Below are 72,089 nucleotides of genomic sequence, written 5' to 3'. Positions count from 1 at the left end.
CTCAGGAAGACATATATTATTTCTAAAAATGTATAAATAGAAGCTATTGTTTTGAATGATGTATTTCCCATAAGTAATTGTTTAGACATTAGAAATCAGCTCATGCAAGCTTGCACTTACACATTTGTTTTACTCTCTTAATAAGGGGGAAAACTAGGCAAGAAATTAATATTCCACCCCCAAAAGGGCAATAATCCATTTTGCAAAAACTGTCTTTATGATTCCTGTGAACTTATATGACAAGGAATATATCTGGGAAGATGGCTGCAAAATCTAAGCTATGCTACATTGCTTGCAGTTACCTTGGATTTTAACTTGATGTGCAAGTTGACTTCTGACCATGGGGATTCCTCTCCATGCATGGTATAGATTGTTGAGGCCATGGCAGATAACCAGTTCCACAGAAGCAACTTCATGTTCTTCTGAGGAAGATCCATAGCACTGTGGAACAAGGACTATAAATGAGTGATGCCACCGATACTGCAAATGGGGCTACCAAAATACACCCCTCAAAAATGAACTCTGAAGGTGGGAAATAGACAAGAAAAAATTTAATAGTTTTATTAAAATGATTTGGGTTTTCATGTTAAGAGAACTGATGGATATTTAATAGGCATGACATGTCCTTCTTATGGATGATACAGTCAAAAGACGTATTGATTTCAAACTCATTAAGTAGATAATCATATAAATTATAATATAAATCATATAATCATATAAATTATTTGTTATAAAAATAGTTTTCAGCATTGCCAGAATTAAAAACAAAACTTGGATGTCTAGAGGAAAAAACACCAAAAGAAAACATTCAAACCGTAGTAATAAAATATTTGGCCTTTAATCGTATCAAATTAAATTGTTTGAAAGCTCTCCTTCCTCCACCCATAGTTATACACAGACACACCAATCTTTAAAATTTTTATCATGGCCAAAAAAGGGGTTTTCATGGACACTTTTTATTAATGGAACTCACTTTTTAATAGATTTTTAATAAGTTGCTAATCCATTTTAGCTTCAAATAAGTTCCATTCCATTTCTCAGATCCCTTTCTAACAGTTAGTATCCTGTAACATGAGGAGAGCTTCCTGTAGCACTTTAGGAATTATCTGTTTCAGGCTTAAATACGAACAGTTTATAAAGTTCTCTCTCTTCTTCATCGCCCAGCAGGAATGATAAGGGCATATCCAAAGTCAAATGATTCTCTTCTTCTCTCTGCTTATCCTTCTCCAGCCCCTCCTCTTCTATTTCTGCAGCTTCCTCCTCCTCCTCTTCCTTTTCTTCCTCCCCTTTATAGTCAGCCTCTTCGACCTCCTCTTCATCCTGGGTCTCTGCCTCTTCATCCTCCTCCTCACTCTCTTCCTCCTTCCCATCGCACTCCTCACACTCCTCATCGCACTCGTCATTTTTCTCCTCTTCTTCCACTAGCTGTGGGGCAGAAGACTGATTTTCTTCCTCGGGGTCAGGAGTAAAGGCCAGAGGGTTCTGCCCAAAGCCGTACAAGGTGTCAGGCAGCTCCGCGTCTTCCTCACCACCACTGAGGGGCACATCGTTTTCCCCTTCCTGGGCCTGCTGGGCTTTCTGTGCCTCCTGCTGGCGCTCTAGCTCCTCTTGCTGCCTCATGTCCTCGTAGATCTGGTTCATGATGAACTGGGTGGTGTTGCGGGGCGCCTGCAAGCCGGGCACCCGCATGTCAGGCACCTGCCACTCGTATAGGTTGACAGGCCTCGGCAGCTTTCTCCCATCCACTGGTGGGCTCTTCTTGAAGGGGCGGCGAGGGTGACGGCGCAGGCCACCACCCCTGCGGCCCCACCGCTTCTTCTTGCCAGGTGGCCTCAACCAGCCCGGGTTCCAGGGCCCATGCCAGCAAGAGCAACAGCAAAGGCAGACAGGGTGCAGACCACACATGCGGGTCACTTGCACCGGCCCTGGGGGCTTCTGGTATCCCATTGGAGGTGGGCACCAGGGCGCTCCCCAGCACCCCCAGTGAGAGTACATGGCCCAGTAAGGACTTTGGGGCGGTTGGAACCAGTGGCCCCAGTGGTGTTGTTGCTTTGGCTGTTTCCTAGGAGGCTCATTCTCGGCCTTGGGGCCATAGCGGTGCCAGGGCTTGTAAATCGGAGGACCTTTGCGCCTTTGGTGGCAGGAAGACCCAGTGCGAAATGGCGCGGAGGATGCCCAGCCACTGCCCAGGTTACCGAGAGTCTGGGTCATGGTTCAGGAGCTTCGAGAAGTCCAAGTTGAAACGTCCTAAAAAAACTGTCTTCAAATCTGGCCAGATTCGACAGTCTGAAGAGCCTCGTCACCCTGTGTCTCTCCGCACAGCAGCAAGTGCCTGCCGCTGAGATCCTCACTGACTCCCCTTTCCAGGGGGACCCCTCTTCTCCGCTCGCTAGCTCACTGGCCCATCCGCGGTAATCTCCCGTTCTTCACACCCAGGGTTGTCTCGCCTGGGGGTTGGGTGCGAGGGGCGCTGGGTAAAGACGGTGGGGAGGAAGTTACTGACAGCTGCTTCCGGGTAACGCACACGCCCAACTCCGCGAAGGCTGGGGCTGAGGAACAGGGAGGCGGGGTTGCGTGTTACCTCCTTGCTCCCTCTCAGCCTAGGTGCTTCTCTGTCAGCTTACTGTGGGAACTGAGGCGGCTCCGGCAGCAACAGCCTTTAAATACCCGCGGGAGGCCCCGCGTGCGCACTGCGTCCTTGGTTGCCTTGGGCGACAGCCAATTGGCGTTGAGGCGGTTCCGGTGGCTCGAGGAGGCAGGGTTCTGCGCAGAACGACTGTGGGCCAAGTGACCCCTCGCAGGGGGCCTTGTGACGCAGTGTTGAGGGAGGCAAGCTGGAAAAGCTTGAGGCAGTTTATTTGAACCTTTAGTATGACAACATGCAGGTGTGGGGATATAAAAGATGGCCCTTTGGCAAAACCCCAGGTTGGGGGCAACTAGGCAGGAACCGGAGCTCGGAGAACTGTGTATTGATAAACGTATATCCAATCCCTTTGGGGGGCAGAGGGGATAAACAGAAAGCTCTGAGTCAGAAAACTCGGCCCCACTACTTACCTTATGGTCAGTGCCTATCTTCTAACAACTGGTAGCCTTAATTCATGACACAGGAAGCAAGACCGCAAACATTTACTGAGTTGCTTATTGTGTACTGTGGGCTCATAATCCTCATGCCTACCTTGTAAGGTATGCCTTGTTACCACGTCTCACATATTTGGGAACTGAGAGATTAATACGCCCAAGGTCATGGGGCCAATGAACTTTAGGGCTAGTTTTAAGCACAGACTCGTTTGGCCCCAGATCCTAAATTCTTAACATTGTTACACTATACTACACACCCACCTTAAATAGAACTCTTGTGATGAATAAATGAAACCAGTATGACAGAGCACGTTGCTAATGGTAATATAGCACACAAATGGCTGTTGATACATCTCATGGGTTCTTGAATAAAAGATATTCCGATATGTCTTTCCTTTTGTTCCATAATTGGTCAGACAGCGCACACATTGGGAGCCTTTAAAGGTATTGCAGTTAAGAATATGAGCTTTGGTTTAAGAAAATGTAAATCTACCCTGAATGATAGAATTTGGCAGATCTATGTCATTATACTTTTATCCAAATCCAAAGAATGTACAACACCAAGTGAACCCTAATGGAAACTATGGGCTTTGGGAGACAATTATGTATCAGTGTTGGTCATTGATTTTTACAAATGTATCTCTCTGATGAGGATGTTTATAATGGGAGAGGTATGCATGAGTAGGGGGCAGGGAGTATACAGGAAATCTCTCTGCCCTGTACTCAATTTTGCTATGAACCTCAAATTGCTCTTAAAAATAGATAAATAAATAAGGACTATTAAAAAAATAGAAGTGCTTCTACTTCAACTTATTAGTTAATAATTTCTGTAAGCTTCCTGGTTCTTGCCCGTGCTATGAGTATAGTTATAGTTCCTATTTCATGGGGTTGTGATAGGGATTAAAAAAATAATGCATAAAAGCACTAATGCAGGTGTTCAGTTAGCACTCAGTAACTGTTAAACATCATCATCATATTTAAATACTTTAAGGACTTTTAAAGAAACTGATATAGTATATGTAAAGATAACTAACTTGGTGCATTAAGTAAAAATAGGCATTTCACCTTTGTGTCCTTTTCTTGTCCCACTTATTAGAAACATCAAACAAGTGCTACCCAGGCTTGATCCTACAGAAAAGTTTCCCAGAGTATATCCCCCTTTAATGCCTTTGTGTAGTACATGGAATTATGCAAAATGGAACACTTGCCACTGGGAACCTGAGTCTATCTATACATGCCTGCATTAAATGACAAAGAAGCAAAATGTGGGGAATCCCTGAAATTGGCAAAGTTCACTTCAGCATTCCCTGTTGAAAACTGAGAACAATATGGGGAGATTCCAGCACAAGGACTCCAACCTTTGCCATGGACCTATGGATGCCACAGGCTTTATTCAATTTTATTTGCACCATGGTTTGCTGAAGACAAGCTTGTTTGACTCAAAATGCAGAGCACTGACACTTTTGGCTTAGAGTGTCCCTTTCTGGATGTACTCTCCCCATGCTCTGCCTAACTCGAAATGGACTGGTGATATTCCAGATTTATTTTTCTAGGGACACATGTGGTATATAATATTGGGTTTTAATTGAGAGCTTTAGAAATTAACTATGCTGCTCTAGTGGAATTCTGATCAGTTTCTTCTTTGTTTTAAAATAGATGAAAACCTGACATAATTGAGGACATATTTTTTATCAGTTAATGTGAACTTTACACAAATAATACTGACTTTATATACATTTTTCATGGTGATATATATATATATCACCATGATATATATATATAATCACCATATATATGTATATATATGTATGTGTATATATATATGTGTGTGTGTATATATATATATATATATATATATATATATATATATAGTTTGTCCAGAAAGTGTCTAGCCACATACTATAAAAAATAGAGACATTTATCGAAGAAGATACAAGAAACATTGTACATATAATAATGACACCTCAGTCCCCTTCAGAGAAGGCACCTTGGGTCTTCACACAGTTCTCCCAATTGCCACCAGCTGCTCCATCATATTTTCACGAATCTCATCAATGGTCCAAAATCTCTTCCCTTTCGAAGGTGATTTTAGTTTGGGGAAAAGCCAGAAGTTGCATGGTGCCAAATCAGGGCTGTAGCAGGACTGAGTTACCTGAGTGATTTGATGTTTCTCAAAAAAACTCTGCATAAGATATGATGCATGAGAAGGTGTATTGTCATGGCGAAGCTGCCAATCACCAGTTGCCAATATCTGTGGCCTTCTGATTCATCTGAATAGTTTATGCTGAGGAATGTTCAAGCTTAATGCAAAATTTGACACAGATTTGTTGCTCTACTCAGTCACATTGAATACAATTGCCACGCAAAACATATGCTCACTCAATGACATCTACTGACCCCACTAACTAGTACAGTGAAGTTGTCATTGTTTACACATACAAAATTCCAGTCCACTTTCTTTGGTTGCCAAATTAAACCAATGTGAGCAAAGTGTTCTCATTTTATTAACAGTGGCTGGGTTTTTTCTGGACAGACCTTGTATCTTTAATTTTCATTCTTCTATTAAAAAACATTAATGCACTTCCAGCCAAGATGGCAGCATAGGCAGACATGGCTCGCCTCTTTGCACAAGCACATCAAAATTACAACTAAAATACAGAACAACCATCACTCAGGAATGTCAGAAATTGAGCTGAATGGAAGTCCGACAACTATGAAATTTAGTTAAGTGGAAGTCTGACAACTATAGAATTAAAGAAACCACATCCATCGAGACTAGCAGGAGGGGCTCAGATGCTGAACAGGCTGGTCCCATACCCATGTGGATAAAAATTTCAGAAGGGATATCTTGGGAGCAAGGAGTCCCAGACCCATACCTGCACCCCCAGACCAGGATTCTAGTTCCAAGAAGATAAGTCCCTACAATTTCTGGTGGCAAACACTAGCAGGGATTGAATCAGTGGAAGAAAATTCTGGAACCCCAAGCAGTTGCTCTTAAAGAACCCATACATGGACTCACTTACTTAGACTCACTCCCTGTGAACTCCAGCACTGGGGTAGCAGCTTTAAAGGCACAAGTGGTATACAGGGAGAAACTGAAGTGTCTGGCATCAAGGCAAGTGGAGGACATTGTCCCTTTGCTAAACCTTTCCCCCACAGTGCCAGTCAGCTGATACCATATCTGAGACTCAATCAACCTAACACTATTTGACCCACCTTGGACATCCCCAGAGTTTCTGCCCTACCCAACTTACTGGACCAATCCAAGCTGCTTTTCATATGAATGGTTGGTCTTGGTTCCTAAATCCTATCAAACAAGCAACAGCTGGCTTCAGTGCGCCCTAGCAGCAGCCAGATTAGATTCACTGCTTGGCTTCACCTGGGAATCTCCAAGCCCCGCATAAGTAGCAGCCATCTCAGATTGCTTTATAGCTCATACAGGGTGCCTCTGTGAGTCTGAACACAGGTGAACACAGGTGAGTCTGAACTGGGAAACCCCAGGGCCAGCATACCCAGTGGACAGCTATAGAACACATCACAGCACCACCTCCTTGCTCCTGCACAGCTGATCTTCCATGAAGGGTGGAGGTCGGGGTCACAGCCAATTCTTGAAACTGACTGGCCTAGGTAAATCCCTCCCATTGATCTGCCAACAGCAACCAAGGCTCAAGTACAAGAAGAGGGTATGCTTAGCCCACAAAGGGCACACTTGTGTACACAGCTTGGGTGATAGAGGAGGCTGTGCCACTGGACCCTACAGACACCTATTACATTAGGCAACACTACCAACACACAGAGTCAAAGCAGCTAATACACAGAAACAAACACAGGGAGGCTGCCAAAATGAAGAGACAAAGAATCATGGCCCAAACTAAAGAACAGAACAAAACTCTAGGAAAAGAGCTAAATGAAATGGAGATAGGCAATCTCAGATGCAGAGTTCAAAATACTGTTTATAAAGATGCACAAGAATCTTTATAAATAGTGAGGACCTCAGCAGTATAAAAAAGATCTAGTCAGAAACAAAGGATAATCTAATTGAAACAAAGAACAATCTACAGGGAAACAATAGTAGAGTGGATAAAGCCAAGAATCAGATCAATGATTTGGAACATAAGGAAGCAAAAAAGCAACCATGCAGAACAACAAGAATAAACAAAAATCCAAAAAAAATAGGACAGTGTAAGCAGCCTCTGGGACCATTTTAAGAGGTCAAATATTCGCCTCATAGGGGTTTCAGAAGAAGAGAAAATGAAAGAAATTGGAAATCTATCTGAAAAAAATAGTGAGAGAAATCTTCCCTAATTTGTTGAAGGAAATAGACATGCAAGTTCAAGGAAGTACAGAGTCCCAATTATGATGGATGCAAAGCTGCCCACTCCAAGACACATCATTATTGAAAGGCCAAAATTTAAAGAGATAGAGAAACTCTTAAAAGCAAGAGAAAATAAGTTAGTTACCGGAAGGTCGACACCTGGGAATAAGGAGGATGAGAATATGTGAAGAGGTAAGAGGAGTAAGAAATACAGATAGGTAGTTACAGAATAGCCATGGGGATGTAAAGTACACTATAGGAAATGGAGTAGTTAAAAAACTTACATGCATGACCCATGGACATGAACAATGGTGGTGGCATTGCCTGAGGGAGTAGGAGGTGCTGGGTGGAGGAGGGCAAAGGGCAACTATAATAGCATACTCAATAAAATATAATTAAAAACATTAATGCAGTATTGTCTTTCCCTACTCTACTTCTTTGTAAGAGAAGCAGCAAATTACAATTTTTGACTTTTAGCTTTTGAGAGTATTGGCATTATAATGCAAATTGTTCATGTACTGGTTATCCTCCAAAAAAATGAGCACCAGACCTGTCAAACATACACTTCATAAACATAATTAAGGAATTTTTAATACATTTTAATTTAATCATATTCTTTAAATACTGCAAAATTTAAAAATGGTCTGATTCAACAATAAAATACAACACATTTACATTTTTATATGTTGTATTAGTTTTCTATTGTTTCCTTTGAAAATTTTCACAATCTTAGTTACTTAAGACATTAGTTATATTAGCCTTTCCTAGTGTCATGGTGCAGGAAGAGCTTAGTTTTGTCCTTTGCTCAGGGTCTCACCAGCTGTGATCAAGTCATTTGGCAATTTTGGTTCTCCTCCTGGGGCTCAATTTGAGAAAATCTGCTTCCAAGATTATTTATGGCAGAAGGTTGTGTATAGCTGAATTTGCTTCCTTGTGACTGAATAACTGAGGGTCCTGCCTTTTAGCTATTTGCTGAAGGATGTCTTCAAGTTTAAGGCTACCACATGTCCTAGGGAACAATAGCAGTTCCTAGAGACTGCCCACTGATCCTTGACAATAGCTTCCTCAGTATGGCTGCTTACTCCATCAAGACAGCAAAACGGATCTCCCTAGAGCTTTCTAGCACAATAAATACAAACATGTGTTTATCATAACCATAGGCTTGACATTGTGACATCCATCACCTTTGCCATATCCTGTTGGTTAGAAGCAAGGCCCAGGTCCTATCAGCACTCAAAGAGAGAGGATTAAACAAAGGGGTGGACACCAAGAGGCTGGAAATAATTGGGAGTCAACTTAGAGTCTGTTTGCCATAAATCAAGTAAATTTAGCAAAATGTGTCCTTCATATTAACCATTTACAACTTTATTTGGAGGAATTTAATGACATTGCCTCATTTGAAATTCTGCTAAGTGTCATATGATGGCATGGTTTTGCTATGTTTAATGTTATGCAGAGCATTAGGTTGTTAAGTTGAGAAAACCCTGTAATCTTGGTGTTGGTGTTTGTATATTTAGGTGACTTGAATGAATTCAAACACTTGATGGCAGTAGTAACTCATTCAAAATTCAGTCAGCAGGCGTTCCTATGGAAACCAACTGAGAAGATAGACACTTTGTTTTTGTATTTTATTAATCATGCCATATTTAAACTGTTCCATATTTCCAATATGAATTTTTATTTATTCCAGTTCAGTGGATTTGGGTATATTTATTAGATTTTAACATTTTTCAGTTTTTCAAATGGCTTTTGGAAAGCAAACCTCAACTAATTAAATTTGTAAATAAAATGTTTTGGAGATAAGTTATAAGATATGCCTGATATAGTCAGAGAAATGAAGTACAACTAATATTTTTAGATTCATCTTTGTAAGCAATGCACTGCTCTAGAATAATATATATTTTAGACACTCCAAAAGATTTATCTCTTTCCACCCTGAAGATATTCACCGATAGCAGCAATTTCCAACCTTTTTTTAAATCATTTTTATCTCATGGCCCACATAAAGTATTACTAAAATTCTGCAGTACATCAAAAAGTATATATTCTTTGCCGATCCACCAAAAAACCCCCAAAACACATAGGTATAATTTTGATTCATTCACACCAGATGGCTATTGTGTTGGCTCTTGTCATTTTTTTAATTGACAACATAAGGGAAAACAAGTCAGTGCCCGTAATTAGGTACGGCATGTTTTAAAAATCTTGCAGCACACTCCTACACCACTTGGCTGCTCATGGTTGCAAATCCCAGCTATAGTGATTAGAACCAAAAGTGTAGGCGCCATCTACTGGTCACAGAAGCTAAGCACAAGGTATTAACCTTTGAAAAGTGAGATAAAGGGATTTAAAATTACTCATTCTTTTCTCCTGATAATTTAGAAAGTTGTAGGGTTAGTTTCCAAATTAGTGAAGTGTGTTGTGCATCTGGAAGTATCACTGTAATTTTTTTAAATTTGTAAACCCTCATATTATTTAAGCAAATTGTTAAAGTTAACTGTATAATGAGATAGGGACAAAGACAATGTTTCCACAGATTTAAAAAGAAGTAAGGATGTGAATTCTCCACTCATAATATAATCACATGTAGATATCATTCATTATTATTCTTTGAAAATATAACTAGTCCTACAAAACTCCAGATTTTCAGAGGATTAATGCAACATATTTTCATCATGTCAGCTGAAAAACATGCATATTCAGTAATACTTATTTAGAAAAAAATTTTAAATTTATTTAATTATTGTTCAAGTATAGATTTCTGTTTTTTACTCCCATCCTAGCCCACCCCCCAGCCCTCTGCACCTCCCTCTTATTTCTACCCCCCTTAGTTGTTGCCCATGTGTCCTTTATACTAGTTCCTGTAAATCCTTCCCCTTTTTCCCCTGAAATTCCCTCCCCTCTCCCCTCTGCTCACTATCCCCTTGTTCTCTATTTCAGTGTCTTTGTTTTTATTTTGCTTGCTTGTTTGTTTTGTTGTTTAGCTTCCTGTTAAAGGTGAGATCATATGGTATTTATCTTTCAACACCTGGCCTATTTCACTCAGCATAATGCTTTCCAGTTCCAACCGTGCTGTTGCAAAGGGTAGGAGCTCCTTCTTTCTTTCTGCTGAATAGAATTTCATTGTGTATATGTACCACAATTTTTTGATCCATTCATTTACTGATGGGCACCTGGGTTGCTTCCAACTCTTGGCTATTGTAAATTGTGCTGCTATGAACATTGGGGTGCATAGGTTCTTTTGGATTGGTGTTTTGGGGTTCTTAGGATATAATCTCGGCAGTGGAATTGCTGGATCAAAAGGCAGGTCCATATTTAGTTTTTTTTTTAGAAAATTCCATAGTGTTTTCCACAGTGGTTGTTCCAGTCTACAATCCCACCAACAATGGATTAGGGTCCCCTCTTCTCCACAACCTCTCCAACACTTGTTGTTTGTTGCTTTGTTTATGATGGCCATTCTGGTGTAAAGTGGTATTTCATTGTGGTTTTAATTTGCATCTCTCTGATAGCTAGTGATATTGAGCACCTTTTCATGTGTCCCTGGGTCTTCTGTATGTCCTCCCTGGAGAAATGTCTGTTCAAGTCCTTTGCCCACTTTTTAATTGGGTTGCTTGTCTTCTTAGAGTAGAGTCGTGTAAGTTCTTTATATATTTTGGACATTAAACCCTTGTCTGAGGTATCATTGGCAAATATGTTATCCCATACAGTTGGATGTCTTTTTATTTTAATACTGTTTTCTCTAGCCCAGAGCAAGGGACATAAAGGAAAGAATAAACAAATGGGATCTCATCAAGGTTATTTAGAAATTTTAACATGGAAATGTTTGCTTATAATTAGTTTTACAATACACTATATTATGGGGCAATAGAATGAAGTGTCTTCCCCCATGAGAAATATCCAGTATATTTAGAGAAAATAAATGTGTGTAAAAATAGAAAAATAAAGTTATGTTATTTAAATTAACAAACTGCATTTAATGAGGGGTCAGTTTTAGAATTACAGATTTCAATTAAGAATGTGAGACACTGGTAATGGTTCTTTAAATAAGATATATTTAGAAGACAATCCGACACTTCTGGTCAATATAGTGACATAGGTAGACACACTGTGCCTCCTTGCACAACCAAGAGAAGGACAACAAATTTAAGAACAAAAAACAACCAGAAATGATAGAAAATCAAACTGTATGGAAGTCCTACAACCAAGGAGTTAAAGAAGAAACATTCACCCATACAGGTAGGAGGGGTGGAGATGGGCAGATGGGCAGAGAGGACTTACACCAAGGTGGTGGCTGGTGGAGCGGGCAGTCCCACATTTGTGTGCAGATAAACTGGGAGGAACAACTGGGAAGCAAGACATACCACACAACCCAGAGTTTCAGTACCAGGCTTTATTTTATCAATAAAAATATATTTATACTTAAAAATCAGATGAGGTTCTCATGATGGGATTAGTGGCCTCATAAGAAAAGGAATAAAAATAGATTGTGTGTGTTTATGTATACATGCTCACACATAGGTGTATGCTAAAGAAAGGCCACATGAGGGCAATGAGAAGTCAGCATCTGCAAGCCAGGAAGAGAGCTCCCACCAGGAATCAAATCAGCTAAGACCTTGTTCTTGAGCTTCTCAGCCTTAGAAACTCTAAGACATAAAATTCTATTGTTTAAGTCACCAGTCTATGGTATTTTGTAGTGGCAGCTCAAACAGACAATATGTATGCAAAGCTCGGTATTATCTTTCTACGTTACAGTGCCTTTCTAATGGCCAAGGATCTTTAAGTCACATTTGGGGAAATGTTTCTGAGGTTGAGAGTAGTCCCCCAGATACCTGGCCTCTGGAAGATCAGAAGGGTAAAATGAGGTGCTTAGGACCATGAGGGTAAGGGAGAATCCCAGTAGACTGGGATGACTTACTCATTAGCTACAGTTACCACAGTGCCTGGGACCCATGATAATTTTAGGGAGCTATGAAAATATCTTAAATTTTTTCAATAAAAAGGAAACATGACTATAATAATACACATGCAACAAAGAATCTAGTCTGGAATATATTAATCTTTATAGCAACAAGACATAAACTATGATTTTATTAGTTTTTAGAGGAAAGGTTCTATGTAAATCATAATGCTCTAACATTATTGATAACATCAAATTCTCCCAGCACATAGCAAAAAATACCTCTCTGTTCTCACAGCCTTCTCAGTATATCATATTATAAAATTGTGTGTGTGGGGGGGAGGGTGCAGGGAGTTGTAGCAAAAAAAGATAAAATAATAAATATACTGGGAAGAAGCAAACATGTAGGACCAATTGACATCCTCACAGGCATTATGACTACCTACTAACAGGTCTCCTTTGCAGATGTAGTTCACCATGAACTCTAGTAAGACAAAGAGCTTACTGGCACCCTGCAAATGTGGTGATAACAGTTTAGTATACCTTCTAAATATATCTTTTTGTTGTTGTTGTTTTGTCTTTTTTAGACATATTTTTATTGATTATGCTATTACAATTGTCCCATTTTTTTCCTCCCCTTTATTCTCCTCTGCCCTGTACAGTTGCTCCTGTCATCATTCCTCCAACTAGTTCATGTCCATGTGTCCTACATATACGTTCTTTGGCTTCTCCATTTCCCATACTATTCTTAACCTCCCCCTGTCTATTTTCTACCCACCATTTTTGCTTCTTATTCCCTGTACCTTTCCCCCATTTGCTGCCTTTTCTCTCCCTGCTGATAACCCTCCATGTGATCTCCCTTTCTGTGATCTTGTTCCTGTTCTAGTTGTTTGCTTAGTTTGTTTTTGTTTTTGTTTTACGTGTGGTTGTTAATAACTAAGTTTGTCCTCATTTTAGTGTTCATATTTTTATCTTCTTTTTCTTAGTTAAGTCCCTTTAATATTTCATTTAGTAAGAGCTGGGTGATTTTGAATTCCTTTACCTTGACCTTATCTGGGAAGCACTTTATCTGCCCTTCCATTCTAAATGATAGCCTTGCTGGATAGAGTCATCTCAGATGTAGGTCCTTGCCTTTCATGACTTGGAATACTTCTTTCTAGCTCCTTCTTGCCTGCAAGGCTTCTTTTGAGAAATTAGCTGACAGTCATATGGGCACTCCTTTGTAGGTAACTCTCTCATTTTGTCTTGCTGCTTTTAAGATTATCTGCTTATCTTTAATCTTGGGTAATGTAAGTATGATGTGCCTTGGTGTGTTCCTCCTTTGAGCTTCCTGGACTTCCTAGAAGTCTATTTCCTTTGCCAGATTGGGGAAGTTCTCCTTCATTAGTTGTTCAAATAAGTTTTTGAATTCTTGCTCTTTTGGTTTTTCAGTGTCTGCTACAATTTTTGGTCTCCTATTTTTATATATGTTGGGTACTGTTGCTGTTTGCTCTGTTTGTCCATAGATCCACTAGGTTTTTCTCCCTTGTGTAGGGGGAGTGGAGTCCACTCCCTCCTACCTCATCACCATCTTCTCCTCCTCTGTCCAAATTCTATTTTCAGTCAATTCACAACAATATAGTTATGAGGTAGTATACCTAAATAGTTAGAACAAAAACTCTTTCAGTCAGTTTCTAAATATTACCAGACTGTAGAGCTTAATGTCTGCATGGTTATTCTAATTTTTTAATTTTGGGGGTATACTAATTATAATTAAATGTGTGATTCATTATTTTCTGTAGATCTTAAGCAAATTAACATGTCCTTTTTGTTATTCAATAATATTGGTTTTTATAGTTTTAAATGGAAGCAAGGAAATACTTATGCAGCTAAAGTGGAGGCACATTAGAACGATTCTCTTTGTTATACTATACAACTTCTAGACTTTGTCATGTTGTCTACACATAATATAAAGCAATGAAAAAAATTAGGTAGTTTAGGTGCAGAAATGTATTTGCCTAAAAGAAATAGTTGGAAATAAAAATATTGTGCATTTTATATACTAGAGATGTATTGCCAATTAATTAATTATCTCACTTTTTACTTTATTAGTTCAGAAGTAGATTATGCAATGATAAAGATGTTTTATATTAAACCATCTTAGGGAGGTCATAGAGAACCACTCTTCCACAGTGTTGGTGAAAATGTAACTGGGTATAACATCTTTAAGGGCAACTTAGGAACATGTATTAAAATTTAAAATAATATACTCTTTGATCCAGAATTTTACTTCTATGAATTTTTTCATAGATGCATTTTTACATATTCACAAAGATATTTATATATACACAAGGAGGTTCTTTGCAATTTTACTGTAAATACTAAAAAATGAAATGTATATGCATGCAACAGACTGATATGTGATTTTCAGAACTAGTAGAGGTGTATGTGTTGATAAGGAAATAAACCTCTATGATATATATATATATATATATTTTAAATTTTTATTTATTTATCTTTAGAGGGGAAGCAAAGGAGAGAGGGAGAAAAATATCAGTGTGTGGTTGCCTCTCGTGCGTCCCATGCTGGGACCTGGCCTGCAACCCAGGCATGTGCCCTGACTGGGAATTTAACTGTGATCCTCTGGTTAGCAAGCCCGCACTCAATCCACTGAGCTACACCAGCCAGGGCTATGATATATTTTTAAGTGAAACAAGAATGGTTCAGAATAGCAATTATCTTTCACACTTAAAAATTCATGTTTCTGTGGATAGATGCATTCATAGTGGTGATATGTACACACATGAAGTACATAAAATGTATGTTTTTGTAAAAAGATGTAAATTATTTATGTGAAAGATTTTATTGCTCATGGAAAACTTCATAAAGATTTGCAGGAAACAATTCACTAGTTATTTCTGGGAAGTGAAATTGTGATTTGCAGCTGGAAAGAAAATCACCTTTCATTGTATATTCTTTGTTTTATTTCATTTTTTAACCATATGCCTGCATTCTGATCATACATTTCAGAAAAATCAATTTTCCCTAAAAGGCATTCTTAATTTCTTCCTTAGTATGGTTATTATATCATCATCTATATTTTCCATTTTTATATTTCATTTTTTCCCACAGACACAGACATATATATACCAAGTAACTAGTCAGTTTAGCAAAGGTCTAAAATGAGTTGACAGGTCTGTAAGATGATAAAATAATGTTATTTAAAAATGGAAGCTCTGTGTATTATTCTTATGATAATTTGCATGTTATAATTATGAGTATTTTCACACATGACCATTATAATTTTTAAAATAGTTTTATTATTTTCTTTAATGAATTTGGAAACAGAAACATGCTTTAGTGAAAAAAAGAAACAGAAAAGTTTAATTGAAAACAACTAACTCTTGGTAATAAACCTAAAGTGTTCATCTTTAATTTTATTTCTTGTATGCTTAATTTGAAATTACAGAGGCTATTAATTCCTAAAACTTACAAATTACATGTGATTTATAGGTATATCTATGAAACATTTTCTGCCATTTGTTTTTGCACTTTCTGTACATCTTTTGTATTATTCCTGACTTGTGGTGTTTTCTGAGATTACCTAACTGCCATTATATTTTAAAACTTTCAGTTGAATTTTATGTAATGATATAAATGTGACAGTATTATCATGCTGTTTTGTTTGTGAATAGAGCAGTAAGAACTGTTTTGTTATAGCTGTCATCATAATGATGATCATTGTTTTAGACAAGACTCCCGATAGGCAAACGAGGTAGGCACATATATGCTTGTGGAGTTTTGCTGAGATTGATAGGGTTTCCATCCAATCGGATATCTTCTAGTGCCTTGCGAATATAAGTCAAATTTTTAACATTGCAGAAGGTATCTTCATGCATCTCTAAAATGTTGTTATTCTAGAAAAGATGAAAATAAGTTATAAAACAAGACATAACATATGCTTAATACTGATTAATAGTGCATTTGCTTCACCCCATTTTTATTTTTGTCACGTCCCTCATCAAAAAATGCACATTATGTGATTATTATACATCGAGCACTTTTTAGGCATTGGGGATAAGTCAATTAATAAAATAGATATGTGCTTGCCCTTATAGAGCTTATACTTCAGTAATGGGATTATAAAATAAGAAAGTGAACAGACATTCACAGAAAAAATGTTATTTCCAAAAAGATCAGAACTACGAAGAAAGATGGTGACTGTGAAAAGTTATTTTAAGGGACAGCAGTGGAGATCAGAAGGAATAACAAAAGGCATGGGCATTGAAAGCTTCAGGCCAGGCAATGGGAACACCAAGTTCAAATTCCTAACAGTTAGTATAGGATGTTCAAGAATGAGAAATACTCAATATGGCTGAGGTGAAGTTTGGCAGAGTGTAAGCAAATATCAGGAAGGTAGTAGGCCCAGAACTAGATTTTTTAAAAATAGCTTTATTGAATATATTTCACAAACCATAAAATTCACAGGTTTTAAGTGTGCAGTCTAGTGGTTTTCAATATATTTACAGACTTGTATATAGGCATCTCCAAACTTTAATTTCAGAACATTTGAAACATCCCCTTAAGAAACCTCATAGCTATTAGCAGTTACTTCTCCTTTCCATTACCTCTGGCTCTGTTAAATTCTAAATGAAATCGTATATCACCTTTTGTGACTGGTTGCTTTCACTATGAATTGTATTTTTAAGGTTCATAGATGTTGTAGCATGAATCGGTACTTTTTAAAAGTTGTTCAGTGATTTTCTCTTGTATGGATATACTATCTCTTTGTTTATCCATTCATCAGTTAATGGGAATTTGGACGGTTGCGACTTCTTGGCTCTCCTGAATAATGCTTTAGTAAATATTTGTATACAAATTTGGTGTGGATATATGGTTTCACTTTTATTGGCTATATACTAGGAGTTGAATTGCTGGGTTATATGTTACAGTAACTCTATTTTAACATTCCGAGGAACTGCTAAACTGTTTTCCAAAGTAGCTGCACCATTTTACACTTCTATCAACAATGTATGAGAGTCCCAATTTTCTCTGCATCCTAAGCAGCACTTGTGACTGTCTCTTTATTTTAGACAAGCAAGTGGGTGTGATGTGGTATCCAATTGTGGTTTAATTCATTCTTCAGATACAAGGTAGGCAAAAGTAAGATGACAGTTGTGAACACAGAAGCAGAGTTAATTCTTTCATTATTATTTCTTAATTGTTACATTATTTATTTGTATTACAACTATAAACCTACTTTTGCTCACCCCTGTATAGAAATACAATTAATATTTTATACTGATTTTGTAGCCTGCCACATTTATTAGTTCACGTAGTTTAGTGGATTATTCATGACTTTCTTTATAAAATATTTCTATTGATAGATCAACTTGGTATTTTTATCTTAATATAAAGTCTTTGAACTTATGAATATGAAAATATATTTTCTTTATTTATATCTTTTTTCTCCAGCTATATTGAGGTATATAATTGCCGAATAAAATTATACATATTTAAGGTGTGCAGCATAATGTTTTATACATGTATATATTGTGAAATAACTACCACAATCAAGATAATTCACATTTCTATCAACTCAGATAATTACCTTTTATGTGGGTATGTGGTGAGAGCACAAGATCTCTCAACAAATTTCAAATATATAATACAGTCATATTAACTATAGTTACTATGCTTGTCAGATCCAGAAATTATTCTCCTGAGTAACTGGTTTTATGCCTTTGTGAACATCTCCCCATATCTCCCACCCTCTAGGCCCTAGTAGCCCCCCATCTACTCTCAGCTTCTGTGAGCATGACTACTTTAGACTCCACATATGAGATCATAACCATACATGACTTCAGTGTCTGGCTGATTTCATTCAGCATAATGTTCTCCAAGTTCATCCACATCATTGCCAAAGGCAAAATTTCTTAATTTTTAAGACATCTTAAATCATATTTTTATTATATTACATTGTATACACATACCACAGTTTGTTTATTCATTCATCCATTGACAGACACTTGAGCTGTTTCTGTCTCTTGCCTATTGCGAACAGTGCCCCTGCGAACACGGGAGTGCAGGTGCCTCTTCAAGAAACTGCCTTCGTTTTCCTTAGACATGCAGAATTGTTGGATCATACGATAGCTCTGTTTTTGATTTTTTGAAGAAGCTTCATGTTGTTTTCATAATGACTACTTTATATTGCTACCAACAGTTTACATGGGTTCCCTTTCCTCCACATCCTCGCAAGCAGTTACCTTTTTTTAAAAATATATATTTTACTGATTATACCATTACAGTTGTTCTATTTCCCCCCTTCATTCCCCTCCACCCTGCACACCCCTCCCCCACCATTCCCTCCTTTAGTTTATGTCCATGTGTCTCAAGTTCTTTAGATTCTATATTTTCCATACTATTCTTGCCCTACCCCCTGTCTATTTTCTACCTACTGTCTATGCTACTTATTCTCTGTACCCCCCTTCTCCTCCTCCCAATCCCCTGTTGCTAATCCTCCATGTGATCTTCATTTCTATGGTTCACTCCTGATTTAGCTGTCCTCTTAATTTGCTTTTGTTTTAGGTGTGGTTGTTAATAACTGTGAGTTTGCTGTCCTTTCACTGTCCATCTTTTTTATCTTCTTTTTCTTAGATAAGTCCCTTTAACATTTCATATAATAAGGGCTTGGTGATAATGAACTCCTTGAATTTGATCTCATCTGAGAAGCACTTTATCTGTCCTTCCATTCTAAATGAAAGCTTTGCTGGATAGAGCAATCTTGGCTATAGGTCATTGGATTTCATGACTTGGAATACTTCTTCCCAGCCCCTTCTTGCCTGTAAGGTCTCTTCTGAGAAATCAGCTGACAGTCTGATGGGAACTTCTTTGTAGGTGACTGACTGTTCCCTTATCTCTTACTGCTTCTAGAATTCTCTCCTTTATTTTAATCTTGGCTAATGTAATTATGATGTTCCTTGGTGTGTTCCTTCTTGGGTCCAACTTCTTTGGGACTCTCTGAGCTTCCTGGATTTCCTGGAAGTCTATTTCCTTTGCCAGATTGGAGAAGTTCTCCTTTATTTGTTCAAATAAGTTTTCCACTTGCTCCTTCTCTTCCCCTTCTGGCACCCCTATAATTCAGATGTTGGAGTGTTTAAAGATGTCCTGGAGGTTGCTAAGTCTCTCCTCATTTTTTTGAATTCTTGTTTCTTCATTTTTTCCTGTTTGGTCCTTTTTTTCCTCCTTCTGGTCCACTCCATTGATTTGAGTCCCAGTTTCCTCTCCATCACTATTGGTTGCCTGTGCATTTTCCCTTCATTTCAATTAGTTTAGCCTTCATTTGTTCCTTTAATTTGTGACTAGAATCAACCAGTTCTGTGAACATCCCGATCACCAGTGTTTTGAACTGTGCATCTGATAGATTGGCTATTTCTTGGTCGCTTAGAGTTATTGGCTCTGGGGCTTTGAGTTCTTCTTGAGCCATAATGTTTTGCTCTGTTCACGCCTGTTACATATGAGGGGTGAAGCCTTAGGTGTTCACCAGGGTGAGGCCACACAGGTCGCTGAGTTGTGATGCTGTATGTGGGGGCGGGGTCAGAGAGGGGCAATAGTGGTCCTCTCTGCTGCTTCCCACCCCTGGGGCCTGTTCAGTCTGTCTCACTGCTCGCTCCTTTGCTGGTTTATCTGAGTGTGAATGTGTGACCGTGGTCAGCCTGCTGCCTTGTGCCCTCACTGGGTCCGCCTGTTGCTGCCCCACACATGGGATCCGCCTATAGCTACCTGCCTTCCTGGGTGGGGTGATCTTTCTTGCCTGACCCTGCTCTACTGTTGGTTCCGCCTCTCTTACCAGTCTGGCTGAACGGTTTGTTGTTGTTGGACTTCTGTCAAGTTCAATTTTCTGTGTTTTGGTTGCATTTTTGTTGCTAAAACTTTGTTGTCTTTAAACTTGGTTGTGCAAGGAGGCACAGTATTTCCACCTATACCTCTATCTTGGTGGAAGCCCATCAAGCACTTTACCTTTTTGATCTTTTTTATATTAGCCATTCTAAAAAGTGTGAGGTGATACACCCTGTGTTTTTGGTATGCACTACACTGATGATTACTGCTGTGGAGCATCTTTACATGTGCCTGTTGGCCATTTGTATATCTTCTGCAGAGAAATGTCTATTCAGGCCCTTGCTGACATTTTAATTGGGTTATTTGTTTTTTTTTTCCTATTGATTGTTTGAGTTCTGTATATATTTTAGACATTAACCCATTATTAAATGAATGGTTTGCAAATATTACCTGTAAGTTGTTTTTCTTTATTTAATTTCTTAATTTAATTTTGATTATTCACTTCTGGTGCATATATATACAATTAATGTTAGTGTATTAAATTTGTAACTTGTATTGCTAAAGTCATTTATGAGATTTCCTTTTTGACCTATTGCTTAAGGAAAATGTTGTTTAATATTAGTATACTTGTGAATTTCCCATGTTTTCTTTGTTGTTGTCCTCTATTCTCATTTCATTGTTACCAGAAAAATAATTTGTCTAATTTTAATTATTTTCAATTTGCTGAGGCCTGTGTTGTTGCTTCATATATGGTCTATCCTTGTACACCTAAGAAAAAGTCATATATTGCTGGTGTTGGGTGGACTGTTTCACAGATGACTGTTAGTTTTAGTTAGTTAATAGTATTATTCAAGTCTTTTTTTTCCTAGTTGGTCTTATGGATAGTTGTTCTAGCCATTAAAAAAGTGGAGTATTGGAGTATTCAACTGTTATTGTTAAACTTTCTATTTCTCCCTTTGATTCTGACCATTTATTCTTCACACATTTTGAGGCTCTGTCGTTAGGTGCATATATACTTATAAGCATTATATCTTCCTGATGGATTGGCTTTCTTATCATTACAAAATAGCCATTAGGCGTAATGCAGATTTAGTGTCTACGTACTGTACTTTCCCTTTGACGGATAATAGATACAGGTTGTTTCTAATAACTGTGCCTCCCATTTAAGGACTTACTATGTTGCAGTAACTGTACAGTCCACTTTATAAACAAAAACTGAGATGAAAGGGCATTTAGATATTTGTGCAATTATTAAATTGTGTTGGAAATAGAATTTTAGCTCAGGGAATTTGTTTTTCCCAGAGCTATCTTCTTCTTTTTAAAAATTATTTATTTTAGTTTTAGAGAGACAGGAAGGCAGGGAGAAACAGAGGGAGAGAAACATCAATGTGTGGTTGCCTCTCGTGCACAGCCTACTGGGGACCTGGCCCACAACCCAGGCACGTGCTGACTGGGAATCGAACCTGCTAGCTACCCTGTGGTTTGCAGGCCAGTGCGCAGTCCACCAAGTCACACCATCTGGGGCCCACAGCTATTCTTGATTAGTGTGCTTCATATTGGCAAACATTTTTCAAATGAACCAAATTGGTATTTTTATATGAGTATTAAAACTAAATATAAGTTGAATACAATGTAGATGAGAAATAGCTTTATGCTAGATATTGATGAAGTGGTTGTGAAGAAGTATTTTAAATGTTGTATTTAATACCTTCTGAAAGCTTAGAATAAGAAAGGTAAAGCTAACTACTTTTTAATTCTTTTATTTTTTAATTACAGTTGGCATGTAATATCATAGTAGTTTCAGGTATATAACCTAGTAATTAAACATTTATATGACTTATGAAGTGATCACACCAATAAATCTGATACCCATCTGACACCATACATAGTTATTATGATACTATTGACCATATACCCTGTGCTATATTTTATAACCTCATTATTATTCTACAATTACCAATTTGTACTTTTAATCCCTTCATCTTGTTTTGGCCATCCCCCATCCCTCTCCCGTCTGGGAAAAAAATCACAATGATTCTGCATCTATGAGCCTGTTTCTGTTCTGCTTGTTAATTTATGTTGTTTTGTAGATTCCACATATAAGCGAATATGGCATTTGTCTTTCTCTGCCCAACTCATTTCACTCAGCACAACACTCACTAGTTCCTCCCATGTTGTTGCAAATGGCAAGATTTCTCACTTTTTAAAAGCTGAGTCATATTTTGTTCTATATACACACCACTTCTTTATCCATGCATCTACTGATGTACTTAGGTTGCTTCCATATCTTGGGTATTGTAAATAATGCTTCAGTGAACATGTAGATGCATATGTCTTTCTGATTTAGTATTTGAGTTTCTTCAGCTAAATACCCAGAGGTAGAACCACTGGGTTTATCTTTGTCTTTTGTTATAGCCTTTGTTTTAAAGTCTATTTTGTCTGGTATAAGTATTGCTACTTCAGATTTTGTTTTGTTTCCATTTTCATGAAACATTTTTTTCCATCTCTTTCCTTTCAGTTGGTGTGTGTCTTTCAATTTGAAGTGAGTCTCTTGTAGATAGTATATGTAAGAGTTTTGTTATCCATTCAGCCTCCCTATGCATTTTTTATTATTGACGCTATTACAGATGTCCCCTATTTTCCACCTTTGCTCCCCTCCACCTAGGAGTTTGTGTTCATGGGCTATGCATATACGTTCTCTGGCTAATCTTTTCTAGTCATCTTCATCTGCCTCCTCTCTGAGATTTGTCAGTCTGTCCCATGTATCCAGGCCTCTGGTTCTATTTTGTTCAACAGATTATTGTGTTCATTAGATTACACATATAAGTGAGATGGTATGGTATTTGTCTTTCTCTGACTGGCTTATTCTGCTTAACGTAATCTCCAGGCTCAGCCATGCTATTGCAAAGGGTAAGAGTAATTATTTTATAGCCACATAGTATTCCACTGTGTAAATGTACCTTATCTGTTTTGATACACTCATCTATTAATAGGCACTTGAACTATTTCCAGATCTTGGTTATTGTAAATAATGCTGCTATGAAAATAGGGGTGCATACCATATTTTCAGACCATAAGATAGATGCACCTAGGTTTTAGAGGAGGAAAATTTAAAAAAAAATTTTTGAAGCAAAAAATGTGCTAAAATATTTAATAATATAAATAACACAACATTTTACTAATGTAAATGTAAACAGAACTCAACAGCAGCATTAACAACCATTATTCCTCCCAAATTTGGGTGGGGTGGGAAATGTATCTTATGGTCTGAAAAATACAGTATACTCTTTCTGATGAGTGTTTCAGGATTCTTAATATATATTCCCAGAGGTAGTATTACTGGGTCAAACAGCAGTTTCATTTTTCTTTTTCTTTTTCTTTTTTTTTTTTTTTGAGAAAACTCCATCCTGTTTCCCACAGTGGCTGCACCAGGTTGCAATGCTGTTGGTTGGAATGCAACTTTGTTCACTTTTCTCCACATCCTTGCTATCACTTATTTGTTGATTTATTGATGATAGCTGTTCTGGCAGGCAAGAGGTGATAGGTCATTGTGGTTTTAATTTGCATTTCTCTGACGATTAGTAATGCTGAACATTTTTTTTCATATGTCTGTTGTCCATTTGTACGTCCTCTTTGGAAAAGTGTCTTTTCAGGTCCTTTACCCATTTTGAAAATTTGGATTATTTTTCTTTCAGGTGCTAAGTTGTATAAGTTCTTTATATACTTTGGAAATTAACCCTTATCAGATATATCATTGGTGAATATGTTCTCCCGTAGATTGGGTTCCCTTTACATTTTGTTGATGGTTTCTTTTGCTGTGTGAGGGCATCTGACTGTGACATCTGTCACTTCATCAATCGTCAGGGTTGATTCAGCCACCTGGCTGGCTAGGCAGGTGTCCCTTTTCTCTCTCACTGACCCTTGTGCATCCCTCCTGAAGCTGCATGCTTTGTTAAAGAAGATGACCTTCCCAGTTAGAGGAGAGGACCACCCTTTGGTCAAGGGTATACAAGTAGCTATACCCCACTGCTAGAACCTCTAAATAAGTTCTCACTATGTCTTTTGATTGGAACATTTAATCTACTTGCATTTAAAGTAATTATTGATATATATGTATTTATTGCCATTTTATTATTCATATCATTTTTGTCTTCTTATCTTTCATATTAAAGAAGATCCTTAAACATTTCTTGTAATACTAGTTTGGTGGCAATGAACTTCTTTAGTTTTTTGTTGTTGTTTGTTTATTTGTTTTTTCTTGTCTGGGAAAGTCTTTATCTTCCTTCAATTCTAAATGATATCTTTCCTGAGTAGCATAATCTTGTCTGTAGGTCTCTGCTTTTTATCACTTTAAATATTTTGTACCAATCTCTTGTGACCTGCAGAGTTTCTGTTGAGAAATCAGCTGCTGGTTTTATGGGAACTCTCTTTTAGGTAACTTACTGCTTTTCTTTTGCTGCTTTTAAAATTCTCTCTGTGTCTTTAATCTTTGGTAAATGTTTCTTGGTATGGGCTTCCTTGTGTTTATTTTGTTTTGGAGTTTCTGGGCTGGTATGTCTATTTCCTCTGCCAAGAAAGTTGAAATTTTCTGTTATTATATCTTTAAATAGGTTTTCAATTCCCTGGTCTCTCTCTTCTCCTTCCTGTAACACTAAGTTGCAAATGTTGGTATGCTTGTTGTTACAGAGTCCCCTTAAACTATACTAATTTTTCTGAATTCTTTTTCCTTTTCATTGTTATGACTGGGTGTTTTTTGCTGCCTTATCTTCCATATCACTGATTTGATCCTGTATGTGGTCTAATCCACTGTTGATTCCTTCTAATGTATTCTTCATTTCAGTTATTGAAGTCTTCATTTCTGACTGGTCCTTTTTTATGGCTTCTATCTCCATTTTTATGTTTCCTATCTCTTTGTTAAAGAGATTGCTCACTGAGATCATTAATCATCCTTACAACCAGTGTTTTGAAATCTGCATCTGGTAGATTGCTTATGTCCATTTTGTTTAGTTCTTTTTTTGGAGTTGTTCTGATTTTTCATTTGGAACATATTTCTTTGTCTTCTCATTTTGGCCTCTTTGTGTTTATTTCTATGTATTAGGTACAGCTGCTATACTTCCTGGTCTTATTAGAATGGCCTTGTGTAGTAGGTGTTCTGGAGGGTCCAGTGGCACAGTATGCCTGGTCACCCAGGCTAGGAGCTCCAGCTGTGCCCCCTATGGGAGCTGCGTGCACCCTCCTTTTCTAGGTAAGACTTTGTTGATGTTGGCAAATCAATGGGAGAAATTTACCCCCTGGTCAATCAGCAGTAAGGACTGGCTGAAACCACAGTGGAGGATTTGCTAAACAAGAAACAACCCCATGGGGCACAACTCACTCAGGAGGACTCTGGTGTCTACTGAGTCCACTCCTTAGGTATGTTGTTGTGGAGGTAGTTGGGTGGTGCTTCAGCATGGTCTGAAGCTGTCCACCAAGTGCACTGGCTCTAGGACCTCCTGTGGATCGAGGTCAGCTGCCTCCTGTTCCTTGCCTGGAGCCACCCAACATAAGCTACAAAATAATCTGCAGATGGCTGTGCTTGGCTTAACGGTACCCAAGAGAGGCAAAGATGGGAATCAAGGTTGGCTGCTGCCAGTGCCAGACCTGGGGCCACTGAGCAGGAAGTATAGGGCATGCTGAGGCCAGATGCTGCTTGCTTGAAAGACTTCAGGAAAATCCACAGCATGAGCTAAGACAGATTATTTGTATGGAAAAACCACTGGAATCAGGTTGAGGGTCTGTAAGTAAGGTGGGGTAGGATATTGAGGAATAAACAATGTGGGGCAAACAGTGTTAGTCAGGCTGACAGAGATTCAGATATGATATTCACCTGCTGGCTCTGTAGGGGAAGGACTCAGCAAAGGAACAGTGGCTTCTGCCTGCACTTCTATCTGGAAGAAACATGACCCTCTAGCCCTTGCCCTAATGTCAGACTGCTCAGTCCCTCTCTGCATGTCCCTGACACCTTTTGAGCTGGTACCCCAGTGCTGGAGCTCAGAGTGAGTGAGTTGGTCAGTGAAAAAGTCCATGTGCAGATCCTTTATAAGGAACACCTGGTACTCCAGAGCCCTCTGTCTCATTTATCCACAACCCCTTTTGGTTTTTACAGCTAGAAGTTCTTTGAACTTCTCAGGGCTGGGATCCCTTGCTTCTCAGAGGGGGGCCATCCACAGCTGAACTATCCCTCCTGATTTTTAACAACCACATGTGTGTGTGGGACCAGCTGGTTCTGCATCTCTTCACCTTCTACCAGTTTTGATGTGGGTTCTTCCGTTATAGGATTTAGTTATATCCTTAGTTATAGTACTTCTGTTCAGGTAGCTTTCATGCTGTTCTGAATGACGGTTATTCTGTAGTTTAGTTATAATTTTGATGTGATTGTGGGAAGATGCAAGTATTGCATTTACCTACTCTGCCATCTTTATTGAAAGCCTGAAAAGCAATTGCTTTTAAAGAAATCTCATATTGTATACACAGGCACATCATGTTTAAATATAATATTAGAGACCTGGTTATTTACAGAATCAATATCATTGCAGGCAACAGTAAAAAAGTGATTCATAATTAGAAAACACATTACAATATTTCTTTGAGGATATCCTTAAAAGTTCTCTTTCCAGTCATACAAAAGGCAAGAAATTCTCATACATTGAAAATCACTCCCAGGAAAGAGATGACAATAGAGCCATTCAAAAACAGAATGAGGACTAGAAAGGAAGTAAGGGAGTAAACACTACCAGAAAAACTCTCAAAAGAGTCAGGTATCCAAGATTTAGAGATAGATATAGATAGAAGAATGAAAAGTATATGTCAATAGAATAAAAAAAAGACACAGGGGTAAATATTTACAGAATTTACACAGAAAAAGATAGAAATCAGAGATCTGCTCTCACATAGCAAAATCACCGTGCCAAAAGATTGTAATATTGCATTATATTGTTCATTTAAGCACAGGATGGATGTATCATCTACAGATTTATTCTATAAAACAGATGAAATTATTACAGAAAGTCAATTACAGCTGATGATGAAAAGTTATATCCAAAATAAGAATAATTTATCTTTTTTAACAACCATTTTGTTTAAAATGTTTGTTTTAATTGAGCATATTTTAGTATATTTAAATAAAATATATTTAGAAATTTTAGATCATACCATTTTTGGAAATGTGTTTTCACTCATTACTTTGAAGTTAAATTTAGCTTAATGGGATTTAAAATAAAGTAAATCTTCAAATATGTCAATTTAGGAAAAACTGCATTTTTGTAATCCAGAAAAATGGAAGTCTTTATCCCTGAGCAGATAGAATGCCCTAGGACTGAATTCAATTCAATATATAAAACCTAAAGATAAAATCAAAAGGCTAAAATTGACATTTGTTTACCTAAAAACTAGAAATCAAGTTAGATATTTTCCCCTTCCATTTCTAATTCTTACACTCTTTTTCAGCAGCTAAAACTTCCAATTTTTTTTCAAAAGAAGCTTTGTGTGCCCCCAAAATGCACTGTGATTTGGCAAATAGTGAAAATAAAAATTAAGGCTATTAGAAACAGGGGCATGAACTTACAAATACTTCATTGTCAGACTGAGAGAATGACTGAGAAAAAGGAGAAAAAAAAGAAATATTGTCACAGTGTGTCAATATGACTTTAAAAAGAGCTTCATGGTTTCTCAATTTTCTCCTGTTCGCCTTTGTTTTCCGTGGAGCTGTTGGGCATACCTTGATATTAGAAGCTTACCTGGAGATGAAGGGCCCGTAGGTTTTCTGGGAGTGGCAGAGGGATGTGGTCCAAGTTGTTATCAGTGAGGTAGAGGTGATGGAGATCATACATATCCTGGAAACATTCCAAATGTGGGGACTTAATACGAATGAGTGATGCCACAGTTGTATTTTTCATTCCCTGTCCATGCAATTATTTATAAAATACCACATGCCTATTCAGGTCTCATTCAGTAAAGGTTAAGCAGATTAGTTTTCTAAGTTACTAAACAATGCAAATGAATTTTGGAAGAATTGAGGACAAGAAGCTATCTCTTGATGAACATGAAACATGTTTCTCAATCTCTAGGAAGAAACTTCCTTTGTCCACTTTTACCATCTCAGTTTACATTAAGTCACTGGCTTCTCATTCTCTATTCTGTAATAAGAGTTTTGAGGATTTGGGAGAGGCATAGTAAGAATTATTTCATGTTGTAATGATGGATAAAGGAGAATTTTGGCTGAACAAAAGCCTTCTCTTTCAGGCCTGAGTTTCTGGGAAGGGACAACCTAGCAAGACAGAAAAAGTTTAGACAATAAGAGATCCATTCTAGCCAAATACCAGAGGAAAAATTGTATTTCACCACCACCCATACCAATAAAAGATGAGTAAAGAGACTGGACTTCTGCCGTTACTGGGTTCTATTGTGTGCCCTAACCCTCTTATCCAAGAGCGGGTGTTACAAGACGGCCAGTAGAGAGACAGGACTTTTACCATTGCCCAGTGCTAGTGGATCCACACAACAACCTCTGGACACCAAGGAAGTAATGTCACATCCCTTCAAAGAGTATTTTTTAATTTATTTGTTCAGTGTATATTTAGAAGATTGGCTTGACTGAAGTAAAAGTGAGTAAGAAAGCCCATTAGTTACTGTTCTCAGATTCTACACTGTTATTCCAAGCAAGTCACTCTAGCTCTGAGCTTGCTTCCTTCATTTAAAAAGCCAAATTCATACAATGAACTGAATCTATCATTCTTATGAAGTAATTTAGAAGCCTTTTACCCCAAAGCACTAAGCACACCCTGTAAAAGTAATTATCCTTTTAACCACATTAAGTGTTCTTGAGTGGAGTTTTTGGTAAATACAAACTACCTGCCAAACACCATTTCCAGATAGACACCCACTTATTTCATTTCTGCTTTTTGTTCTTGGTGCTTGGCCAGCCTCAAAATGCACCAGAGCACAGGATTTCCCAACAGTATGATAAATGGTGTTGTAAAGTTTACTTTAGAAGTTAAAAATCTCATCAAAGTGAATTCCTTTATAGAAATAAAAACAGCTAGTCATTGACTGCAAATGGAATGGGAAGATGAAAGTCTTTTATATCCAAACCTAAAACTCACTTTAAATGCTTCTTGCTTTATTCCTTTCCTCCCAAGTCTGTTGTTGCTAATGTCAATGAATGTCAACGTGCTTGGCAGGTCTGGGAGTTGCCTTATTTTGTTGTCACGCAGAACAAGCTCTTGGAGCTGAGGCAGCTTTCTGAATGCATCGTCATCAATCTCAGATATTAAATTTGATGTCAGATCAATCCTCCTTAAATCATCTAGAAGAAAAAAGTAAAGTAGTGGAACATTCTTCACATTTTTTATTCACATAAAAATATGAATGTAAATCCTACAAGCAAGCAAACATAGACATAAATTTAATTAGGAATGACCAGTTACTTAATTATTTCTAACTACTTTAGAAAAATTTAATTGTTTCCTCTAAATACTATTTATATTTATGCACTTACAAGGAAGCATAACACTAGCAAAGAAACAGACACATTACATTCAAAGTGACTAGTTTTTTTCTACTACATTCTAAATAAACTTTATCTATATTTAACTATTTAAAACGTTTTCTTCAGTGATGACACTGTTGTATTTTCTAGTAGTCAAGATAAATTGGTATTAAAATACAAAGTCATTAAAAATAAATTTTAGTAATTAAAACATTTTATGAGGACCAGTACAAGAATTCTTCTTTGTCGACAACAATTATAACATCAGAATTTAGGCTCGTATTCTTCAATGATAAAGTAATTGTGTGTGTGTGTTTTTAAAGATTTTATTTATTTATTTTTTAAACAGAGGGGAAGGGGAGGAGAGAGGGAGAGAAATATCAATGTGTGGTTGCACTCACATGCCCCCTACTGGGGACCTGGCCTGCAACCCAAGGCATGTGCTCTGACTGAGAATTGAACTTTCAACCCTCTGATTCCCAGGCCAGCACTCAATCCACTGAGCCACACCAGCCATGGCAAGTAATTGTGTTTTAATGGGAGTCTCTTCAAACAAAAAATTTTAGTAAATACATGACCATGGCATTTTACTCTTAATATGATAACATGATAATAAATTCTAGCCTATAAAATACAGTTATTCATGATTTCCATTCAGTTGAAAAGTTTTTTTGAAAGTATCTCCAACTACAGAGTTTCAGGATGACTTTTAATTTTAATCATTTTTCTTATAATTAAAACAAATCTTCAAACAGTTGAAGAAGAAAAAATGATTTATGAGCCATATTTTATATTCAGCTATCACGTTCAGTACCAACATTTTATAGTATAAAAAATTTTAAGTCGTCTGTAAAGAAGAGAAGAACATTAGTGCTGTCACTCATACTTAGGCTTGCAAAATCATTTCTGTTGATCTTTTTAATTCTGTTAAAGCGGGAATAGAAATAAGCAGTGTTCTTGGGCAGTGGAGGAATAGCATCAAGTTCATGGTCATCACAGTAAACAGTGGTGCTTATACAAGTACACAGAAGGCAGGTTGGAAAATCTGAAAAATAGACACAAATAATTATAATTAAGTAACAAAAACAATTTCTAACGATGTGATTAGCAATATTTGTTAAACAAGATTAGAGTCGCATACAGGCAATCCTGGTATATTTCATACTTTCTTACATAGTTTTCTATAAATGGAATACTAATCAAACATATTGATTAAAGCTCACTCAATAGTTAGTATACTTTTTGCAATGTTTTAAAATTTTATTTTAATTTACTGAATGGATACTGCACAGTTGTTGTTTTCATGCTTAGAAGTTTCTATCTTCAAATATGAACATTAATACTGTGTTTTTAATAAGTTTATAGCATCACCTGTAATTCTTTTATTAGCTCTTTGATTCCATATTTAAACACCCCACTGAAACAAAATCTGCTTCAAGAAAAATACAGGGTAATAATCACTAATATTAATTCACTCAGTATACATATTTTTACTCCTTTCTGTGTAAATGGCACTATGCTAGCTGGTAAAATAGTGGTGAGCACAGAGAGACAGAGTTCTATTTTATGATCTGCTAGGTAAGATGAATGTTAATCACATAAATAAATGAAATAATGACTATGTTAAATATCATGAAATGTCATCTGAGTATAACATAGAAGAATTCGATCCAGTGTGAGAGTCATGGTCCTCTGAGAAGATAAACGATGAATTGAAGATGAGTTGACCATATTGGTGAGGGAGGCGTATGCAGACGGCAGAAGCAGCACATGCCCAGTTCCTTCACTTGGCAGGGACTAGAAGATAGTCCACGTCACCACAAGGCAGAGAGCATTGGAATGTGTAGGACGTAACATGTGTATACAGGTGTTGGTCCTTATCCTACAAAGGGGCGGGGTATTATGTTATCATATTAGCATGTTGGAGATCACTCGCTTGAAGGTGTGGTGGAAGTCTAGGGGAGGGCCAGCAGGCAGAGTGGAGACGATTTGTCATCTAGGTAAAAGGTGATGGTTGCTAGGGAATCATGATAGAAAAGGCAACAGAGCCAGAAGATATCTGTTAGGCTGCATTATATCTCAGCATATTCACCTATTTTTCTCCATCAGTCATATACAACACACCTGTCCCCTCCTTCACTCCTGGTTTAATGGTCTTGTAGAGAACAGTAGCTTCTAAGGGATACAGAGAAGCAATGACCAGAAGGAAAAGAGGGGAGGAGGATAAGGCAATGCCAAGTGGAGGAAGAGTGTGAAAGAAAAGAAAACACAAAACAATCAAGGCTGCTGAGCTATTAGGTAAATTAAGGACTTAACAATGTCTCTTGGGTTAGCTATTGTGGTGATTACAGGAGATTTCAGTAAAAGCTATAGAATAATGAGGCTGAAAGCCAGATTACAGTCAACGAAGGAGAAAGTGGAGGTGAGAGAACAGTGACAGCAAGTATAGATAAGGTTATTGAGATATTTTACTTAAAAAAGTAGGTAAGAGGTGGTGGTAATTGTAAAAAGATTATTTGTGTTGTGTATATAATGAGGGATATTGACTAAACTAGGAGGTTTTCAAGAACCCAAAGTATAAAAAGAATCCTGACAGGGAAGTAGGAAGTGAAGTTCAAAGCCCTCTGGAAAAAATGTGCATCCCACATGTGGGATTTCCTTCTTTGCAGCAGGAAGTGAGATGTAGTTGTAGGTAAATCAAATGCTCCACTGCAGTAAGACCAAAGAGCTGCAGGCTGGAATATGGCATTTTCTTTGGGCAGTAGGAGGATTAGCTTTCTGAAGAGCTTGAGAAGTAAAGGGGAAAGGAGAGGAAGTGTTGTGAGAGACAAGATGAATGGAGAAATTGAAATAAACAATCGGAATTATAGAAGAAGAAAGCGATGGAGGAACTTCCTCTGGATTGTTCAGCGATCAGTTCATCCCTACTTAGTGGAAACTTTCCTGGTTTTAGCACCAAAATTCCTCCATCCTGGGGACCCCTCACTCACAGACCAATAGGGACTCTTTATTGCCTTAATTCAAATATCGAGAGCAAGTAATGCAACTAAGATAAAACATAATTAATCATGCTCCATGGTTCTAGTACAAATATACTCCCACTTAGGCTTTTTGGAATTTTTATTCAAGCAATGTGAAGTTCCTCATATTCTTCATATCCTTTAAAATATCAGCAGAGGTTAAAGAAAAATACCCTGGATGTTTAGTCTCAGCACAGTCAGTAGGATGAAAAAAATTGTACCATAAATCATGTGGCTACCTCAACTCTTGACTTGTCTCCATCTGGCTGCTTCTGAGCCTGGATTTCCCACAGAACAAATTCCTAGGGAGCACTGGGCTTCAGAAGAGCGAGGACAACATACACTCAAAGATCTTACGTATTGTATTGGTGCCATACTCAGCAGTGAGCTCTTATATTCATTTTGGGAAATCTCCATAATTTTCAACTTGTAAACTTTTTAAGACCTTTCTGATTTTATGTGTGTGAGTGACTTGAGTGGTGTTATTGATGTTTTTGTAAATATTTGCTGTACTTCTTTTTAGCTTGATTCTAACAATTTTGAACTTTAATAAAACATTCTCAAAATGCCCCCACAAAAAGCTAGCTAAGGTCTTATTGCTGTCATTAAATAGGAAAATCATTTACTATAACCACTTCAGGAATAAAAACAATTTTATAAATAAAACATTTTAAAGGGAACTGTAAAATAATACTTACTGATTTTTCCAATCAATATAATTTTTTGCCATTTATCATATTTTTTAAAGCCTTTTATTCTACATTTTTATGGTTGTGCTAATTTAGCAATAGTTTCTTAGAGTAATTATATATTTACACCAGTTATAATTTAATTAAGGTCTTCCATGCATAACTCAAGACTACTTTATAAGGGTTCAAAATATTATTTTTAGAAATTTGTATTAATAGTTAAAACATATTTTGATTTTTAATGTAATAAATTATTCCAAGCTATTTAACTTTGATGACTTTATAAGATTATAATTTAATTTTAATATTAGAATTTCTAGTGATGCTTTATCTCTTGAACTTAAAATGTGAATTAAAATTTAACTTTATTATTTACATTCAGATTATTTTAATGACAACATTTTTTGAAAAGTCATAGAGAGAGCATTTTGGTGTGAGTCCACTTGAACAACCCCAAGAATGACACTAATAAATTCTAACAAGTAATATAGACAAATTATAAAAGCACATTTAATCCCAGCGTTGCTTCTTATTGATGAACATGCTCTGGTTTAGATCACCTTTGCCATACAAGATAGAATTCAGTGTAATGGACCACTTGCCTCACTTCCCTTCTCTCTGCTTCTTCCTTGGACTGAGTGAGAAGAAGCCTGCTTTCCAACAAAACAGGCTGCCTACAAGAATCAGATCAGTCTCACTTCAAGGCCAGCATGTAGCATGTGAAACTAAAGGTGATGTGATCTCTGTCAAGTCCCTGCCCTTTTAGAACTACTACCTCAGTAGTAATGAAAAGATTAATGCTAACACCTTCACAGGGAGTTTGGGATACTCACATGAGATAGTGTAGAGTGCTGAGCATTATGGCCCGCAGATATTATGTGCTCAATCCATGTAAAATATTATTACTATTGCCACCATCATTACCCATTCATCATCAACAACACTATCACCTTGAACTGCTGTGGCCTGATCTCTCAGACATATATTCTGACCTTGCTAATAGTGTATTTGTTGTAGAAGTGCATTTCATCAGCCACATAAGTTTCAAGTAATGATGTCAGACAAATATTTTCATTCTGAATCTTTGGTTATTTGAGAATTTACATCTGCCCAAGCTGACTTGTTAAAACTATTTTATATTTTAATGCAAAATAGAAGTGTATCTGCTATTCTGGGTCGTTTATGGTTCCACATAAATTTTTGAAGTGTTTGTTCTATGTCTGTGAAATATGCCATTGGTACTTTAGTAGGTATTGCATTGAACGTGTATATTGCTTTGGGTAGTATGGACATGCTCAATATTGTTAGCTATCAGAGAGATGCAAATTAAAACCACAATGAGGTACCACTTTACACCGGTCAGGATGGCTATCATAAACAAAGCAACAAACAACAAATGTTGGAGAGGGTGTGGAGAAAAGGGGTCCTTAGTTCACTGCTGGTGGGATTGCAGACTGTTACAACCATTATGGAAAACAGTATGGAATTTTCTCAGAAAAATAAAAATCGACCTGCCTTTTGACCCAGCAATTCCACTGCTAGGATTATATCCTAAGAATCCTAAAACATCAATATCAAAGAACCTCTGTGCCACAATGTTCATGGCAGCACAATTTACAATAGCCAAGAGTTGGAAGCAACCTAGGTGCCCATCAGTAAATGAATGGATCAAAAAATTGTGGTACATATACACAATGGAATTCTATGCAGCAGAGAGAAAGAAGGAGCTACTACCTTTTGCAACAACATGGATGGAACTGGAAAGTATTATGCTGAGTGAAATAGGCCAGGCATTGGAAGACAAATACCATATGATCTCACCTTTAACAGGAAGCTAAACAACAAAATAAACAAGCAAGCAGGAAAAATAATAATAACAACGACAATAACAAAAAAACCAAAGACACTGAAATAGAGGACAAGGGGACAGTGACCAGAGGGGAGAGGGAAGAGAAGTTAAGGGGAAAGAGGGGGAGGGATTTGGAGGAACAAGTATGAAGGACACAGGGATGAGAACTAAGGGGGGTGGAAATGGGAGGGAGGTGGGGAGCAAGGGGCGGGGGAGGCTGGGATGGGAGAAATAGACAAAAAAACTGTACTTGAAAAATAGCTAAGTGAAAGTAATTAAAAAAAAAGAAGTGTATCTCTTGCTTCAAACCTAGTCTATTGCAAAACTTTCTCTTTGGGTCATTTGAGATCCTTGTGGACTTGGAGTTTGGCAGTCTTGAGGGTTGACCAAGTGGATTTAATTACAATTCAGCGTTGATGGACCTGACCTTCACTGGTTTGTGGACCCAGAACCCTGGGGTATTCAGGCTCCTGTGGGGAAGAGCCATCAATCAGCCTGGGGGTGGACTCCTCCTCCTCCTCTTCTTCAGCCTCCTCTGGCTGTGGGGGTGGGGTGAGGAGCTCTCTGTTCCCTGAAGGCATCATTGTCGCTATTTCAATCTGAAAAAAAAAAAAAGCAGATTTTGATCAAGAACCTCAATCACCCTTTCAGCAGTGGAATGGATTTCGAATGTATTCATCTTTGCCACAAGAAGGCACTCATGTTCTGACTAGCCTGCCTGCCTGGGAGATCCCATGTAGTTCCTTAGTGCTGTTTTTGTTTCTAACTAGTTTGATTCTCAAATCTTAGTAATACTTTCTAATGCCTTTTGGTGGAGAAGCAAGTTCTTCACTTTAAAATATTTTCATGTTTGTTCATTCCATAAATTAAAATTTATTTATAGTTTTCTAAATACATGGCATTGAGAAAATGTATAATTGTGAAAGATTCAAATTAACGTGAAGTGCACAGTCCCCTTCACCTTGTCACCCTAATTCTGCTTGCCTCCAAGATAATAACCAATAAAAAATTGCCATGTATATTTTAGTCCTTTTAATCATTGGTCCTCTGGATTCAGATATTCTGTTCCTTTACAACAATTTACACTTCCTCCAATTATATTTTACTGAAAACTATCCTTTCTACTAAAATGCAATGCATACAGACATGAAAACTATGATTTGATGATGATATACCAATTCTCATACATTTTCAATATCAAGTATTACCAATAATATTTAGGAATGTTAAAATCGCCCTTTTTAGAGTTTTGACAATAGGAGGCATTTAAACATTTTTAAAATACTCAGATAGTTTTTCATGGATTGTATTTTAATTGTTGACATTATTGCAGATGTCCCCCAGTTTCCCACCCCCCACCTTTGTGCCCCTCTACCCAGCCCCTGTCCCACACCTCCAGACTTTTGTTCTGTGCCCATGGGCTATGCTTATGAATATATGCATATGTGTTCTTTGGCTAATCTTTTCTGGCCCCCCTCCCCACTCCTCTCTGACATCTATTAGTTTGTTCCATGTACCCATGCCTCTGGTCTTATTTTGTTCGTCAGTTTACTTTGCTTGTTAGATTTCACTGGTAAGTGAGATCATACAGTATTTGTCTTTCTCTAACTGGCTTACTTCACTTAGCATAATATTCTCTAGGTCCATCCATGCTGTCACAAAGGACAAGATATCCTTCTTTTTTTATAGTTACGTAGTATTCCATTGTATAAGTATACCATAGCTTTTTTTATCTTCTCACCTACTGATGGGTGGTACTTTGGCTGTTTCCAGATCTTGACTCAACACCAGGAAGACAAACAATCCAATTAAAAACATGTGCAAAGGACCTCAATAGACACTTTTTCAAAGACAACATACAAATGGCCAATAGACATAAAAAAAATGTTGGATGTCACTAATCATCAGAGAGATGCAAATTAAAACTACAATGAGCTATCACCTCACAGCTGCCAGGATGGCTACAATGAATAAATAAATCAACAAACAGTGTTGACGAGGATGTGGAGAAAAGGGAACCCTAGTGCACTCTTTGTGAGAGGGTGGACTGGTGCAATCGCTGTGGAAAAGAATATGGAGTTTCCTCAATAAACTAAAAATGGAACTTCCATTGGACCCAGTGATCCCACTTCTGGGTATATGTCCTAATAATTCTGAAACACCAATCGGAAAGAATCTATGCACCCCTATGTTCATAGCACTGTCATTTACAATGGTCTGGGATTGTATTTTAGGTTACACTTGCTTTTCTCTTTTTACATGGATATTTTAAGCAATACATTATTGCCTCTAAGACCACTGTTTGCATTTAGAATAGCCCCTTACTCTTCAACTCCCTCCCACTGCCTCAACATTTATTCCTCTCTCTGTGACCTTGGGCAAAAAAGTCTGTTCAAGATGATTGGTTGGCAACATGCCAGGCCCACCCATTAGGGCCTCTTTTCCTCAGGGCATCCCCGGAAATCCCAGATTTTCCCTTTACCCGACAGATACGGCCCCTTGATCCTTTCTACCTTTCTTCATTTGTTTTCATTAAACAAGCAAAAATAAAAAAAATTAAAAACAAAAACAAAAAAACCCACAAATACTTTCTAACTTATTTAATGTCAAAATGGTATGCAATCTATTACTTTTATGTGTAAAGTACATGGATAATTAGGACAGATATATGGATGTTTTACCTTAATTTTTAGATAACAATAAAGTTTTATTGTTATCTACAGATAACACTTACTTAATGCCACCTTTGATCAATCTGAATACATTGCATCACAAATGAAAATTATCCTATAAAAACCCCTAAACTTTCTTTTGTCAGTCAGTGCACATTTCTGAAGTGTGTCCCACTCTGTGCTTCTGTAGTCTCTTCCCCTCAGTCCCTCCTCCACTGTAGTATAGCACTTCCACCACTTTTCTGCCTCTCCAAGCCTAGTAGACAGGACACTCTCAGTTATGTCATCTGTCTTTACACCCAAAGGCTATAGCATAATATATAATCAATAGGTACTTATTGAATATAGTACAAAAAGTATGCTTGTCCAGAATATATCTAATGCACAGCTGTATGCTTATATTTTAGAGATTTTGCTGATGAATCAATGAAGGTGTTAATGCTTACTTTAACATATTTAATGCATGAAAGCAAATCCTACTCTGTTTGGTGCATTGGGAAGCCATACATGGAGATATCATGGCCATAAATCTCCACTTGAGAAGACTGGGCACACTTCCTTAAACAGACATACGGGCTCCATCTGCAGGGTCAGAACGAGGCAACTTCAGAAGGAATGGATTTTTAGAGAGACCAAAAGGAGGCTCTGGGAAGAGCGGAAATTGAGACAGATGTTTCATGGAATGGAGGCAGCCTAAAGGGAGAAACACATTCCAGACACGTTGCCTTGAATCTTTGGCTTTATAGGAAAAATGTTTGCACATATTTTTTTACACATAATTGTTTTTCCACTGATCTGATGTGAAGCTGTAAGATCTCACTTGTCATTCACTATAAAGAGGCAAAACAGCTTTTGTGTTTATCAGACAGTTTGTTCATGCTTACTTGCTATTAAAATGGGAATGTTGAACAACTTTTAAGACCAAGCAAAAGGAATGCGTTTTCGTTTAGCAAAATAGTACAACTATAACCTCAAAGTACTATTCCTGAAGAGCTTTTTGCATTGCAAACACATTTATTGTCACTATTGAATAGAAGTGACTTAGGCTTCTTTCTTTTTTCCTCTCTTACCAGTTTTCATAATGTGATGTGAAGTTGTGAGGAAATGCATGCAAAAAAGTGAGGCCAGGGAAACATTCTCTCCTGCCTCTTCATGTGGCAGACATTTATACGTATGCTGCAGAAACTTAAATTTAGGAATAAACACAAATAGACAGAAAACATCCCTACTTCTACTTCTCAGGCTACAATCAGTAACACTCAGATGCAAATACATAACTGAGTCTCTGATATAAATATCCATTTTTTCTTAGTTTATCTCCATTCTTTTTTATACCTCCTATTTTAATCTGACTTGCTTCCTACTGAATTGACTTTTTAATTTGTTCAGTATAAATTAATGAACAGAAGGGTGAACTAAGTAAATGTTGTTTTAAGAGGCCAAAATTTGTGATTATTTGTTAAACAAGATAATTGATACAGATTTTTATGTTGTATACATGAATATTTGATTAATATGTATATCCCTATGAAGGTAGATATATATCTTATAGTTGCTTTTTTTATCACCATTATTTTCCCAACTTTTATCCAGGTATGTCTAGCAATTAGTAGGCTGATAAGTATTGTTGAATCAGTACAGATAAGCAAAGACAATTTTTATACTTTAAGAGTTGATTTGGATACCAGAGTAATCAAATATTTTAACATAAGTGCACAAGAGAGCAGGTGAGAAGAGAGATCAGTTATGGCTCAGACATATCCGTGTGTGCCAGTGGTCTTCATTACAGGTGCAAATATACTGTGAAGGGAAACTAAAGGAGATGGGCTTTGACCTCTTTAGATGAAACTGGTTTTGAGTCTACTACTGATCCCAGGATTTCAGTTAAGTATGGTCTGTATTTTAGGAAGAGGTGTAATTATATGCCTAGAGCCAGAGCCCCTCCATTGCACCATTCTGAGAGGCACCATTCATTTGGCATTCTCTGTGAACGGTGCCCCCTGGATTTATAGAATGGGATGATCCTGCTGAGTGCGTGTAAAGTCTTTAGAGATCAACTAATGTGGACACCAAAGTTTCCCTTATCTTTCTTCCGGTCCTCTTTTTCTCAGCTACAATCCCTACAATTTTGACTTAACACATCAACTTAAGCAGAGATGGGAAATTTTGATTAATCTTTTCTTTGCTTACATGTACAATTTGGGAATAAAGGCAATCCAGTAAATCCTTAAGGAAAATGAAAGTGAAAACATACATACACAAACATCCTAGCTGATTTATTGGTATTCATTGAAAAATAAAGATATAATTGTTTTACTAGAATAGGAAAAAAAGCAGATTTTAGCAAATAAAACAAAGTCAAGTACAGAATCACAGGGAGGTTCTCATCCAAAAAAATTAAATTTAGGTTGTTCTCATGATGCAAAACTGACCTTAAAAATGCACAGTGAGAAGAGACCATTTTTCCCAAGCCCTTGGGCCTAGCTTGCCTCCTGACTCTTAGTGATGATAGTGCAGCTAAACAAAGAAAAAGCAAACTGAAGAAGATGGAAGCCTACAAAAATTCAGTTTGGGGAAAGAGTGTGATTTTGTGGCTAACATTGTTTGTTGGAGAGAACTATTACATTTGTTGAACACAAACAATACAACCACTAAAGAGATCATCTCTGAGGTAGAGAAAAGAGATTTTCCTTGATCTCATCATGAGTTAGCTGAACATAATTGTCATGGATTGAATACTCGATATATAAAAGAACTGCTATGCTTTTTCTATTAATTCTATTGTCACTCTCAGAATAATTATGTAGAGGTGCAATAATTGTGCATGTTTGGTAGTTATGTAAGTGTAAGATGAGAGGTAGAAGAACTGAGTAAATTGCCTGAGGTCACGCAGCTTCTAAGTAGTTAAGACTATGATTTGAAGTCCAAGCAGTCTTGCCACAGGACTGCTTCACTTCCTTAATTTTGATTCTGTATTAAGCCAAATAAAATTCTTCTGAATAATCTAGCTTTTTAGACACCTTCATTCTGAGAAAGAGGAGTTCTAGATAGGAAAGGTGAGCATTATCATCAATGGGAAATTATTATTCTCATTATAAACTCATAAATGGGCTTTTCTTGTTTACGTTTTAAGCCTTGTGTGATTTTTGATAGGGATCATTCATCAACCTCCAGTCTGATCTGGTCACAACTGATTATGTATGAACCTGAAGACTGAACCTGAAGGCTGAAGACCATATCAAGGACATGTAGCCCTGTGGGAGCCCTTGACAGTAATCTATCATCCCCTGAAGCTGACAAGTATGAAAATATCAGGTAACATTAATGTAGATGGGTTATAAAATTTAAGCAGCACTTATTGTAATTTTTCTCTCACTTTTGTGAGAAATTATTTTGTGAGTACTATGTCAAAATAAAACTTTAGCCTAGTTAAACATGATGGCTGAAACAATTCCATGTATTCATCAAACTATTTCATTTGTCTCCTGGATATTCAGCTAAAATATATTTTCCATTTTCTTTGAATCTAGATTGGGTCATGTGGCTAGTTCTGGCCAATAGAAAGGGAGAAGAAGTAATATGCCACATATGGTCCCGATCAGTAAAAAGCAACTATACTTTCTACATGTTCTTTCCTTTCGCTCAACCTGTCAAAGAAGATACCACTGTAAACTCAACTTCCTAAAGTGAAGATGGTGAACTTCTAGCGTAAAAGAAGTGTGAATCCATAAACAACTACTTGGAGGTTAGTAAACCTACTGCCCTGCATAGGACGGTATTGTCAGTGAGATATAAACTTCCATTGTGTTCAGCCATTGGGATTTTGGCTTCGTGTGTTATAGTTGCTTAATGTAAATTGCTCTAATATAGACCTTTTCAATGTTTGTTTTCTTTTCCATTTTCTAATTACAGGGAGGGGACAATGTTGAACATTTTATTGGTTAATTTACCTTGTACATGTCATTAACTTTAGGAAAAAATAAATGTATATTTTTTATCTTTCCTATTGTGATTTCTCTTTTACAAATAATTGTTCTTTGATCTTGGTTGTGTGGTTTAGTACTTCCTGAAATATACTACTAAATTTGAGGAAATTCATTGTATTTTGACTTCTTAATTTTTAAAGTCTCACTATTTAATTAACTTGATTAAATCAAAATGAATAAATTTATATAATTAATAAATGTCTTCAGGTCAAATACCAAAATTAGTGGTTTATTGTTTAAATCAAAACTGTATAAAGTCATGGCATTTGATATTCACTGGCTAGAATATTGCATATGTATTTATAAAATGGTATACATGATTTTTTAGTTTTTTAAAAAATATATTCTGATGTACAGCTATTTTTTATAAATTCATAACTTTAAATGATAATGCTTCTATGTATTTAATGTAATGTTTAAGGGAAAAATTCAATGCAAAAGTAATAAGAGCTGATGAAAGGTTTCACTTAATTCTACTCTCTAGTCTGCTTCTTCGGCACCCTCAGCACCTTTTTGTTGTTGTTCATGTTTCTTTTCTTTGCTGCTGTTGTTGTTGCCAGAAAATGATAATATTCTATTTTTAGCCATCAGAAAGATTTATCCCAGTTTGTTCAAGGCTCCTATCAGCATCCCCTTAGGCTCCAGAAACGTAATAGGTTTCTAATATCTAGTTCTCACAAATGCATCATCTAGTCCTAATTGAATGTCCCCAAATAATATTGGTAAGAAACTTTGGAAAAACTTTAGCAACATTATCTAACAGCTAAGCCAGTTCATGTTCCCTTTACCCTTACTGGCCCGGTCCCCCAAGTAATGCTGCCAGAAGGACAATTTAGTGTAGTCTGAAATCACTAATCTCCTGAGAATGGGATAGGGGAGGGAGTCAATCACAGTAATTGAAACAAAGCAGTTGGACTGAGAAACAAGAAACTTGAACTTTCCAAACTCTAGCTTTTTATTTTATGATGGAGTAATTTAATATTACTTTTTTTTAAGTTTTAAGCTTTTCCATCCTGACACAAAGCCTTTATTGAGGCACAAATTATAATAAACCATGCTTTTTAATATATAGAACTTTTCTGCATTAAACTGCCATTCACTGACGATGATGAGAATGATGAGGATGATGATGTATACATTATCTTAAGGTATTATGAATAAAAACTTGTGCATTTATAGAGGATGTCACAGGGAGGACCAGCTTATGGCAAATTGTTTTTAAAAGAGATAATTATTACATTAACATTTTTTCTACTGCTCAGCAGCAGTGGTAAATCCTGGCAAAATTTTACAAATATAAAAGCCTAACTTCATCTCTTAGAGGCAGAATTATTTTTAAAAAAATTCAAAAGAAGGTACTGGCTTAGAATGCTAACCTGAGCCCTCTTCCTACCACGGAGACATTCTCTGCTGTCGAGGCACTCTCACTGGGGAACCTAATTATAACCCAAAGACTGTTGATGACCCTAGAACCAGAGCAAAGGACTCCAGGTAAGTCAGCTGTATAATAGCATAAGGTAAAGGAGGGGCTGATTTTTAGAGGTCAAAATCTTTAAATTTGTTTCTTGTCATTTGTTTTGGGTCATTAGCATGATAGAAATCACCTTGCCAATAGGAGAAAGCTGTTGCTTGTCTATGATCTTCCTTTTTTTCTCTCAATACCAAAACATATTGATCCCCTTAATCTCCATTCTATATATATATTATAGATTCCATAGAGTTATAGTAGAGAATTTTTATCTTAAATATCCTGGATTTTGTTTCCTCTTTCATAGTTATGTCTTTAATCGGAGTTTTGAAAACTCTAAAGAGAAAACACATAAAAATATTTGATCCAGCTGCAATATCTTTTAGATATATTTTCTTTGTTCTCCTCATATATGTTGCATGTGAGTAATATATGTTTGCTTACATACCTTTTACCTCTTTAAAGACCACATTGAATGTGAGCAGAGAGATTGGCCTAACGTTACTGTGATTGCCCTTTAGGTCCCACCATCTGCATCTCATATTGTACAATCTGATGGTGACAATATTACCAAGCAAAAATCCTCGAACGATTTCAATGCCTGTGTGTGCAGATCTTAACAAACACAGTGTAAGCCTCGCTGTTCCTAGCGAACTCTAGACAGGTTTACTGTAACTTGCCTCAAGAGTGTCAGAATAAGAAATTTGTGGAATGAAGAAAGATCCAGTGAAAATTAGGCATATTTTAGGCTAGTTTCATTGAAACTAGCCCCAGAAGACTGGGCAGGACAGCGATAGGTCAAATCCAATTGTGGGTTGGAAATTAGTGTGACAGGAGATTATCCAACTCAGAAATACAAAAATTTCTAAAATTTTCTTGAACAATGTTATTTCAGCAAATTTGTAATTTGCTAATTTATTTTTATCTGTCTCTATGGATGATGCCACAAGACAAAATGTAGAGGACTGTGTTAGAAAAACAATAGTCTGGGCCAGAAAGAAAAGAGAAGGCACTCATTCACCACACAGTTCTAGAGAAGTAAAGGGACCAAAGGGAAAAGCATATTAAACTGGTTAAACAAAAATGGTGAATGACTCACACTGGAAGAACAGCTAAGAGAAGTCAAACCCTAAATCTGTACCCCTCCTCCAGAGATTCTGATTTCAATACTCTGGGTGTGGCCCAGGCATTAGGATTTTAAAAACTCTACAAGCGACTCGACTCAAATATATAGCCAAGGTTGATTGAGAACCAACACATTAGAGGGAAAACTTATTCTGCAGACTAGGATGTTGGAGACAGAAATATCAGTTAAGTCCTGGAACTCTGAAATGTTAAGTCTTGGCAGGAATATGGTAGAAGGATCATTTGTCATTAGGCTCGTGAGGGCCACAGGCTTCAGAAACATCAACAACAGTGTCAGTTCAGGAATCTGCTGAGGTTGATTCTTCAGCTGAAAAAACAAAGCAAAACAGAACAAAAAACACGGAGAAAAGGGGAAACTCTCTGGGAGGTAAATTTTGTAAATTCCATAGCAGGAAGCAGGGGCAGAAGCTAGTGGGGTATACGGCTTCCAGGCTGGAGAACCCTCTGTGCTGGGTGAAAATGCTTGCTCCCAAGAGAGTCTGTCACCTGACACACACACAAAAAATGCAGCATCAAGTACCAGAAACCCAGGGTTGCGGAAATATGGAATTTAAAGGTTTTGGGTATGCAGAAAACAAAAATCAAAACAAAAAGAAGCTTCAAGTAGACCTGGTGTCTGGGCCTGCCACCACTGCATGTTTAAAAACTGTGCAAGAAAACAGGAGGGTCTCAAAAGCTGCCCCAAGATAAAGGCCATGGGTGTCTTAATCCAGTGTTGCTCGTATCCTCAGTGCATCACAGTGAACTAGAGGGTTTCTTACATCCCCTGATTGCTGGGCCTGCTAGAGTTTCTGATTCATTAGGTCTGGAGTGGGACCTGAGAATTTGCATTTTCCTGACAAACTCCCAGGTGATGTGGCTGCTGCCAGCTCAGGACCATATTTGGAGAAGAATTCCTCTAATGATGCTAAAGCAGTGCCATCATTTAACCCCTGGTGGGAAATTACTAATTGTGTTTCAGTTCAAAGATTGCAGACTAAAAACAGTGAACATAAGCTGACCAACATGTGGATGAAGCTATACCGAGATTTCTTCCATCTTCTGACTCCTCAGTTACCACCAAGTCCCTTCTTGGGTCTCTGGCAGCACTAGGTCCTGGTTTGGGGACTACACTTTTACCTAGAATAACTATTTTAGGGACTCAGAATTAACTTGTTCTTTAAATTTGATGGGAGTTAGGGTCAACGTTGTGATGATAATATGTGTGTAATTGATGCTTCATTCTCTTTAAATATCAAGGTCATGGGAGACTTGGAAATGAGCTAATAACAATTTATGTGCCTCTGAAGGGAGTACATATGTATCTGAAAAAGTCTACTCAGACTGCAGTTATTGAAAGAATCCAGCTTGAACAAGGCACTAAGAATCCTCTAGGTGAGATAAAGCAAAAGGAAATGGGGAGGGATATTTTGGACCACATATTCTTTGGGCTTTTAAATCACAAAGTGAGCAATTCTGAATTTGTACTGCAATCTCTTTAGATTTGAACAAGTTTAGACTTTAACTTGCACAAAGTGTTCATCTGTAGTCTTATTTTTCCTCAAAAACTTCATGGAAGTAAGGGAGGTATGTCATCCTTATGTTTCTAGAATTATATTATTGAAGTATAGTTACTTAGCATCTAATTTTGTCACAGAATGTCTCATAAGCTCTGTCATTAGATAATGTGGCTTGATGTAATTTCAGTTAGCACATGGAGCTGAGAGTGAAATGGCAATCTCAGGTAGAGAGAAGCCTTTGAGACACATTCACTGATACTCTCAGATCCATTTCAGAGCCTCCCAGGGTCAAATCTACAGACTGCCAGAGGATATTGCAGAGTAGTGGTTGGCATGGGGGTAGGTCTCAGGAAGGTGTGAGCATAACTGTCCAATAAACAGGCTGATTGTCTCTTTTCAAGGTGAGAGCTATACTGAATGTAATGGTTAAGCCTAATGGCTTAAGAAACCACACCCCTGGCCGGTGGTTTCACCCTCTGTTGGCTCCTTTACTTACCTTTTCTGGGGAACAAGAATGACTAGGATGATTGGTAAGTAGAAGGAACTAGGCCTGGGTGGTTCATCTTCCCTTTGGGGGGAATTGCCTGCCTATTGAGGGCACAAATTCTCTTTTGCCCCTCCACACAGGCCCTGTTTTGCTAACTCAAGGCTCTGTTTTGAGACCTGTGGTTGATCAATCTTGGGTATTTTCATGACCTAGTTTATTTCGGGGTTTTTGTATTAGCAAGGTCATTGTTGCTTCAGACCTAAGTCATACATTTCGATCTAGGTTTTCTCAGTAATAAGGAGGGTATTTTGAACTCATTTGTCTGAGTTCCATTTCTATCTCTCTAAGGACTCTGAAGTTAAGTAGGGTATAGGGGAAGCATGTTTCAGGTCCCTTAAAACTCAACATGTTGCCTAGAAACCCTTGAATATTATTTATATATGTGTGTGTATCATAACACAAAGTATTATGCATTTTCATATATGTACCTACTCTTGGTTTTATATTGTATTTCCAATTCTTATTTCTACCTTGCTTCACTTTCATAATTTATATGTTCATAGAATAATGTAATATAACAAATAATAAATAATATAAGGTATAATATTATGGAGAATATAATACAATGTACTTTATATATTTTATACAGTGAGATATTATTGTACATTGATGTTTTATCTCTATATATTTATTTTATATGTTTATATGTCTATTTTTGTACACAATATAGCATTTATTCATATGTAAAGAGCCTTAAGGCTCATGTAAGGAACCTTAAATATTGTTCAGAAAAGGTGCTGGATAAACATATGTTAAATACTTTATATCTCAGATTTTCTGTCAGGAGTGTGACTGATGACATATTTGGGAACATAATTTCTTGGCATATGTATGTCTGTATGTATTTTTGGACATAGAAACCTTATGTCCCAATAGATAGCTACAGATCTTGTTTATATTTATCTTGCTTTAACTTCCTCTATTGCATTGAAATTGTGTTTATAAGATGACTGGACTGGGCAGTACTGAGGAATAAGGAAGGAGTTGATCTAACTCACCAGCCCCCGTTCCTGGCTCTCAGCAAAAAAATTAGTAAGTGGATCTAAAATGAACCTATGCCCAACTGAGTCAGCCTTCACTGCAGCTCAAACCCCATCCCTTCCGCGAAGACTTCCTGGTCACCAGGGGATACATGTCTGTGGCTGTTGACTAAATACATGATTTGATAGTAAAGGTAACATTTATTAAAAATTTGCTAAGTGCCAGGCTATAAGTTAAACAGTTAACGAGTTTCTTATTTAATTTGCACTAGGTATCTTGTGAGTAGGAAGCTGAAACTCAGAGAATTGTGCGACTGTCCAAGGCCACAGCTTCTGTGAAGGACCCAGGACTCATACAAAGGGAGTCTGACTCCAAAGCCCATTTCACTCAACGGTGTGAAAAACCGCCTTCCACGTGCAGAATGGCTGCACATAGGAGCAGCACTCAAAGCCAGTGGTTTCTTTCACCATTTTTGCAGTGTGTGTGTTAATGTTTCAAGTGCACAGGCCAAGCCAGATTGGGAAGAAACTGTTCTTGCCTATTTCTTTACTTAGTTTATGAGCCCAACTGTGCCAGCAAATTCCTAGTCAGCAAGTGCAGTCCTTCAGCAGATAATATTTAAATTACAAACCTGTGCCTCTTCTTTTAAAGTGTTTGAAATGTAGAATGTTTTTATTCTGGATTCTCACTGTAGCATAGACTAAGTTTTTTATTCAACAGAACAGAATTTTAAACTCAACTTTCTCCCAAATTGTCCCATTATTTGATAATAAATCTTGAAGCTATTCCGTGTTGTTACCATTATGTCAATGATTGGTTCCCGAACATATTGCAAGTCTCTGAGCATTTCAGCCTGGGTTACTGAAAAAGTCCTTATAGGTTCACACACTGGCATGTAAATATGCTAAACCCAATGAAATTAATTCCGTTTTAAACCTGTCTAGTGCTCAAATTGACTTAAGTGATCATATTAATTATCTAAAAAAACATGAGCATGAACACTGGCAATGAAACCTGTATCTCATTTTCTATTTTATCTTGAAAGCGGATGAGGACGAAATGTGTTTGGCAAAGGTTGCTCAATCCCCACATTTCTGACAAAGCAGCTTTCAGTTCAGCAGGCTCATCTTACCGCCCTCTCCCTTAAATACTTTGACAGCTAAGAAAGTTGCTTAGATATTATGTTCATTGTAATCACTTGAAAATTCTTGTTTTTCTGATTCTTAATAATCAAATTACTTAATTTCAAAGAAAAGAAACCTTAATGTTGGACACGGCAAACAAAAATTAAAGATTGAAGAGAAGAAGAAGAAAAATAATGGAGGCTTTCAGGGCCAAAATCTCTCTGGTTTGGCATTAACAAAATCTGGTTTAAATTTTACTCTGAAACTTAGTAGCTGAATAACCTTGGGGGAAATTCTGATCCTCAGTTGCTCATAGAGAAATAAGAGTAATAATAATGATCACATCTTGTTTCAAGGGATAGTTAAGAGAATTAACTTAGCTTTGTGGTCTCATAAATAATTATAATACAAATACAAAAGTCACTGGCAAAAACTATCAGAGTTCTTTTCTTTTTTCCTGATGATCTTACAAAATTGTATAGTTTTGTTGCTTCACTTTTTTTAAGGTTTTCAAATAGCTTAAACTAAGAATCAAAAGGTTTACTATGGTCTTTAAAAGAAGCATATGGAAAGTCAATCAGACAACCATACTGAAAGCTCGTCGGCACCATTCTTCCCTCCCACCTCTGCAGCATCTTAAGTGAAGGAGAATTAACAGAAACACTGCTTTTTTCCCCACTATATCCTAAAAATGATATCTCATACAGGTTGACTGAAACTTTAACCAGTATTTTGAACAAGTTACTTCCTCCAATTAGAGATGTTTTATATGCAAACCATAAGTTTAAAACTTTGAAACATAGTGTATAAATTGTCCAAAGTAAGGCATCATTCCAAGTATAAAAATAAAAATAAATAGTAGAATATTACTGATTAAGTATTGTTTTCAGAAAATACACAGATACTTTTTGAAACATGCCATGCATTAGCATTAGAAAGTTCTATACCAATTTATTATATTTAGATAACCTAATTTTAATATCTTTCTTCTATATTATTATCTAAACTAGATATTATAAGTCATCCAAAATTAGTTGGACTCTACTTAAGAAATTTTGGATGTTACAGGGCATCAACATATGTCACAAATAATTTTGCCTGGCACTGTGTCATCCTGATGACAAGAGAAAGGAAATCATTGCTTAGTGGCTAATTGATGTAGCTGCCATCACTGAGTTCTCTCCTATTCCCACAACTCCACTAAATTTAATTTAAATTCATTTGATGAAGCCTGTAGTTTCTTCTCTTATTAGTGCTGTTTTTAAAGCTGAATTTATTTATTTCAATGGAAGTATTTTTTCTATAAGGATGGTTTTAAACAATCCATCTACTTGTTCTTTCTATGAAAGAAAAAAATGGCTTTAATTTTAAAATCAATAGTAAGTTATAGAAAAGAAAGCAAACCTCATTCAAGAAATTTCCTATTAGTCAATTATTACTAATGCTTTTTATTAGCTGTGTTTATTTATGAATGCATACCCTATCTCATTCCATATCTACTTCAAACATTTATCTGAGGATATGAGGATCGCGGGAGAAGAAAGTTGAGGGAAGTCACATGAAACCAGGGAAGAATGAGGTGAAAATTAAGCTCCAGGGTTCTTCTCTGGAGAGCAAAATGACAACCACCTTGAGTTACCAGATGTAGAACAAACAAAATAAAATGAAAAATCCCTTAAGAGTTGTAACCTACTGTGACACTGAGGGCAGAGAGAAAATGGTCCTCCACATCCTCATGAAGGGCATTGTGTACTGTCATTGAAAATGTTCTCTTCACCGCCCCCCCAACAGCAAATGCAGTCAAATATGCTTTATGGACTCTGTAGTGTAACATTCCTGATGTTTCCTGAAGATTCAAAAACATTGCATGTACAATCAAGGAAAAGTAATTAGATAAGACTAAAGTAATGTAGCAGATGAGCAGAAGTTTAATTGTCTTAATGAAGTGAAGGACATTTTACAGGGGAATAGAAGTTTAATTCCTTCAGCAGAGTCACTGAGAACATTTCTGAGTACAGAAACTACTAGTGGGCAGCAATAATGTTTTCTCAAGCAATCAATGAGAAATAAGCAATCAATATCCACCGAACTGTACCATGCAAATGGAAGCACCGAATATCTACCTTGGTCAAAAACACAACCTATTAGCCACTCAAAGAACATTACATTTTAAACTATGTAGTTTTCCGATGAACTCTTTAAGGATAATAGCAAAATGTTCCTCTGGATCCTTCCTGGGCAGCCAGATATGTGATATGCACAGGATGGGCAAAAGTTGGTTTCCAGGGGTGAGTATGGAAAATAATACAATAATTAAAAAATAATAATACAAGAATAAATTCTGTGTCTCATGTACTCACAACCATAAGCCTACTTTTGCCTCACCCTTTATATATGCTATTACATATGTAAGTATAATAAAATAATATGTATTTTTGTTATTGCCTATAACTTAGAAATATGTTAGATAATGCCTATTTACCATTATTCTTTGAAGTAGTGAGTATTAAGTTATCCTTTTTTATAGTAATTAGATACAGTCAGTTGTCTATAAAGATTACTTCTATCTCACATTATTCACCCATAAAAGAATGGTTTTCTTTCTCTTTTGGGAGTGCTGGAGCTAAAACCAGTACCAAGTCAAAAGGACAATTTGGAAATGGTAGAAAATGGAGGGAGGTAATACAATTCTTTACTAATAACTTGCTGAAGTTTATTTCCTGATGTAAGAAGATAATATCACAATGGTTATATAGCTGTACAATCTTAGTCAAGTTACTAACCTGCTCTTTGTCTCAACATCTTCATCTGTTCATTGGGAATATCAACAGCACTTCATAGTTTTGTTGCGAGAAATAAAGGAGATAATACACGTGAAATGCCTAGAGCAGCATCTGGCACATACCAAGTGCTCAATCAGGGTTAACTGTTATTCATCAGGAAGCAACAAATCTATATTGAGTCTTATGGCTTATAATCAGATCCTATTCATACCATTAAAGTAAAATAAAAGCTCAGTAAAAATTGCAACATTTTTACATCACATGAACAAAGGTACCCATTGGGTAATATAGAGCATTAGGATAGAATAGCTGGGCCTAAAATCTGTTCCTAGCACAGAACCCAGTAGGCCCTGGATATTCTAGGTTATCAGAAATCACACATCATCAATCTGGAATAGTACTACTGCACATAATTTTCAACAAAAGAAATATTTTCATGACCCTTTTTCAACTACTGAAGAGGTAACAAACTACACCACCACTAGTGAAGATCAATAAAGCTCTGTTGAGATTCTAAACCTGAGGTTCAAGGGTTGGTTTAGCTCATTGACCAGATAAACCACTGGACTCACAAATGCAAGCCTTACAGCAGTAAATTCAAATTTGGTTTTCAGAAAAAATGTTTACTTATTACATATTTTATTAGTTTTCTATTGCTGCATAATAAATTCCATAACTGGGCAGCTTAAAACTATACTCATTTTTTAACTCACAGTTTCTGTGAGTCGGAAATCCAGGGCTGGCCTGACTGGGCTCTCTTTTCAAGGTCTCACAAAGGTCAAAATTAAGGTGGTGGCTGGGTCTGTAACTTTATGTGGAGCTCAGAGTTTCTTGTATCTGTAGGTCTGAGGTCCTGTAAGCTTGCTGGCTGTCAGCTTCCCTCAAAATCTCGAGACTTCTGCATTCGTTGCTATGTGGGCACATTTATCTTTACAGCCAACAGCAGTTTCCCTTGAACTAAATTTCTCTCATGTTTCAAATTTTGTACTTAACTTCAAGATAATGATTTAAAGGACTCATGAGCTTAGGCCAGGCTGACCAAGATAATCTAGATTATATAACAGAACCTAACTGCAAGAGTAATATCCAAATAAATTCATGATGTTGAGAATTATAGAGGGCATGGGTACACCAAGGGGTGGGCCACTTAGGGGACATCTTAGAATTCTGCCTATCATATAAGTCAAAAGCCTTAAGGATTAACAATTCAAAGCCTAGACCAAAAGGTCTATTCTATTGGCCCAAGATGCCAAGTATTAGAATGTATCAGAAAGAAACTGGCATTTGGAAGCATTGTTCAGTTATCTCATAAATTTACAATTTTAGAATATAAATTGTCTTTTCTACAGGCAGAACCATACTCTTGGCATTGAGGACAAAAACTGAAGAATCTGATCCCACCATTTTCCATGTACTTTATTTACCATCAATTTTTTCATCAACTGTATCTCATATGGTTGTGTTACCAACATTCATTCAAAAAGTGTCACATAAAATCAAGAATTTGTGGGACAATCACCCTTAATTTTAAAGGTTAGATAAATAATATTAAATATTATCAGGAGTAACCAGAATATGAACTTCCAAGACTGCATTCAAGAAATTAGTGTCAGGAGTAACTATATTGTAGAATTCATTTATATGACTGGGTCTATTGACTTTATTTCTGATCTTCCCATAAGGAATTATTTATATATGTATATGTGTATGTATATGTATATATCAGTCATTTATCTGTAAAGCAATTTCTATTGATAATTTATAAGTATCTAAGCTAAAGTTCTTTAGAATTTTCTTTCTCATGTCATCTTATTTATCCTGTTGTTTTTAGAATTTTTTCAAAGGTGTTGCTTAAATGGGTTGATTGATTTCTGCTATTGGACAAACCTTGTATTTTTTAAAATTATATATAGTTTATGTCTTCAAGTGTGTTATATTATCATAGCCATATATATGTATATGTATATCCATACATATCATCTATCAATAAATTGGTTTGACATTTTTTCTTTTTCATTGTATTTTTTCCATTACCATTTAGCCCTTTTATGCCCCCTCCCTCCCTGCAATCGCCACACTGTTGTCCATGTCCACGAATCTTTTTTCCTTTTTGCTCAATCCCTCCACCCCTTTCTCCCCCACTGAGCTGTCATCCTGCTCTCCACCTATGAGTCTGTCTCTATTTTACTTGTTAGTTCAGTTTGTTCATTAGATTCCACATATTTTATAATGTGACTTTACGACAAAAAATTGTTAAATTGGGGATGATTATATATTTCATCAACCACAGGGACTATCAGTGGCTCTCTGGAGCCCTCAGTTAGAATTCTGAGTTTAGTTAGGCCGGTGTGAAAATCAGGGATGTTTGCACGGCATAAGGGCTGGGGTATGTAAGGATATGATGCCTTATATTTAGCATCTTGAAGGAAGGTCGTTATTACAGAATAAAAGAATCCTGAGGAAAGGCTGTATACTAAATCACCATTATATATTTATTAGCTTAAATTTTTTGCGGCAGGAAGAGTTTCAGAATCTCAAAAGAGTGCCTGGGGCTTCCTGAACAGTAAAAGGCATCCTGATGTAGAGAACGGCTTTAAAGGAGCCTGCTGATAAAGCTCACAGTTCTGCCTGAGGCAACCTTGGTTTCAAGCAGGATTTCTTCTATTGTGCATTTGGTCTTTTGAAGGGAATATGCAGTCCCTTGAATCCACTCCCCAGCCCTACTCAAAATAGATGATTCACCTATGATACTCACCAAACCTCTTTGGTCTTAAATACTTTTTGGATAAGTGACAGATAAGTTTACATTAAAATATTTAATTTTTTAGACAGTTACAGATATGTGCTGATTTTTAAATAAATTTATGAAAGATGGAAAAAAGGACCAGAGTAGGTAAGTTAAGCCTAGAAATTTTCTTCTTATACTCTATATTAATGCATTAAGTTGAACATATAAAGATCACAGGCACCAAGATTAGTTATTAACTGTAAATTCTCGACAGAAGTTTCCTTAACATGACAAAGTCATACAGGGAAGTGAATCAAAGAGTAAATATTAATAAAGCCCTAGAAAATGGAGTCACATCCAATGTGTAGAAGAAAAGTGATCCACCGTCAAGCCTACAACTTGACTGAAAAGTGGGACAGAGACAGAGGGTGGGTGGGAGTGGTACAAGAAAGCAAGGACAAATGAGACTGGGAGAGAAAAACAGGGTAAGGGGAGTGTGAAAACCTTTGAATTGTGACATTCTGATTCTTACTTCCACAAGGCAGTAAAAGCAATAAGAATGCTTATTTATATCTTAATAATGATATATCTAAGTTCCATATGATTTAAATATATACATTTGTCTAAATGTTTCATTTTCTTAGTTATCAAAGCCAGTTATTCTAAGAAGATTTGCACTTGAACCACTGCACAAACTATGTTATGATCCTGTATAGATGATGCAATTTCATTTTTATGATCCTTAATTAGTTTTTGTCAATGTCGTACATTAATTACACTCTAGCATTTCAAGGTCTGTTTGTTTTCCGATTCAGAAAAATTAAGCTGTATTCTTTAGTTACGTAAAAAGCCTAGCATTTAATTAGGCCCTGTCTGGTCGGATTTATCAGCTGTGGGCTGGAACCTTGCCAAGGCCTGTGTCACTGCTGAGAGGGAAGCGGTCCTTTAGGAGGGTGCATTTTCTCCTGGAGTGTGGTCATGGTCCAAACCACTGTTTTTTTCCCCCTAAATTCTTTTTGTTTCCTAATTTATTATAACCTCACAATGTTTTCCTTTACCACAAACTTCCCAAAGTTCTTTATCATTGCATATATATTATTTTTACTTTTCCTTGCTGGCTACTGCTTTTTCCTCTTTCTCTAACTTGATAAAAACACTTTTTTCCTCCCAATTTTGTGAGAAGATATAAAGGAAATAAAGCAAGCTGCAAGAAAGCATGATGGTGTTTTAATGTTCATCTCTCACAAATTGAACATTCTGGAGAAAAGGCTCAGATGAAATTATTAAGACAGAACATCTCAATTTATAAATAAGTAAATATATTTTAAAGAGACAATCCCCAATAATTCCTCATACAAGGCTTTTAAAAGTACCTCAGCTTGACCAATAGGTATGTTTTCATAGTTGTATAAATTATCCAGGTCTTCCAAGGCGGCATCATAAGATTCTGAGTCATAGTTGATAGGCTCTAAAGTTGGAGCAGGCACAGCAGCATCGAAGATGACAAGCCCCAGAACAAGTCTTGCTAATGCTTTCATTTTGCAAACTCTCCTAGTCATAAAATATTAAAATGTATAAATATTTAATTGATGATAACCTATGAATAGTTGGCACTGAACAGGAATGATAGATAAACGAATGTTAACATTGAGGAATGTTAGCTGGTAGTTTTTTTACATGAATAATTTATAAACATAATACAAGAAATTGCATAGCTTCTGGTGACTATTGATATCAGATGTTCAAATTAATGCACAAACCTATCCATGTTTTCAAAGTAGATATGGTAATTACAGTGAAGTTGATTTTACTTTATAGAGAAACATGGGGAAAATGAGATGCAGAAAGATTGTGATATATTTATTCACAAAAGCTTCTATATTGTTAGGTATTAAGATTGTTTTATCAACTCTGGAATATAGGGACGATGATGATGATGATGATGATGGGGATGATAATCACTGTAGCTGCCACACTGTTTTACTGATGAAAAAACCAAGACAGAGTTGCTCCTATGTGAGGACTCATAACAGTTTCTTGTGCATTTAAGCCTAGGGTCTTTAGAGGCAAAATAATAAAGGCTTTTTTCTTTTCACTTCTTTGTTGCCTCTAGGTTTTGTTAAAATATAGATCATTTAATATGCACATGCATTAACATTTCATGCATTATTTTTCAAAACTTGTTCCAAACCAAATGGAGAGAACAGAAAGTTATTTGTCTTTAGTCTTCAGTGTTGTATTTCAATTCTTAATAGCTATTTACAGTGTAAACCCAGAATCAACAGGAATACATGTGTGACAGGCATTATTTGGCAAGACACTTTAGAGGAGGGTTTGCACACATATAGCACTGAAGAAATCTTTGGTTTTGTAATTCTTCATAAGCATAATCTTTATTTTCCATGATAACCATTCATTTTGGGATTTAATTAAGGTCTTGTCATTTTAATTATTGTAGTTCTATGTATGCTCCTTTGACTACATTGTAGTTTCTAATTAAAAAACCCTCATGTTTAATTTCAAAGATTTAAGTTGGGCCTATCAGATATGTTACCCAGTGATTATTTGTTGAGGAAGCAAGTTATTTGTAAAAAAAATTATCAAAGATGTCTAATTTTAAAGGTTTTGCATTTTAGATATGCTTCTTGGGATTAATTTAAAAACAGTACCTATGGTGTGTGTGCCTTTGCACATATATAAAAGAAAATTTATGGTAAACATTGCTTATAAACTTGAATGTGCTGGCAGACAAACTGACCTTCAGTTACTTGAAAGGAAGTCTTTATGAAACAGGTTTAGGCAGAAGGATATGAAATTCCTCTGAGAATAAGAAGCAGCACAAGGGGCTCCTTTTTATCCCTTTCTATGCTTTCTTCAAATAAATTTTTTATTCACACTGGATAAACTAAGCCTCTGTTTTACCTGCCTTTGAAGAAATCTTTGCAGGATTGCAGATTTGGAACTGTTTAATGCAATTACTAACAAAGTCTTACTTAACAACACAGTGTGATTGGCAAATCTTCCAGAAGGCAGTCTCCCCCTTTCACCTGGGAAGCATTTAAAGTAGCCACTCCTAACCTAAATAAACATATTTTTCTTGTATATTTCTAGTAACTTGCATTGTTCAAAAAATACACTTTCTGTTTTCTTCTCTTTGTACTCCATATTTGATTATAAATGTCTACATATTAGGGTTTATCTGCATTTGGCATATCCCCTGAAGCTGACAGCAGTCATGTAGTCTTTGAGAATCTTAGAAATATGTAGGACATATATCATGTTTAGTTCAAATACTATGTTCTGTCTTCTGAGTAATTTTATTAGTATTTAATGTAATATCATTGCTGAAATTTTGGAATTGTTGTCCACTTGACTCCATTTCATGATATCTTGAAAATACATACTTATATAAAACTTTAAAATATATAGCTCAAAAAGACATTCTAAATGCATAATTCTAGTATGATCAGTATATTTTTCAAACACCTGAAATCTCATTTTCTTTTTTTTGCATAATATTTCAGTCCATAATAATCAATAGTGCCCGTCTATACTTGCAAAGAGTGTGGTCTGTCAGGGCACTTCATTTAAGAAATGTATTGGAAACTATTATAATTTTACTGGCACCTGTCATGACTATTAAGATTAACTATTTTGCTGTATGTTATTAATTCCTAAGCTATTTCAGAGTTTTGGATTTTCCAAGAATAACATAAATATAAACATAGAAAAACTAAACTCAAGCCTTTGAATCAAAGTTCACCATGAGATATTAAAGCAAGCTGAATTATTTCTAAAGGTTGTCATAGTAGAAAAAAGGTCTCTAACCCAAGAGGAAAGCAAGTATAAAAACTTACCTTTGGCTCTGACTTGCTGAAATGACACAGAGTGACTGCAGACACAGAGCCAGTGGGGTTTGCCCCTGACCAATGGCTGTGAGTTCTGGTCGTGGGGGGTGGAATGTGTAACACTCGATTTTCTGTTTGGAAAAGCTAACCTTGAGAAATACTTCTCAGTCTTTGAAATCACTCAAATTGTGCAGTAGAATCCAAATTACATCGTCTATAAAGCTCTTGAAATTATGTTAAAGGAGTTAACATTGTCAATGTGTCACCTTAAAATTTTTTAATGAAAAAGTTGGTTTTAACATATCTCATCTATAATAAATTCAGTGGCTAATAAGTTAAAATATATGCAGTGATACTATCCATGGATATTTCATAAATATTCTAATAAGAAACACTTTTCCTAAGCTTTGCGTGTTTTAAATTGCTTTCTTCACTTTATGTTAACTGAAATTCAGTAAATATTGCAAAGCCTTCCCTATTTAATGTTGGGTAAGTAAAAAATATATATATATATAATTATTTTGATTGCTTTGAATGCTTTGAAAGCAGTGAAACAATGAAATTTTTGCATTAATATTTTCTAAAAACTTATGTCTAGAAATAAATACAATCTGAGTGCTTTGGGGGGAAATGTCTCCATTTCTTCTCTTTAATCTATTAGAGCCAAAGTAATCAAATTACATTAAAAAACCTTTCTTTTATAAAATGAGATTTATTTTAGGTTCTTGGAACATGACATTATTGGTGAAACAGTTATATTACAGTTATGAAGATAAAATATATTTGGATTAAATACCCACTCTTCACTTCCATGCACACTGCAAACGTTCTAGAGAAGCCTGAAGTGTGGGTTTGGCATTCCACTATGTGATGCATAAATCTAGGTGTCTGTGCATCAGGTATCTCCTCTGTGACCAGAAGTGAACACTGTATTAAATTTTGAAAGCAGGTTTGGTCCTGGGCAAACTGATCAAGTGAAAACTCTCACTCTCCTTTCTGCTTCCCTCTCATCTTTTCTTCCTGAAAGCTCCTTTGCCCTTCTGTTCGGGGCACTCTCAGCTCTTAACCCCACCATCCATACCTGTTTTCAAATGATTTGTTCTCAGTGTGCATTATTTTCTCGGGACCAATTTTGTCTGTAACAGTAACAGTGGTGCTAGGTACAGTATGAAGTCTACCAAGACTTCTCAAACAGGAAGGAAGCCTTCTGGGGGACTTCTTCTTGGCATCTCACCACGTCATATAGGGGCGCTGCTTTCAGAAACCTTTCTGAAAAGGGACATGTATCTGAGTTCCTTTGCTGGCTCTGTTTAGCAGCAATGTCCCCCACTATGTGTTAGATGATTTTATAATTGTTAATTCTCTCAACACATTTTCAAACAGCCTGATTAATCACTATTCACAAATGGACAAACTGATACTCATATAAAATTGTCCAGTGTCACACATGACACAGAGAAAACCAAATCAGGTCAAGTTTCCAGATGTTACTGAGCCCATCTAAGGGCTACTAGTGAAGGTGCAAAGGCAGCACTACTTGTCAGTTTCTCAGATACTAAGGCTGTTTACCTGTTACTAAGTTTTAGACTCTATCAGATGCTGTAGAATGAAAATAGGTGAATGGAATATCCATGAAAACAACTGGCATCTCTTCCTTTTCCTGCATTATGCAATCTAGTACTCTGCACATCGCCAGAGAGGTGGATCTACCTTGTACCTTGCCTTCTGGAGGGTTCTGGCTGAACCTATAAGACTCCATTTCCAGAAATAACATTCTCACATTCTCCTTTGAACTATGGGTGTTTAAATAATGTCTTTCATAGTCTTTAGGACACTTTCTACTAATGCAGTTGTTTTGTGACAACTTAATAACCAAATTATTTACCTTATTGTAGATTGAAAGCATAAATGATTATTCCTGAGTTTTCTTCCAAATAAGTAAGCCTTTCATATTTCTTTTTAACATTGGACAAAATTTTAAAAAACATTTCTCTTGATTTTATTTGGACCCTCTCCAGTATTTCAAAATCTATTTTGATGTGTGGAAGCTCAAATTTGTAACAACATCAGGAGCACCTAATCTCTGTTGAAGAGTAAGGAAGGATTAATTACCAGTTCCAGCCTTTCTTATCCCTGGTAAATATCTTCTAGTTTCATGATAATTTTCTTAATAGTGAACTTGGTTATTGGACACCCTCGGGGGATCAGTTATTAAGACTAGTTGCATTATTTAGTAAATGAGGCTTTGTGGCTTTATCCCTTTAAGCCCCAAGACATTTAAAAAATCTTTCTGGCTACCACTCTTTACAAAATTAACTAAATACCATCTGCTTGCCCAAACAGAATTAATATTAAACAAAAAAGGTCTTATCTTAATGATTGCAGTGGTGAGCAAAGAGAAGAGGTCACTGCCGCCTGAACTTCTTCCCAGCCTCAAAAGGCCACATCTCTAAGAGCTGCAGGAAGAAATAAAACTTTTGCCTGAGATGATTAGCTAGCTGCCTGTTAAGAATTCCCATGCTGCCTCAGGGACCTACTCATCAGAAGTCCAAAAGTCAGGTCTTCCAGCATCACCATAAGCCTATATATACACTGTGTGGTCCACAACCTCTAATTTTATCCAGCCTCTCCCTTCAGAATCCTTTAAGCCTGCTCTCTCCTTTGTCCTTAATTTCTTTTGGAAAAATTGCCTTTCTTTCCTTTACTTTATAAGGATCTGGCTGTGTCCTGACAAAGGTTTTCGGCTGCAGTCTGTTAATGTAGTAGCTGTTCTTTCTTCTTCCCTTATGTAACTCAAAGATGGAGGAATTTTTCTTGTTCTGCATTTTCTCTTCCAAATTATTTCTTCTATTTATCCTTTCAAAAACATCCTCCATCCTAAAACTCATCATATTTGGCTTAATTATCTACAACCATTTCTGTCTCATCAATGGCCTGGTTCTGTTGTTGGAGACTTTTATTCCTGGCTGTCTCAAGCCCTCTGCTCACACCCCGTCACCATTTCCGATGGTGCCAGTCTCCACACGCATGGCCCATTTCTCGTGGTGACCTGGCAGTTGCCTTGTTTTTTATGTAAAGGTACCACCTTCCAACCCACCCAGTGTTATTGTCATACCCATTAGTTTGTCATCACCAGATATGACAACCCTATAAGTGGGTTATTGGTATCATTATTTAAAATTTCATGAGATTTCCATTTTATAGACTCCATTACTTTTTCACAATTCTTTAAATCTCCTGTCTTCAAACCCCTCCTTAACTTTACCATATTACTTCTTTTCAAGCACCTGCTTCTCTGTGTTTCCTTTCATCATACCTGGAAAACACCCCAACTTTCATTGAACTCAATTTCTAACTCTCTCTTCTCCTGCATCTGAGCAGCCTGTATATTACTAAGGAAATCGTATGCAATGATGACTACTGTCCCTTTAAATTCTTAAAGATAAGTTTCAACCCCAGCCAGCAGATCTACTACATTTCTCAGATTGATTCCCTTCCCAGTGCCCTAAGATGACTATAACATTTCCTCTGTTTTCAAACCTATATCCTTTTTCTCCCTATTGAAAGTCATCAGAGTGATGGTAGAAGGCATCAGAAAAATATTCAATTAACTTTCAAATCCACCTTCACTTGTATGCATCTCTTTGTTTACCCTTCCATGACCATGCAAAAAGTTTAAAGTCCCTAAATGATGTCGAGGATCATACTTCCTTTCCTCTCCTCAAAGTCTATAGTGCTTTAGCTCTCAGTATCTCTCAGTTAGGTCATTGATTCTATGTACAGACAGACACATGTGCACTGGAAAAAGGTCACACAGGTTTTCTGTATAACATAAGTAAATTTAGTGACAGTCAATAAAAATGATGGTTTCATAGCATCTTTGAGAGCACAAAAATGTATTTGAAGATTTGGTTCATCTTAGGAATCCTCAAATTTTCACTTCTGATATTGTTTCATCTTTAAAATAATAGTCCTTGGACTCCACATTTTCATCCTCTTACTACCTCATTTCTATTTCTACCTTTTCAAAAAAAAAACCCAAACAAATGATATGCCTTCACTGTTTCCTTTTGACCTGTTCCAATTTGTTCTTTATTTCACTGAAGTTAGGGCTATGTATGGGGAGTTTTCTGGCTTTGTCTTAATTGTTGTCCTAGCAGCCTATCTTGGATTTAGTGTGATCTTTCTCTTACCTCATTGGCTATACATTTTCTCAATGTTTTTGTCAATCTCCTTTCCCACTACCTAGACTCTAAATTTTGGAGTGCCTTAGGTTTTAGTCTAATTTTTCATTTTTCTCTGTTTATCCTTTCTGTTTTAGTAATCTCATCTCTTTCAATGCAAAAAGTACAATAAAGTTAAGAATACTTTTAATAGTAACTAACAGTTTGAATGCTCACCATGTGTCTGGCATTGTTTGTTACCCGTACTTTCAGGAGAGGAAACTAAAGTCCAGGGAGGTTAAGTGAATTCAGCTAGTAAGAGGCACAGCCAACATCAAAACTGAAGCCATCTGGTAGCAGAGCCCAAGTTCTCAACCACAACACCAAACCACCACCTCATACATCTGTTCCAGCTTTATCTCTCCAGCTCTGTAAACTCTAAGCTGCTGATTCTTATATGTAGTTAACTACTTAGAACTTGGCATCTTCACTTGGACATGTAAATGGGAAAATCATAGTATGCCTGAAATAATGGCCTTTGACCCAACCCTATAGTTTGCTCTTCCATTCTTTGCATTTTATTAAGTGGTATCATTTCTCTAATTGGCTCCAGCCCCAAACCTTAAAATTATTGAAAAATTTTTCCATTTCCTTAATGTTTTTCCTACGACTCATCTATCAAAAGAACTTAGTTCTCCTTGAATTATATTTTATCCCACCATTCACCCTCACTCGAACTACTAAAAATAGCATATTACAGGGTCTCCTAGCTCTTTCATGCCTCTTTTATTCACTATCAGAACACCAGAAGCCATTTAAAATGTTTACACTAAAGTTGAACATTTTTTTCATTAAAAATATCCAGTAATTTCATATCTGTCTTTGAACAAACTTAAAAGTTCTAAGCCATGTCCAAGCAAGCTGCCTATCAGCCGGAGCATGCGTACTTCTCCAATCCTGTGCCAAGGCCCTCACCCTCAGTTACTGTGTTACAGTCATGTGCCTGACCTTTCTGGTTTTGAATCACAACAAGTCATTGGTTTTTCAAAGCCATTTCATTGCCTTTAATATTATTGCCCCCTTGTTTTGGAATAGCTGGCTCACTTGTTAAACTGTTCAAATTTCTGAGTCAACATCAGCTCAAAGTGGTTTTTCCTCCCCTCTCCCTACCAGATTAGACTTTCTTCCTTCCTATTACAGTCCAATGCCTCACCACATTTGTTTTTTTATAGAAATTGCCATAATCTGTTGTTATATTTTTCTTCTTCTATATGTCTCTTCTTGGTGAATGTAAACTGCATGATACATAAATATTACTGGCCCTATTCACAGTTGCATTCTCAGCATCTAAAAGAGTCCTCGGGTCCTGGCCAGGTGACTTGGTTGGTGAGACCACTAAAAGATTTCAGGTTTGACTCCTGGTCAGGGCACACACCTAGGTGGTGGGTTCAGTCTCTAGTCAGGGTGTGTCCAGGAGGAGGCCCATCAGTGTTTCTCTCTCACATCTGTGTCTCTGTCTCTCCCTTCCTTCCTCTCTAAAATCAGTAATAATTAATATCTTTGGGTGAGAATTTAAAAAATAATGAAATAAAATAGTCCTTGGCTCACAATTTGTGCAATTTTTTCATAAATGAATCAGTTAATGATTTATGATTTGAATCCAATGAACATCAATTCAAAATTATAAGTACTTAATTATTATTTGTTTGGCTTATCCTAAGATACATAGGATTACTTATACTTGTAATAGCTGGTTCTTGGTTAACCTGCTAAATTAATTTTTTTCACTTATTTTTTCTGTCCTAGCTACTGTTAATGTATCCAGAGACACTTTTCAACCCATTGCCCATGGGCCTCCCATTAGAAAGTTTTACATTTATTTGTTACTGAGGCTTTCTTGTGTCACATATAAAGTTAGATACAGACTTTGATGAGAATCTGAGAGTTTCACACCATTTGTGACTTCTTCCAGATGGATGTGTAGAAAAACAAATATCAAACTGACTTAAAAAAAAGGAGAATTAATTGGCCCAAGTAACAAAAAATACCCTTTTCTCTCTTCCCAGAGAACCTCCTTTTGGGTGATGCCATCCTCAATGGGCTTCCACAGAGGAGGCAGCTGCAATTGCTTCATATCTAACACATGTTCACTTTAAAATCTAGAGGGTAATTCTTCCTTATAGAAACCCAGGAAAATAGTTCCCTTTATGTCATTAATTCTGATCAAAGCACATGTTCCTCACTCAAAAAAGAAAATGGAGTTGGGAGAATTTAGTGTCTATTTGTCTGAATAGTCACCTCTTTCAGGTGAGGAGGATCAAATGCTACCTCTTCAGTTACTCTTTTCCTGACCACTAACTCTAAAAATGGACCGACTTCTTCATGATATTTTTGATTGTATGACATCATTGTATAAAACTTTAGCCTATTTGTTTCCTCTACCAGAATGTTATCTCCATGAAAATGTGGTTTGTCTGTTTGGTTCATTGATGTATTCTTAGTCCTCAGCACATAGAAAGAATGTGATAAAACTTTGTCGAATAAATTAACAGACTGACTTAGACCTTAGGCTAAATGTCCACAATGGACTGAAAAATAGTGGAGAACGGTTCCCAGAAAGATTAGTAAAATAATAGAGAGTGACCATGAGCAGCAAAAGTCCTTGACTTTAGTGCATGGACTTTCTGAAAACTATTTTGGCTAAGCTGAAGTTTCTTTTATCAAGTTTCAGATTTTTAGCTATCTTCCAAATAAATCAAATATAAGCTATCAACAAATAATTGATAAACAACAGGTCATGGTAGAATCATTAGGTTTCTCCTTTAAGTACAGCTTATTGGTACACTTTGTTTTCCACATCATTTTCACTTGTTTTCCACATCATTTTCTACCCATAATTAAGCAATAATAATTAAAGTAACTATTATAGACACATTAATGCTTATTTCATCATTGCAATTTTGACTCTAAATTGTTACTTTTTACATGACCTTTTTTATGTTGCATTTTTAAAGCCTTACCAGAGGATATATTTATTGATTTCAGAGAGGAAGAGAGAAAGGGAGAAATAGAAAGAGAGAGAGAGAGACATCAATATGACAGTGAAACATGGATAGGCTGCCTCCCATATGTGACCCAACTGGGGCTTGAACCCATAACCTATGTATGTGCCCTGACCAAGGATCAAACCCATAACATTTTGCTGTATAGGATGATGTTCCAACCAACTAAACAACCTGGCCAGGGCTTATGTTGCACTTTTTATTTTTTAAATTTATTTTTTATTACTTTATTTTTATTTTTTGTCCTTATTCAAAGACATGCTTACCGATTTTAGAGACAGGGAAAGGGAGGTAGAGAGAAAAAAAGAGAAACATCAATGCAAGAGCAAAACATGAATTGGTCGCCTTTTATAAGTTTCCTTACCAGGGACAGAGCCTACAATCTAGGTATGTGCCCCAACAGGGAACGTGCGCTGTGACCTTTCAATTTACAGGATGATGCTCCGATGAACTGAGACACACCAGCCAGGCCATGTTGCATTTTTGAAAAAAAACTTATATTGGTAGAAATTACACTTGTTTACCTTTGTAAAAATTCAAGAAGTACAATTTATTTATTCATTCATTCATTCATTTTTAGAGAGGGGGGAGGGGAAGGAGAGAGAGGGAGAGAAATACCAATGCATGGTTGCCTCTCATGCATCCCCTGCTGGGAACTGGCCTGCAACCCAGGCATGTGCCCTGACTGGGAATTGAACCGTGGTTGTTTGGTTCATAGGACCATGCTCAATCCACTGAGCTACACCAGCCAGGGCTGCAATTGTTTTTGAGGAAAAGGAAAAATAATTACCCAAATGCTCACCACCCAAAGTGTTCCTGCATGTTTATATATTAAAAAGAGATGATATAGATACATGTAAATGATATTTAAAAATATGATAATATGATATACTTTATTTATAATATTTAACTCTAGTTATACTTAATATGAGAAAATTTACTGAAATTTAAGTGAAGGAATTCATGGAAGTCATATTTCATCACAAAAATATTAGTTCAAAATTATCCAATGAAAGATTAACAATTGTGAAAGACACTGAGTCAAATAAATTTAAAACGTTTCAAATTTATTTGTCCTCATTTACATTTACATTTCTCTATACTTTTTAATATTGTTGTCTTTTTACTTTGTAGAGACTAACAGTTTTTCATTTTGTCTGAATGTATAGTTTATTTATTTTAGTAAAATATGTAAGGAGTTCTAATGTTCCCTGCAGTTTAATTTACATATAATCCCACACTTCATCTTCACAACAGTCTTATGAAGTGGTTACTATTGGGTTGGCCAAAAAGTCCGTATGATTCTTTCCCTATAATAAAAGACACATTTTTCATTTTCACCAATAACTTTATTGATTTGTATATTTTGAGTATGTTGGCTATCTCCCACCTCTTAATGTTGATTGCTCTCAATTTAATATCTTGATTTGATCACTATCAACTTCAACTGGTCTACCCAACCATGGAGCATCCTTCAGTGAGAAATCTCCAGCACAAAACTTCACAAACCACTTTTGTCATGTTCAATCAGTCACAACACTTTCTCCATACACTGCATAAACCTTTTTTTATGCATTTCAGTTGTGTTTTTATCTTTCTTGAAAAATAAAGTATAATATGCTGAAAATGTTGCACCATTTCTTCCATCTTCAATATTAAAATGGTTACATGAAAATTCACTGATTTTGATGTTTTTCTAATGCACTCTCATATGACAGCTGTCACCATGCAATCTAACAAAATTGTTTCTGAAGAATGTAAAGACGACTAAGTGCTAGTAGGGCCATTTTGTGGGGGGAAAAACCAAAAAACTTTTTGGCAAATCCAATGTTATTAATTTTACCAACATTATACACCTACAAAGTGTTACAACTGAAATGATAACATAAGGGCTTGCAGTCACATCATTCTTTGTCCCATTACACAATTATGTTGCTACTGAAGTTTGACTTTAGATATATACATAGTGGTATTTAATACTAATGATCCATTCTTTTTCAACATCTGTCTTATTTTTTGGATGTACAGTTTTGATACAACTCTATTTTTTTGTGTATTCTCATTACTACCCCCTCCACAAAATCACATATGTGTTGTATCCCTGAGTCTTTGCATGACTGAAAATATCTGTGAACTTTTTTACTCTAAGCACAAATAGTTTCACAGGATATTGTTGGGTCATATTTTCTTAGAATATTGAGACATTGCTTTATTTTTTTTTCTGGCTCTGAAGGTTACAGTGAAAAGTCTGAAGCCACTCTGATTATTTTCCACAACTTAGGTCACCTTCTTTTCCTCTCTAGAGGCTCATAAGATGTTTTCTAGACCTTAAAAAATTGGTAGCGCCACCAAATGATGACTTGGCCTTTATGAGTCTACATCAATCTTTCCCGGAGAGGAAGGTACATTTTCACTATTCTTAATTTCAGTGTAAATCTTAGTTAGTTTTATTATTTTCTTAATCCTGACTGTTCTGTTATTAATAAATGTTTTGAAATATGTCCAAAAGCAAATGAACAAAAGCCTGCTATCTATGGGAAGGTAATGTATAAGAGCCTTACTTGACTGAAAGGAAAGGAAGGGCAATCAGACAGTTCCAGCCCCCTCCAGCCTTTTGGTCTCACTAAAGAAAGATTTTAAAAAGGGAGGGGGAGGGTAGAAAATGCTTCTGAAGACCACATCTCATAAACTTCAATCTAATAAAAATCTAAGATTTAATCATGAGAGTGTAGAATGCTTAACCTCTCCAACACCTTAACACCAGAGCAAAAGGACTTCAATATAAAGACAAAGGTTATGACTGAGAGTGCTTCAAGGCACAGACTATACTTAAGGAGGAGTTCTTAGGGAAATCCAGAGACAACATGAAGTAAACATTCTAACAAGAAACTTAGAAAAAACTGAAGCTTCTGGCACCTACAGCTCTGGTAAATATTAAGCCCACCTTACTCCTAGGAAGCTTAACATAAAACCTCACACTAAAAGAACTAATTATTTTAGTGTCTGTTTGCAACTGCATTATTCCCTGATTTCAATTAAAAATTAGAAAGTGTGCTAAAAGTCAATAAAAACACAGTCTGAAAAGACAAAGCAAGCATTAGAGCATGACTTAGATATGATACAGTTGAGACTTATAAGATAAAGATGTTTAAAATTATGATTAACATATTAAATTTGTTAAAGAAAAAAGTAGATAACTTGCAAGAAGAGATAGGCAGAGATGTAGAAACTCTAAGAAAGAATCAAAATAATATAGAAACCAAAGGCACTGTAATAGAAATGAAGAGTGCTTTCGATGGGCTCACCGGTAGACTGGACACAGAGAAGACGAGTGTCCGTGAGCCTGATGACACGTCCGTATAAACTTCCCTAAGTGAAACGTGGAGTAAAAAGAAGTTTAAAGAAAGAATGTTCAAGAATTGTGAGACAATTACAAAAGGTGCATTATATGTGTAATGAAAACACTAGAAAGAGAAGAAAGACAGAAGGGAACAGAATAAATGTTTGAAGTAATAACAGAATTTTCCAAAATCACTGATGGACAGAAAATTACACATCCAGGGAAATTAGAGAACACCAAGCAAGATAGACTCCAAAAATTTCCTTACATATGTCATTTGCAAACTGCAGAAAACTAAAAGCAAAGACAAAATCTGAAAAGAATCCTTACAGGATAGAGGAAACTTCCCTTTGAAGAAACAAAAATAAGAATTTTACTGGATTTCTTGTCAGAAACCATGCCAACAACAAAAATGTAGAGTGAGGTATTTAAAGTACTGGGAAAAAAACAAATCCTAGAATTATGTATACCATTGAAGGTATCTGTTAAAATGAAGACAAAATAAAGACTTTCAGACAAACTAGGGAATTTTGTCACCAGTAGATATGCCTTGCAGATATGTTAAAAGAAATTCTTTAGAGATAAGGAGAATGATTTAAATAAGTCAGAAACTTGAATCCACATAATGAAAGAAAAAGCAAAAGAAAAGGGGTAAATGAAGATATATAATCCTTCTTTCTCTTATTCTTAATTTATTTAACAAATAATGGTATTTTCAAAATGATAATGATTACCTATTAGATAATTCACATTATCTAATAGAGCACAATATAGTACATGGGCCAGAAAATGAATGACAGTAATCCTATAAGAATGAGAGGGAGGGTTTGGGAATGTTCTGTAGCAGTTTCATTCATATCACCAAAACCTGGAAGCAGTCAAGATATCCTTCTAAAGTGAACTGATAAACATGTGGCAATATATTCATACCATGCAGCATTACTCATAAATTAAAAAAAACTAAGCTATTAAGCCATAAAAAGATTTGAAGAACAATTGAATATATATTGCTAAATGAAAGAAGACAATCTTAAAAGTCTGCACATTATATTATTTCAACCATACGATGTTCCAGGGAAGACAAAACTATAGAGACAGTAAGAGATGGGTGGTGGTCAGGTCTTTAGAAAGGGTTGGTAGGGGTCTGGAGGGGAAGCATAGGGGACATTCAGGACAGAAAAACTATATGTGACACTGTAATGACAAATACATGCCATTACACATCTGTCAAAACTCATAGGAAGAACAACACAAATAGTAAGTTTTAACATAAACTGTGGACATTAGTTAATAATAATGCATCAATATTAGTCCATTTATTAGTACTGATCCACACTAATACAAGATATTAAGAAATGAAATATGTCCAAGGAGGGGAGGGTAATATGAAAATCTGTGTACTGTCTGCATAATCTTTCTGTAAATCTGAAAGTATTCTAAAAATTTTTCAGTCTTTTCATTTCACACTAATAAGGTTAATATATTTCTTGACTTGCCAATTTGACTATTTTGTAAATGTACCTTCTGTATCCTGAGCACTGTACTCGGGGCCTATGCCTTTGTGGAATTCTTCTGACTGAGTGAAAATCTAGAAAATATTCAGTATCATACTAGGATAAGGATAGATGATTTTTAAGTGATAACTATTACTACAGGTACTACTGGAGCTACAGTTACTACTGCCAGCCATGGATGAGTTTCTGCATTCATCTTCAGGGATAACCCACACAGTGTGTAGATTATATACATACATGAGGAATTTTGAAAAATATTTGCTGAAGGAAAACATTTGAAATGAAAAGAGGCTTTTATCAGAGCAGGAACTGTATCACACAGTACATCTGTGGTGTTCATAGTACAAAATGTTTTCTGATTTTTAATTTTATAATTTACACATTCATATAAATGCTAGTAGTCTTAATACTTTACTCCCAAGTTTTCCAATTGATGTTTGTTGGCTCAGTTATAATTAATATCTAGTCTTCTCTTGGCTGAAGTTACTTCCTGTTGTCTAACTTGGTTAAATAACTTATTCTGAGTTGAATAAGTTAATTCACTCATGTGTTTACGAGATGATATGTTTTTCATCTTGGCTTTCACAGCTGGTGTAGGTGAATAGGCTTTTTGCTCTAAGCTTGATACCAATCCCAAAACATCATCCAAACTTCACTCTTTCTATGCCTCACCTCTTCATTTTATTCTGGAGTTTGCGGCTCGACACAGCATTCAGTGCAGCTTTTAAAAGTTACTGCTAAGTTTTTCTCTCCTTGTCACATAAGTGTCCCCAGTTATAGTTATTTTTTAGATTTTAGTTTTTTAACTATATAATTGCAAAAATCATTAACAAATATATAATAAAAAAACAAATACACTGAAGAATGTGAGCTAACATGAAATTTTAGTAACCTTATTAATAATTGATGGACTATTTGTAGAACAACTATATAGTATATTGGGCATCATGAACACTGAACCTAGAATTTAATTCTATTTAGTTTTTTTATTACAATTTAGAACACCCAGTAAATATCTCAGAGAATCAGAAAGACTTTTCTTGTCATGACAAAATGTAGAACTGTTCATGACAACCAGGAAACTTTTCCATTTACAGGACTAGAGGTTTTCCCCTGGCTGGTGTGGCTCAGAGGATTGAGCACAGGCCTGCAAACCAAAAGGCTGCAGATTCAATTCCCAGTCAGGGTGCATGCATGGGTTTTGGGCCATGTCCCCAGTAGGGGGTGTGGGAGAGGTAACCACACATTGATCTTTCTCTCCCTTTCTTTTTCCCTCTCTTCCTCTCTGTAAAAATAAGTAAATATAATTTTTTTAAAAAGAATTTTAATAAAAAGGACTATAGGATTTTATATTTCTGCTTAATTCCCTGAATCTGAATTTTTCAAAAAATATTTGCAGTGCAGCATTCTATACAGTTGCTACTAAAGATATTATCCAATAACATTGTCATCTGTAATTAAGCAAAGACTCTTCCTTGTACTTAGAATGAAGTAAAACATTATTATTGTAGCCAAAATATATTTTCTGAGATGGCCTACTGTATTTCCAACCAAATCTTGTCCTGTCGTGTTTCTTGCGCACTAAAGATTCAATCACATCAGCCTTTCACTGCCTCCTGTAGACCAAGTTCCTTTTCACTTCAGGTTCTTCACCTCTATTGTTTCCTTTGTCTTGTATGTACTTTTTTTCCTCTCACAAAACACCATTGATCATTCATGTGTCAGAGAGGCCTTTGAGACTCCTCCTAACTTAAATTTCTACTAATTTTATCATCATCCCCCTTAGTTAGCATCCTGCTTTATGTTTTAATAGTTTGTTTATTTACTATTGAATTTAATTTCATAAAACTGGAATTCTATAGGGACAAAAATCATGTTTTAATTTTTTTCTCATTTGGATTACCACCACTTAGCCCTGTCCCTAGAATAAAAAAGGGTTACAACCAAGGTTGGTTAAAGAAAATATGGCTTCAAAATTTATATGGTATGGCCCTTCAGGGCATTCAGTTTTCTTGAGCCTAATAAGCATAGAAATA

General features: G+C 36.4%; 2 protein-coding genes across 2 annotated transcripts; both read right to left on the bottom strand.

Moving 5' to 3' along the window:
• Positions 1–1,095: 1,095 nt before the first annotated feature.
• CCER1 (coiled-coil glutamate rich protein 1) lies at positions 1,096–2,211 on the bottom strand. Its single transcript, XM_037147476.2, has one exon. The coding sequence runs from the start codon at positions 2,209–2,211 to the stop codon at positions 1,096–1,098; it is 1,116 nt and encodes a 371-aa protein (XP_037003371.2).
• Positions 2,212–15,609: 13,398 nt separating this feature from the next.
• EPYC (epiphycan) lies at positions 15,610–58,042 on the bottom strand. Its single transcript, XM_037147480.2, has 7 exons — positions 57,984–58,042; positions 55,500–55,677; positions 35,620–35,791; positions 30,521–30,679; positions 29,249–29,451; positions 27,884–27,979; positions 15,610–16,186 (listed from the first exon to the last, which is right to left on the bottom strand). The coding sequence occupies exons 2-7, from the start codon at positions 55,662–55,664 to the stop codon at positions 16,016–16,018; spliced, it is 966 nt and encodes a 321-aa protein (XP_037003375.1). The 5' UTR covers positions 55,665–55,677; positions 57,984–58,042; the 3' UTR covers positions 15,610–16,015.
• Between the last annotated feature and the right edge of the window lie 14,047 nt (positions 58,043–72,089).

The sequence above is a fragment of the Artibeus jamaicensis genome, unplaced genomic scaffold (genome assembly GCF_021234435.1).
Source record: "Artibeus jamaicensis isolate MK-2021 breed Jamaican fruit bat unplaced genomic scaffold, CSHL_Jam_final scaffold_584, whole genome shotgun sequence".
NCBI classification, from domain to species: domain Eukaryota; kingdom Metazoa; phylum Chordata; class Mammalia; order Chiroptera; family Phyllostomidae; genus Artibeus; species Artibeus jamaicensis.
This window is presented reverse-complemented; position numbering and strand designations above follow the sequence as displayed.

Coding starts and splice junctions, on each gene's coding strand:
- CCER1 (XM_037147476.2), bottom strand. CDS start 2,211: ATGACCCAGACTCTCGGTAACCTGGGCAGTGGCTGGGCATCCTCCGCG.
- EPYC (XM_037147480.2), bottom strand. CDS start 55,664: ATGAAAGCATTAGCAAGACTTGTTCTGGGGCTTGTCATCTTCGATGCT. Junction 30,680..35,619: donor GGGTCCACAAACCAGTGAAG/GTCAGGTCCATC, acceptor TCTATTTTTCAG/ATTTTCCAACCTGCCTTCTG. Junction 29,452..30,520: donor AAATGATTTTGCAAGCCTAA/GTATGAGTGACA, acceptor TTTTTCTTCTAG/ATGATTTAAGGAGGATTGAT.